Below are 70,688 nucleotides of genomic sequence, written 5' to 3' on the forward strand. Positions count from 1 at the left end.
ACTATTAATCAGAAGGTTGTTGGTTCGATTCCGGGCCGTGAAAATGACGTGTCCTTGGGCAAGGCACTTCACCCTACTTGCCTCGGGGGGAATGTCCCTGTACTTACTGTAAGTCGCTCTGGATAAGAGCGTCTGCTAAGTGACTAAATGTAAATGTAAATGTTTTACATGGTGAGAGCAAGAGGCAGAGTTCAAGAAGGAGAGGTAGAGGGAGAGAAACCGAGAAAGAAAAAAAAGTGGACGAGAAGAGGGAGAAAGGGGATCACGTATTTTCCTCATCAGAGGCATTAGAGGGATGAAGAGGGGTCATGTGGAGTTCATTGGCGTATAAGGTGACCCTTTACGTGAAAGTGTCCAATCACAAGATCAGTCTCATTCTGCCAGGAGAGATACAGTACAGCTCCACATCTCTCCCAAACATAGAATGACATGAAATAAACACATCGTTGAATTGAATAACATCATGTACAATAGATTCAAAATGTAAGTTGAATTTTGTACATTGAAACTTTGAAGCCAGGATAGTGTTCTTTTACTGAACAGGAACACACTGTATCATCTGTCTGCAAGATGAGAATAGACCCAGCTCGGGCCTGTGGCCATTCAGTCATGCAGTTCTAATTAAGATACATAGATACATCCATTTAGATTCAGTGTAGGGGAACAGGGCATCTGAACTGTGGTAGGGTTTACTATGTACTGTGTCTCTTCTCTCACTACATTGACATTTCCAGCTAATTGACACTACAGTTGGTCCAGAGGCATGTGTGTGTGTGTGTGTGTGTGTGTGTGTGTGTGTGTGTGTGTGTGTGTGCGTGCGTGTGTGCGTGTGTGTGTGTGTGTGTGTGCGTGCGTGTGTGTGCGTGTGTGTGACTAGAAACCCACTGTTCAGAGAAACCATGGAACGTCCAACAGGGTTAAGTGAGTTAACCAATCGAATGTCTTTCTTTACTCCCCTCTGGTGGACACTGGTGGGAACAACCACATCACCTTCCAGGAAACACTTGTTCTGTGAAAAGCTGTTTCCTTTGACTACTACCTGGCTTGCTTTTCAAGCGAGACAGACACCCATTATTATCACATCATCCTGACCACTTGTCCTACTCTCAGCCAAATGAACAGCTCAGTGCTACTTTGATTTGAAAAGTCTAGGCTGAGGAGAGGCCTTTCCGACCATGCCAGACTTGACTGTGTTATGGAGACCACAAGGTGTGCTAGGCCAGGGAGTCAGGCTCCCTTCAACACAGTAGACCAGTGACCTAGATAGAACGTCCTAATTAAGCTGATTCAAATGCACTGGCTCTGACTGGCACAGTGATTTACTCCTGCTGTTACAGTAGAATTGTGAATCTGAATCTGAATTGAAATCATGCATGCACACACACACAGAGACACAAACACGTAAGACCTCATCTCTAATCGTGGAATCTTGTTACAGACTATTTAATTATGAATTCAAACCCTACTGACACACATACAACCATGCCACCCCTTAATAGTCGAGTTCCTCTCATTTTGTGGAATGGGCTAGCTAAACTCACTGGTTTTAGATTGTAATCAGAGTGGTGCCCCAGTACTTCCATCTGCACCCTAATGACCTGTAACATCCTCTAGAGTGGGAGATTTATTTGACTGAGTGGAGAGCCCTGCTCCATGCTGAGGTTAGGGTGTGTCTGGCAACAATATCCTGGTGATTGAGGAGACATGTTGAATGCTATTGAATCTGTCGGGGCAGGGCCTTCGTCTCGCTGCGAAGTATTAGTCATTATTCTCTCCTGAAGGGAGCCCCCAAAGCCTTCCAGTCCTCCTCTACACACACACACACACACACACACACACACACACACACACACACACATACTGGTACCCTGCCCCTCACACACACACACAACCGCACACACACACACACAGCTCTCCTCCAGCTCTCACGGTACCCATCTTAAGCACGGCTGGTCACAGTGGAGCCTGTCCTCCCCACCCACCCCACCCTCACCCCCCACACCCCTCAACAATGCCAGCCTTTGTGCCGGAGATGAAGTCAGAGGGTATTTAGTAGACCTGGCACAGAGTGCCCTTGGGCTTAGGGCTGGATGTTTGGGGGTGTGGAGGGGGGCACAGAGAGGAGGAGAGGAGGAGACCGCGATGGCACAACCACTCTTTGCAGAACCACACTGGCAGACCTGCCCTCTGGGCTCCCTTCTATACAGTGGAGGAGAAAGTAGTGTGCGTAGCAGTGTGTTGCCGTGTGAGAGGTTTTGGCATGAGTGACCCATGATTCTAGGTCATCGTTGGGTCTCCGAGCTCTCCTTTTTAGGTTGAGGATTTAGGGGAACGCCATGGCCCTCCTGGATACGTTTCGAGGGCCAACGTCACCCCCAACGGAGGCTTATTTCGGCCTCGGGTGGTAACATTCAACTCATCCCGGAAGGAAGGAACTTCCTTGCAACCCTAGTCGCCACAGCTGCTGTCCTGCCAGGGTTTGCATCCTGTGTCAGGGATTAGGTCACCATCCACCAGTTGTCTCTCTGGCCAGACCAGAGACGGGAGCGTCAGAGAACCTGTACCCCCACTCTCCCAGAGCGACTCCGCCTCACAAGTGTCTAGACAGACGCCTCATTCCCTCAGCCCCGCTCCAGACGTGTGTGAACCCCACGAGCTAAAGCCCGGGTCCCATAGAGGCAGATCCCACATACTTCAGATCCCGGAGTTATAGCGCTAAGGTCAAATGGTGGTCCCCGAACCACCTCTGCTACAGCCACAGGGATACAGTGAGTCTGTGACGATGTGGTGAGATCTCATGCAGTCCACTCAGTACAGTCAGTGAGTAGAAACTCTGTAAAGCCCTACTGGAAAATCTGAGAGACACGTCCATAACTCCAGCTCTTTGAGAAGTCACAGTAATACAACAATTTATGTGTTTGGCAGGAAACATTTCTTTTCATTTCAGAGACACTGAAGACAGCTCGTTGAAGACGGACATTGTCTCAGGGCGGTTTCAAGTCCCTCCGATCGCGACCGCAACTGTGTCAGAGAATGTCATCGTCGGCAGATTTGTCATGGAATCCGACAGAGTGGAATTGTTATCAGAGTCTAGCTGTTGTTGTGCACCCCACCCCCCAAATCCCCCCCCCCAACCCCCCCCCCCCCCACCCCTCCCTCCCCAAGTTAGAGGTCTCATTTTTCCCTCTTTCTCCCGTAGCTGAATCTGTAGGCTCTTTTGTCCTGCTCTTCAACAGGGGCTCTTGGTGCCAGAAGAGTAATAGTTTGCCATTTCAGATAATGGGGGTTCAGTTGCTTCAGCTATTTAGACAGTGTGACAACGACTTGGGGACTGCCCACACAGGAATGTAGCTCGTTCACACCGGTAGCTTTGTGGGAGGAACTACCAAGCTATTCTCAACATGTCATACATTCTATGTAGGGATGTGTTAGCGTGTGTGTGTGAGCATGCATGTGAACTTGTGTGTGTGTGTGTGTGTGTGTGTGTGTGTGCGGCACAGTCAGTAGACTCATGTCCTCAAAGCCCTGCGCTTGTACTGGGGGACCATCAGAATCAATTTGTTCCTCTGAAGATGAAAGAGATGGGGGTGTCCGCTCACATAGCAACGTACCCCACAGCTCAGCAGACCATAAGTACTGTATGAGCTCCTGTCTGGGAGGGACGGGTCGGGTATTATATGGGGTCAGCACAGGTCAAGTTCAAGCACACAAACCCCTTGGTGCTATGAATTCATTGTTTAGGCTGGGCTTCTTTATGTATATTGATTACATATTTGGGCCATGGGTCTCAGAATATTTATATACATTGTCTTCATGGCAAGTCTGTGTAAAACACGCGGCTTGGAGCATCATCAGTTTATACACGTGTTCAACTTAATACAAGTAATGACAGGTGAGAAAAACATCCTTGTTTTTACACATAGAATGAGCATCAAGTGAAAGTTAGTGGGTTGAGTGTTGGGTTAGGGTCAGGGTTGAGGTAAAGGTTAGAATAAGGTTGTGCATGACTGGTGTTGTCATAGAAAAGGGTCACATGTCCTTTCTTGTCAGGCAGCAGCACAGACGGCGGGGTCAGTGGCTCTCTGGGGCTCTCGTGGGGCTTCAGAAGATGGTGTGATGTCAGCTAATTACCCACAATCCCAGACGGAGCACCGGAATGTTGTTTGGATGAGGGCAGACACATGTAAACTCCTACGCCTGACAAGGTCAAAAGGTCACAGAGCATTCCAAAGGATGGCAGCTTCAAACGTGATAATCATGGCAGCAAGAATTCAGGCAGAAGACAAGCATATTTCTTAATGTCACTGTCTGTATTTTATGGTATGATAAAATATCAATGAATCAACCATTTTCAAGGATTCTGTCAGGCCTTCCTCCTTAGGTTTTGATGAATGTCTCCCTCACACATGAAACAAAACTGATACAGTCTTGATTCATCCCACAGCATACTTGCACATCTAAAAACAAGCCACAAAACTTTGCATGGACCCGTAACGCAATCAACCAGCTAACAATGCTGCTTTGTTGAAAACGAAATGTTTTAAATTAACGCTTCGAACTGCGTAAAGTAAACAGTAGCTTGTGTTGGAATCATTCACGAGAGACACCTGATTCGAATTACGAGTCCGAGGGTTTTGTCGAAGACTCGTGTGTGTTGGCGTTGCCTTCTAAAAAGCATTTCAAGGGTCATTGGACGGAAGGGAGACAATGACAGCATCTGCCAACAAACACATTTTAGGATCCTTCAACCTCAAAACAAACAACAGACTTAGTTCCCCCACCCGCCCTTAGAATCGGGCATCTATTGAAGATCTGATGGGTACAAGTATTGACGGAGGAGGTGATCTGTAATCATGAGTGACTGGGCGGGGGGTGTTTGGTGTCATGGGGGGAGGGGGAGAGGGCTGGGGGGTTGGGAAGTGGGAGTGTTTGTTTAGCCTGTCTCCTCTTGTCAACAGAGACGTTAGGAGACGCTGCACATAGGATGAGGAGTGGACCAGGTTGAACTGAACAAAGAACCCAGTTTCTTACTCTTGCGAGGAACAAGTGTTTGTTCTACTCTGCTCTACTCTGCTCTACTCTGCTCTACTCTGCTCTACTCTGCTCTGCTCTGCTCTGCTTGACTCTGACCTACTCCGATCTACTCTACTGTAATCTGACCTGCTCTGCTCCTCTCTGCTGTACTCTACTGAAGGCCGGGGAGACCAGAAACTCACCTCCTACAGTTAAAATAACTTTTAACGATTCAATGCCAGCTCGTTCTCTTGATCTTTTCACCCCCTTTACGACATTTTCACCTTCTGTGGCAGGGAGCTGTCGGACCACTGATATATGGCTGTGTGAAACGAGGGGGACCTCTTCCAATGAATTAAACGCCAATTAGCTGTGATGCCATTCAGCTTGTCTGCACTTTGGGAAAACATAGCGTACGTGGAAATGTGTAAAGGAGAGCGTGACGGGCGCGAGCATCGGAGAGCAGAGTGTGTGTGTGTGTGTGTGAGTGTGTGTGTGTGTGTGTGTGGGGAGGGGGGTTATAGAGGCCGTGGCCGGGACAGCCCACACGAGAGCTTCGAAACCGTGACAAAGGGCAGGAAAACTTCAAACGGAGGTTGGTGTGAACCATGGGAGTCTCAGTAGGGGGTGGGGGGGTGGAGCCAGGCTTCTGATCTCTGAGGATAGTTCACAGGGGCTAAGCATGGGTCGGCCCGACCGTAGCTTCTCACGTGGAGATCATTAGGATGTGCCTGGGTGGGTGCAGCTCTGCCCACCTACAGGATGAAACCAACCAACCAGAGGAGCTATATGATGCACAGCCGGTTCACTAAGTCTGACTGATATATAAAGTGTTTTTGGTGTGTATGTATATATGTGTGTGTGTGCTTCCTCATGTCTGGAGGTTGCATGTGTATCTACAAATGATTGCACTGAGCCTAAGAAGAGCATTTCCAGAAGGACAAATCCAGTCTGCACCATCCCTACTTCTTCTCCCGTGCCGTGAACAGCCCTCCTCCATGTCCAGGTGGTCCCGTGTGCAGGGTCCAGGTCAGAGCCTGTCTGTCTGTGCCAGGGTGGTCTGGGTGAGTTTCCATGGCCTGTCTGTGCCTCCTCTCACCCAGAGGACAAGCCCAGAGCAGGGCTGAGGCTGAGGCTGAGCTGAGCCTGGGCCAGGTAGGAAGAATGCTCCTCTTCTTCCCCTGTGGTGCCTGACTCTGGGTCTGCAAGGTTCTCTCTGTGAAGGTTGAGCTAGATATCTGATTGGCTAGCTGTCTGACTGGCTGGCTGGTTGGCTGACTGGGGGGTTGTGTGGATCAGTGACTCTTGGCCAGACTTCAGCACCCACACATTTTAGCTTGCATTGATTTGCAAAATGCAGATTGAGCTTGTTGAGAGAGAAGCCCTTTCCTGTGGAAGGAAAGTTGTGAATGGGTGCTATGTGTTGTGGACAGTAGGTGAGACTGGATGTTTAGACTGGAGGCCACTGCTTCTGCAGTGTAAGCCTTGATTCATCACAGACTCAACAGCGCTCCTATTTTAAGGATCTGGATTTCCACGCTTAGTCATTTACAATAAGCACACTTTTAGCATGACGTACAGTATGCTATTAAAGACAAATAAAGTAGGGAATTCATGAATGAATTAATAAATGGAGAGTCAGATGGCTGAGCGGTTAGGGAGTCGGGCTATAAATCAGAAGGTTGTTGGTTCGATTCCCGGCCGTGCAAAAAGACGTTGTGTCCTTGGGCAAGGCACTTCACCCTACTTGCCTTGGGGAGAATGTCCCTGTACTTACTGTAAATCGCTCTGGATAAGAGCGTCTGCTAAATGACTAAATGTAAATGTAATAAATGGATGAATTAGTTCACACAATGAACACCTTGCTTTCTTTGTTGTCCTCAACGAGCCAGCTCTTGGGGCACACTTTTTTTCTCAGTAAATGCAGCCGTTTCCTGTAGGAGCTGACTAACACGAGTGATAAGCGGGGGCCGCTAAGAGAGTACGTTTGCAAGGTCTGGTGGCAGGTGCATGGGTACTGTGTACAGTAGACATCGAGGCTCACATCCCCCTCCCCCGTCCCCCCCGTCCCCCCCGCCACCCCTCCGAAAGTAAACTGATAAAAGATAACTGGGTTTTCTCTGGAGAGATGAAGGGAGTTATTCTAACAACTGTGTATACACAACACGAAGGTGATGAACTTCTAACAGAGTTTCACCCCTGCCGAGTGTCATAAGACTGGCCACATCATCTTTACTCCTTCTGGGTTTCATCTCCCATAAACGCTCTTTCTGCCCCAGCGATCACAGAGACCTGACATCAAATAATTAGTGCAATTCCACGGCCTACATTCAGTGTGGGTTCACTAGAGAAGCTTGCACAGCTGAACCCTGTACAATCTTTATCTATGGGTTCAAAACTGTATGGTCAACAAGGAGTGTTTAAAGAACACATTGTGCATGCAGAATGTTTGGACTGCCTGAGTCTCATTCCTCCGCAGAGGACTGGGGGTTTTCTCTCTTGCAGGATGTCCATTTAAAGAAGATATTACCATGTTGGTCTAATTTCCTCTGACACACAGTGTTTGCTGAAACGATTCATTTCGATAGTTTGCCATGAAAAATGACACAAATGTGCAATTTGTGTCGCACAAATGTGCAATATTGCAATTCCAAGTCTCCTCTTTGGTTGTCTTTTTTCATTGAAGTTTTAGAACTGTTCTCTTAAGTAGCTCACCAAAACTGACAGTTGGAAACAGTGACATAAACCACCAGGTTGGTGTTGGACTTCTACTGCCTGGTGTGCAATCAGTGGTTTTGGTGTCAACACGTTGTTGCAGGAAGCAATCTAGAGCTATTTGGAACTATTACAGATGCCATTACTAGAAAGATTATAAATAACAATCTTGATTAGCACAATGAATCAGATGATTCCATCCACTGTTGGGCTTCCAGACCAGCTGGGAGTGGTCCAGTATTCTCCCATGTGGAAAAAACCCAGAGTGGTCTCCAGAACCCAGAACCAAACCCTGTGTGAGAAAAGTGGGAGCATGGCTCATTGGGATGGAGAGGGGTTAGGTAAGGTAAGGTCTTTGACCGACAAACAGAAATGTTGGGTCGACCACTTTGGTCACCTGCTTCTGTGTTTACCTTCCTAATGCAAAGTGTGTCAAGCAGTGACTCCCCGCCCCCACACACTCTCTCACACACACACACTCACACACACACATCCACACCCACCCCCTCCCCTGACATTTCACAAAATAACTCTTTCACCACCTCTGTCCTTTGCTCTCCCACCTCACCTCCAACCCACCTCTAACCTCCCCTGCACCCCTCGCCCCCCCTCGCCCCCCCTCGCCCCCCCTCGCCCCCCCCCCACCACCCCCATCCTCACCCTACCCCCGCCTCACCCCTGCCACAGTGCTCCAGTCTCGCTCCCCTTGTCAGCTCTCGTCAGCCCCCCCTACGTGCGATCCTGAGGGGTGGAATGTTACAGCTGCGATCGGTCAGCGTGGCTCTTCTGGCCCGCTGCCATGGAGGACTCTGCCCCACCTGACATTCTCAGACTGCTAATTAAACCAGACCACTCAGTGAACAGCCCTCACAAGACCTGGATCATTCAAGATCTAGGATCTGGGATACTGAGAATCAGAATCGCCGGGCAGAGTGATTCTGAATTATTCTGAGATTCTGAATAAGCTTGAGCTACTTGTGGTTGGTGATGGATGCAGAGCAAGAGTGTGTGTGTGTTTTAGAAGGCTTTACTGCACTTAACTCAACCAGTCTACAAACACAGAGTGAGCCCATTAAGAGACAGAGACAGACAGGAGCTCAGGGGGTCAAAGGTGAACTCACTCTATCTTGTGTATGGACTGCTCCATTCAGGAGGGGAGTTGGTTTGTACCATTGGCAAACTGTCAGGGGGAGATTATCACACTATTGGCTTAAATGTGGTTGTGGTTCATTAAACAACTTAAAAGAGAGAAGATCTGCATTGTTTGACATTATTTTGTAGAGAATTAGACAAAGATCTCAGGAGATTCCACCATTGCCTACATGTGTTCTTGGTACATGTGGATGACTGAAATGTTCCTATTTTGCAATGTATTGAATTACAATTCAAATTGTATATGCAGGCAATGCTGGTCTGTTGTCTGACAGTCAGACAGACTGGTGCTGGGAAGCAGGGGAATATCAGCTTAACAGCTGACACTGTAAAGATTCTCCATGATTTAGAACAGATGGGTGAAGGAATTCTCTTTATAGCACAATTTATCAATGGGTAAATCCAGGATTGGCAAGCAAGACGAGGAATCTGGAAGTTGTATCTTTATGTCTGACTCAGTTCACTTTACAGTATAACCTTTTTTTTTATTATTTTTCCAATGAAGCAGTGTGTAGCTCTAAAAGATGGAGGGTAACCAAATTCATCAAGATGCTTTGTCATCCTAGTGCAATTTTACGAAAACTATCACCTGTGGGCACTCCTGGTGACGCAAATTGCCGTTTTAAATAAATGTACAGTAAATGGTAGTTGAAAACATTTTGAACCACTAGATGTGGACACTAGATGGGGACAGTCTGGTCATTTTGACTTACTCTAGACTTGGCTGTATCAGCAATCCCTTTACCCCCTGCTTTCCTGTTCAGTCGAATTGCAACAAGCAAGTTTTGGCTAGCTTTAAACCAACAGAGTTCCTGCATATTAAAACATATGAGAAATGAGAATTCAAGAATTGTAATGTATTCAATTTGACCATAGTCTAACCGGGTCAAAGACACCTCTTTCCCCACCCAGTGTCTCAGCACAGGTGTTGAATCTTATTGGTCGGGTCGCTGCTGGAAGGGGTCCTGCCATGTACGTGACCACACGCGCTGTCTTTCGACAGTGTCCTTCCACAGTGACTTGCAGCGGTCTTTCGCAGTTACTAGACTAATATCAGGAATTACATTTTTATTTCTACTGAAACACATGGATCACGTGATGAACGCACGAGCCTCAGTCAACCGAGTTAAATCGGTATGAGCGCGTCAATCAGCCGCAGGGGTCGAGGAGTAGGTGGGGGGGAAACCTTAAAACTGAAATGTCTCGTGAAATAATAGGATATCCACTCACCACCCTGAGATGACAGGATTGCGAGGTTGCAGGACTGCCCGCTTCAGTGATGCCAGGTTTGAAGGAAGACCATTATTGCGAGAGAGAGAGAGATAGAGAGAGAGACTAAACGACGTACCTGGAACTCCCCCACCGCCTCGACATTTCATTCATCCCTGCCAAGTTTGCATTCACTGAAGTTTAGTTGAATTACCGTGGCAAGCCCACAGGACCATTGCGACTGATTTGGACAAGATATTGTGCAAAAGTTTTGTCGGAGACATGGCTTCTCAGTGGCTTTATACAAAGTGGAGATGCGGGACAATATCGTTTAACTTTTTCCAGCTTTTTTTCATTTTGCTAGTTAATGAGGTATGTAATATTGGGGCTCATTATCTATCTGAAATGTATGACCATTCACTACTCATGTGTTAATGACGTCTATGTGTGTTTTATAGAGCCTCCAGCTGAGTTTTAGAGAATCTGCACATAATGACAATGGGAAGACAAGAGGAGCATCCACTTTACTGCACTCCCTAAAATTGCCACAGAATACAGGTATAAACCAATGTATTCATTGTTGTTTAGACCATGTTAATAGGGTCTACCTCATTCTTGTTCGTTTTTTCCTTTATTGTTTCGAAAACCACTGCACGCACAATTTCCATCTATGGCTGCATTCACTTAATAACCAAAGTTGTGTCAGAGCTTTTTGTTTGTTAATTGGCTGTACTGCTTTTCTCCGCTAGAGGATGTAGTACCGTTTGACACCCAGTCGATTAAAGTGCATTCAGGGTTCCGTTCTTGTAGTATCTCATAGTGCACAGAAAGTGAACACGTATGCGTGTCTTTGCCCTACATTGATGCACATGACCTGACAGACCTGAATGTTCCCTGTCTCTTATCTGTATCATACTGTTGTTGTTTTGCTTGCCTTTCATTGAATGAAAATGTTTTTGCTGACCTGAAAACCCTGAAATCACTGATTGATTAATTAAGTGGGATCTTAGTGGTGACATCTACAGGCATTCGAGGCATTGCTTGTAAATGCCAAGACTATACAAATTAAACCTCATTAAATGTAATTTGATGACTACAGTTCCAGACAGCAATTGGCTCAGACGTTTCTCCAAACTAAACCCTACAGGAGTCTCATCTATCAGCTCATGTCTAACCTGTTTACAGGGTACGGTTAAGGCATGGCTTCAGCAGCATTAAGGTCAATTAGGCCTTTGTGTGTGTCTGTGTGTGTTTGTGTGTGTCTTTGTGTGTGTCTGTGTGTGTCTGTGTGTGTGTCTGTGTGTGTCTGTGTGTGTGAGAGACAGAGACAGAGAGAAAGAGTGTGTATTTGTAGAGGTGTGCGTGCGTGAGTTGTGACAGGTGAGTGTTTACTCAGTGTAGCACCAGTCCAGTGACCATAGGGATTGGGGACTGCATTTTAGCATACATTTGTAACCTGCATGGTGTATAGTTTTACAAGACACTTTGAATGTTATGATAATCAGTTTCCTGTTTCGCGATCCCCCCTGTCTGGGATCATTCTAAAGGTACTTATTTGGTGTTTGCCAATGTAGGTCTGAGTGTGACAGAGAGAGGTGCTTGTTTACCTTCTTCAAATTCGCTCAGCATGGCATTTCTGACCGTGGTCTTTGCTAAGCTGAACCACGTAATGGTCTCATTCACAATATCAGGACATAATCAGACTGTTATCTAATGTTTGTAATTTTCCTTCATAGGATAGTGATACAGTAGCTTGTATTCTGCCTAGTTAAAAGCTTTGAGAATGTTTACCTCATCAGCACACTGGGTCTGATAAGAAACGGATAAAGGTTACATTGTTTGGTCCAAATATCAGTTCTCTGTACCAGGTACCTACAAGTGAACTTTACAAATTTCCCATGCTGTCATACCAACTATGGAGAACAATAACGCTTATAATTTACACAGAATCCACACTGTGCTATTACAAGCCCTGTCCTTGTTCAACCAACACCACCCCACCAGGAGAACAAGCATCACCTGTCTCCAGGCTCCTTAAACTCCCTGACAGTGTTTTATGATGGCACTTTAAGGATTTCGAAAAACCTACTACCTCCATCTAGATTAGAACATTACCCTGAAGTGAATCAGTCAATGGACAGGAGTCAGACAGTGTTTCCAGTGTGTGGTTCACCTGAGGGAGGAAGAACACAAGAAGCCTAATGCCCCACCAGACATTTAAATGGTCTGACATCTTGGCCCTGTGACCTCTCACCCCTCTCTCTTTACAACCTGCAGTAAACCAGCCTGAACTGTTGTAAAGCCTAGGTCAGACATGATTCACTCCTTGACAGGACTGTTTTTCCTGTTCACACCCTGGATAGCTCTGCCACATCCGCAGAGTGGGCTTCTAACTCTGTTTAATATCATTCCTTTACCTATAGAACACAGCTGGTGATGCTGAATGAATTACTTTGTATTTATCCCTTTGAATTGTTCTCCTTGGAAAGGATTGCTTTGTTTCATTCATGTTTTCTTCTCTGGGACCTCTGCTACTGCTTTTGTATGTAATTATGCTTGATGAGTCTGTAACGTTTCTTACCTTATTGCTAATTATCAGCACTTAGAATTACTACTGTACAATGTGTCTCATTATATATTTGCATTGATAGTTGTTAAGCACTGGAAGGCATGTGTCTCAATGTTCTGGTGGATCTCCTCAACAGAGTATGAGATTGTGGCTCCATATGAGGTGGACCACCAGGGCCAGTACGTTTCCCACCAGGTGGCCCACCACCATCGCCGGAGACGCTCACTGACTGGGGGTGACAGCCTCTGGGAGGTGGTCCACTTCAAGCTCCGGGGCCTGGGTCAGGACTTCCACCTAGAGCTGCAGGAGGCCTCCCGGAGCCTCCTCGCACCTGGCTTCACCGTCCAGGTCCTGGGGAGGAATGGCACCAAAAGCCTGCGGGCGTATCAGCCGGACGACCTTTGCTTTTACCAGGGGTCACTGAGGTCGGAGGTGAACTCGTCCGTGGCCCTCTCCACATGCGCGGGAATGGTGAGTGAACCGATGGGCCTGGAGCGTGTGTTTCATACGTCAATAAAGAGGTCAGGCTAAGCAGAGAGGAAGGAAGGCGGGCGTGTTGGCCAGTCGCCAGGGCTGTAGTAATCCTGCATAAAATCGTTTTCCTTCTAGCCCTTTCCTTATTGGTGAGGACCAGGTGCAAGCACTGGATGAATCGCAGTGTTTAGCTGAAGGGTTAAAGCCTGCGACTAGGAGACTGACACTCCAAAGGCTTCTTGAGAAAATGCTTTGCAAGCATAACCTAAAGCACACTTAGGTCTGAGTGTGACCGCTCCTACCTCAAACATACCCAGCAGCCAGGAGGATAAACCCCCTGAGAGAAACGCCTTGAACAGAACATGGCAGGATCTGTCCGTTAGTCTGTCTCTGTCTTTCTGTCTGTCTGCCTGCCTTGTGGCATTGTCACCGATTTTGACCAAAAGGAATGTCCCAAAATAGTTTGACACACTCGCTGCTTTCTCTTTGTCCTCCAGCTTGAAATAACTCAATAAAATAGATTTTGTGGTGCATGTTGACGTGGCTTGTCTCGATCTCTCCGGGATGTTGATCTTCCTGGTTAGCAGGTAGACATTTGTGTGTTGGCCCTCATGTTGAGATGGCCTATCTGTCTAGAAAAGAATACGCTATCAAAATGTTTGTCTGGCTGAACGTGATAAGTGAAGGGAGACCTTGGTCTTCCACCTGGGTACTGTTTGACAAGGGGCAGGCAAATATTGACCTGATAGGGTTGGATCGATATCAGGAATTGATCTCTGTTAGGCAGGTCTGGGATGAAACACGTTATGTGGCAGTTTCCCGGAACATCCGGTATGGTAGCAGAGGGTTTTGAACTAAAACGTCTATAAACATTCACTTGGTGATATATGTCTTGTTCTGTATGGAATTTTATTACCTTGATTCACGTGGGTGTGTTCATCTGTTTGTTTTAGGGTCGTTTTTAGATCTCTTTTATTGTTTACTGCATCAAACATAGACCAAGGTTTGTTGGTGGGGTTCGGTGTAGGTTTTTTACTCTATATTGATGATGTGCCTCCTGGGCACTTCATTTCTATACTGTACATTCATCAAACAGATTGTACAACTGGTTGCAATGGCTGTTTCTTAAATGACGTAGGTGAGTTGCAATGTCTGAAAGTAATGTAATGTCATCAAATTGCATGTGGGCCCGGCTTTGGTTTTCTGGAAACATGACAGTTCGGTTGTTCCAGTTTAAGGTTGTTGGGATGGACGCCAGGGAGAAAGTCATTGTTCACTTTGTGACTTGTGAGAGGGTAAAACATGACTACAGGGAGGAGACTCATGTCTTAAAACCTATGTATAAATTCTATTTGAATAGTGGGCTATTGGCAGTGCTGAGTTCGAGTGGTTAACATTGCTTTGATGACAGTAGGGAGTTTGCCGTTAAAAAGTTACGAGTAGAGCGTGGTGCAGGGACTGTTCATCTGCCAGGGAGTTTGAAACGGAACAGACACAAGGACATGGCAAATAAAGGCCGTAAAGCAGGTCCCTCTGTGTGTTAGACGTACAGCTTGTGCAGTAATACGCTTTAGTATGGCGTTAAAGAGGGGTTGCCAGGTTGGATTGCCAGGTTTGATGTGAGTGGAGTATCAAGGTAGGTGGTTGTTGGAGCTCAGCCATGACACAATTCATGATACACCAGGCACTACTGGTAATAACTATTTGACTTATGAATGAAGTCAACCCCATGACTTTAAGATTAAGCATTAATCTGACTGTTCAGGGGGCTTCCAGAGGAAGTAACAACCTTAGATTAGCTTGTTGATGTATCTTATCTGAGGTAGTCCTGAGAAGTAAATAATAAATAAGGAAGTGGAGAACCTCTCTACTTCTTTATTTTGTTGATTCCTAGTAGATGCTTCAGATCTTGAGTTTTTCAATCTCCAACTGGTTGGCAGTAATCTTAGAACAGTTGTTAGACACCATGCTCATTCAGTCTGTCTTTTTCTCTGGTGTGTCAGGATCTAAAGGAAGCTGCTCCATCTTCACCAAGGCATGTGTGTCAGATCTCATCTTACACAGACTTCTAAAGCACTTTTTATTTGAACAGAAGGAACATACATAAGTGTTTCCCCCCCAACCACAAATCACTTGTTGTTTGTGTTTTTCCTTTTGTAAAAGTAGTGTTTGCTCCAGGGTTTATAGTAGAACCTGATCCACCCCCACCTCTGCTCCTCCTTCTTCCTCACCTTCCTGGGATTTCCAGGAATATGTGATGTGACACGCTCTGTAGATGCAAAGAACATTTTAGAGACATTGAGTGTGGTCCCCTTTGGTTTCCTACTATACAGAACCTTCTGCCAATGAACACAGCCCGACATGCATAGTGTTGTTGTTGTGATGTTGTAACCAGGGCTTTACCAGTGATAATGAATACGTCTCACATGAAGACAAACCATTTAATTTCAATATGGTCAAATACAGTGTGTAGTTAGGGCTTCAAAGAGGAGTCTATTGCGAAGCCAACCTGCCAGGAAGGTGCATCTTTGTGAGGTAGTCCCGAGCTCCAGGCTCGCGTACGCTTGTTTGCTGACATCCACTTGTACACCTTGCCTTCCCCTTCCTACAGTACATGTCTGGATCTGTCTTCCTCCAGGGTGTCCAGCTGTTCATCCCCCTCCCAGGTACTGTTTCACCCTGCCTACTAGCTTTTTACGACTGCTATTTGCACCTCGTAGGGCCTGGCGTGTAATCTGATGACATTGGCTATTTAGGAGAACGGGAGTGTGACCTAATCTCTTAATTTAGAGCTATGTACACGTGGTGAAGGGATACGGGCGAATGATTGTTGTGCACAGGCAATAGTTGTGTGCATGCATTTTAAGGACATGTATACTTCTGAATTGGGTAACTTAGGAACATGGCTTTGTTTAATGAAAACGGTTTTGCACTTCAAGAACATTGAAGTGCAGACTTTCAAAGAAAGAATCCTACAGTATCATGATCTTAATGTGGATATAGCTTGGTAATGTAACATGTGGTGCTGGGTGTACTACTGTAGTATGCGTCCAACGCAAAGTTGAAACTAACTAAGTTACAGTATGACCAGAGCCGCATGTTCTGGAGGCAATACATGTGCTTAGTATCTAGGCAGGGTTTCAAGTGAGTCCCTTTACCCAAGTTGTTTACATGTACAGTCCCAGTCCTCAATTCTCAGCAGTGGCAAAGCAGCCGTTTCCATGGATTCTTGTTTCGGAGGGAGAGATATGGCGCTGGAGGGAAATGACAGCAGTGGAGACATAAGGAAACAGGATCGTGGTGTGCAGGGTGACATGTGGTCTCCATCTGACTGTGTCGCAAGCCCCGGCCATGCTAGCGGTGCCTGGTGCTGTTTTCTGTTTCTGATCTGCTCTCAAACAGACTGGAGAATGATTGGGACTTTAATGTCCCCTTTGGGAAAATTAAATTTTCCGCATTGTGCTTACAGTCTGCTTAACAAATAGCCTGGATCTCTGAGTTTGTGCCACGGCAACAATTCTTTTTACAAATATGGCTACTTGTAAAATCAATATACGCATTGGAAATGTTGTAGTCTCCTTGAAGGCCCATATGTTTAGGGGTGGAGGTGCAAATCCAACACTTCCATCAAGTGTCATAGTGCATGTCAAAATGCTTTCCTCTAGGGGGGACGCTTGATTCAAGTGACATGTCCTCCCTCCAGATCCGGAGTCTCACCTCGCCCAGTTTCGGACCAGATGTATTACAATGATTGCTCCAGCGTGTAAGAGACTGCTAAGAGAATAACTGGAAACACATAGGGTGTCACCAAAAGCCAAGCAACCTGGCTGCTGGTCTAAGGATTAGAGCGTTTTGCTGGCAGCTTAGTCAGCTATCATCAGCGGTGTCTGCATAGTGTTGTTGAGTACTCAACCCAGTCTCCAGAGACAGTAATAGACCTCTTTATTACAGAGTTAGAAGGGATGCCCATTCCATACATATGGAGGGCTAGTGATGAAGAAAGTGTTTTGTCCGTCTCTTCATAAACGGAGTGACTTAGTTCAGTTGAGTTCTGGATTTTAATAAGTATCATCAATCTGCAGATTGGGAGAGAACCAGACCTCTGACAATAAATGACAACACAACACCAGGCTTAGGTCTCAATCAGCTCTCACTCAGCTCTGAAGGCCGGAGGACCATCTTTTATAGGGCACAAGAATGTAAACATAGATGGTGACAGTCAGGCAGTAATGACGTTACAACAGTCTCAGAGAAAGAGATTTACAGCTCCCAACCCATGACCACTCTCAGACTAGAGAGATCATAGTTGGCGCTCTCCTTGTAGTCATGACAAGGGACGTTTACCCAGTTCTTTCTCCTGACTCCAAACATCTATTAACCCTGACACATAGACACAATCTACTCTTATTAATAGCAAGCTCACATGAGAACATACTAACTAGTATCCAATGACTAGTTCTATTGAGTGAATAATGTAAGCAAACAGGAAATCCCAATTTCTTCCACACTAGTCATGGACATCTATTTTCTGGACAGTGTACAAGCAATTTCATCACAGAGAAAAGTGTTTTTTTTTCTCATTACTCTTCACCAGCCAGTTGTGTGACTTTATATAACTGTTTATGATTGTATCCAGTGTCATAAGCCGGCTAATTCCTTCACAGGAACACCCTTGATACTCTTAAGATGCCACAAAGGGATCAAGCTATTTTCTCAGCCAGTTAAAACCAGAAGCCTCACTTTGATGTTCTATTGATAGATGTCTGTAGACTTTAAACTTTATAGTTCATTTTCCATGCTATAAAAATGCAGCTAATTGAGTTTTAGCTTTGTTAAATAGGTGACCTGTGGTTCTGCCACACCAGTATGTGCCACCTTGAGATCTACCATTAGACCAAGAGGCCCTCAATATGGTCCCATTGCAAGAACAACATTGAACTTACAAAGCTGTGACTCATTATGCAAACAGGGTTCCAAAACACTTCCGTCACACATGCAATGCCAATGTAAAGTTTGTTGACACACCAAAACATGCTAAATGTTTATTGGCTAGTTGACACAAGTTAAAACAGGAAGTACTAATTACCTTATGCTGAATCACCTGTAAACACCTCCACCCATACCTCCCTTACTAAGGTCATATACAGGACTGGTGTAGCTTGGCTGTGAAGACCTATGACTTTTTATTATCTTCAGTATAGTCCAGTTTCTCCATCTATTTCTCTTTCTCTTCCTATCTCTCTCATTTCTCTCTCCCTCTCTCTTTGTCTCTCTTCTCCACTCCAATACACACACACTTGTACATACAGGCAGCCACACTATCACGTTGCCGCTCGGAGCCGTGGAAATGATAAAGGACCTCACACATCAGTCATTGTGGAGAAAGGGCCTTACTCAGTTAAATATATGGACCTCTACCACTGCCAGGCCTCGTTATGTTTCCACTGTGTGTGGCCCGATGACTGTCAAGGCCGACGTGGCACTAAAAGTGTAGCAGAGAGCAAGTCATGAACTTTTGGGGACTTTTGCTTTGAGTTGGGAGGTTCCAGCCACAGCATCCCTAGCTCCATTCATCCATATTTCATGAAAACACAGCATGCTGAAACTGCAACGGTGATGAGCACCCGTTCTTGCCTCTAGTCAGGTTTGATCCGAACGCAGGATGCGGAGTACTTCCTGAGACCCCTGTCCTCCAGCCTGGCCCTGCGGGAGAACTTCAGCGCCCCCCCCAGCCATCTACCTCACATCCTCTACAGGAGATCAGCAGACCTGCACACGCCCCCACGGGACGCCGAGAGACCGCCAGACGCCCCGCCGGGGGGGCACGCCGGCGCGGACCAAGGGGCTCACCAACGCGACCGTCACCATGACCCCGGTCACCACAGCGACGGTCACCACGGCGACTACAACCATGGGACGAGGCAGCGGCAGCACTTCTGCGGGAGGCGGAAGAAATGTATGTAAGGGCATTCTGTCTCCTTGTATGGGCAGTACCAACATCCCAGTCCTACTTGATCTGTATCTTTGATACGAAAAGCATGTACTGTTGTTGAGTAGTGTGGCTGTGTTGCTTGAACTTTTAAATCAATAAAAAGTAATAGAATAAGTTGCATTTGCAGCAAACGTTACGTGCCAGTCCCGGGCTAATTACATGTATCAATTACTTGTAGGTATTTAAAAGTAAATGAAGGGTGTTTGATTCGAGTCACGGTTGCTTCCTGAGGGCCAGATCGAATGGTTTCATTAGATGAATCCATCACACTGAAGGATTTGGCTGTATGACAGCTATTGCAGTAAGCACTAGTTCTGCCCCCCCCCCCCCCCTACCCACCCTCTCTTTATTAAATCGTCCACTAATTTACTGTTGTGCATTCCTGAGAGACCCCGGACCTTCTCTCTCTCTCTCTCTCTCTCTCGGGGCCTGACCAAGCTTAACATGTTGAAGCGTGAAACACAACGCGTCCACGAGTATCATAGCGTACACATTAATGACCGTGTGCTGGGTGACCGTCTCACAGCACAGTCATGCAACACCTGGCCGGGCTAAGCTCATTAGACGTGACCTCACAGCGTGGGGTTTCGACAGGACCAGGGGGTCGTGCACGCCCAGGTCACAGCTGTCCTCAAGAAAACAGCGTCATGTTTACACTCCGGGAATGACATCAGCGCACCACCTGTGCCACGTTTGAGCAAAAGGCCGTTTGGCCCTCACCTGTTTTCTGGTTAGACAAACAAACTTTCCATCTGAGGTCTTAAAAAGCAAAACACTCGCAGGACAGAAAGATTAATAATAATTTGAGAGGTCAGCGGGGATTAGGTAAGGATACATGTCAAAGGCAACATTGGGTTTTCACCCCACTGATGTGTGTTTTGACCTTGTGACCTGATGTGTAAGTGAATATGGAAGGTTATGCTACAGAGATGACTAACATTCCTGTGGAGGATTAAAGATGGGAGTTCACAGCTCAAATTCCTCTCATGATTTCTTAATCTGACAAAAATGTTTTGGTAACACTTCTTACCTGTCACGTCCATTTAAAATGCTTTCATTGGTTTATAAAGGCAATGACTATTACAGACCTCGTCAAAAGACACCCTAAATGACAATCCAACAACCAGTCACCCAAAGTTTATTAATCCTTTATGAAATGTGTGAAAACTATGATACTGTTAAGTGTTACGGTTGCTGTAATCCTTTATAATCTGTCTCTAATCTCTTCTCTTTTCTCTCCTTTTTCCACAGATATGCCCAAGCCTCCAAAGGAAGACGTCTACATATTACCTGATGAGTTCAAAGACATTCCCAGGAACAAACGAGCTCTCTTTTCCAAGACCCACACCAACCACAAACTCAACGTTGAGACCTTGGTCGTGGTCGACAAGAAGATGATGGACAGCCACGGTCATGAGAACATAACCACTTATGTCCTGACCGTGCTCAACATGGTGAGTGGATAGAACCGTGATTCGGGGTAAAACATTGTTCCTTAGCCGGTAACCACGCTAACACTGTTAGAACTGCACGGCTGTTCCTTGATTATCTGTACTGGCTTCATGCACTTGTCCGTTGCTTTGGACCAAAGCATCTGGTACATTTATGAATGCATGTTATGTAATGGAAGTGGTGGTTGGTATTTAAATGGGGTCATGCACATCGTTAATTTAGGAGTCTAGACATAACATTCAATGTATTGAATTATACTGGATTCTTATCGACTGCATAGGAAAAAGATACGTCCCAGATTTAGTCTGGTCTTGATCTACGCCAGGGTTTATATGACCAAGGAGATATCGACTCCTGGTGTTGTTTAGAAGAGTGTGGCGAGAATGTAACTGATCCAGACATGAGGTCATTGGACAGCATGCTGTCGCTCAGCTGATCTGAGCACATCTCGTCATGCCGTTCTGCTACTTAACGACTGACTGACAAATCCAAAGATAATCCCAGCGCTCTTTTCAAAACAGTGTTCCCTGTAAAACCCGGGTCAGAATAGTTCACCACCTACTAAAGAGGGGCAATCTTGACAGTATGAAGTTACACTGAACAACCACAGGTCTGCCACTTCCCCTGGGTCCCACCCCCCACCCTACCCCAGACACACACACACACACACACACACTCACAACAACACACACCTCTCTCCAATAAGGATATAAGGGAGTCCTGTTGGGTTGCTGACATAAGCGACGTATCATCGCTATCTCCCTCCCCATCCACGTGTCAGCAGAGGGAACAAGATAACATGAGGAGGGAGCGGAGGTTTCCAGAAGGAATACCATTTGGGTAAAAGTGACACCTGAGGTATTCTACGATCCCTGAGGGAAGAATCGGGATTCCCGTTTCAAAGTTGCATCAAGAGCTTTGATTGATGGTTAGGTCATCGCATGAGTAGAGGCTCAATTGAGACCAGCCGTGAAGGCTGCGTTGTTCTCCCATAGCGTCTCTGGGTTATTTAGATGTTATCTCTTTTAAATAACGTGGCTTTGTTTCTTGTTTATTAGACTCTGATCATTGTGCCAGATACGTAATCTTTTTAAGATGTTTAATTAGTTCCGAACCCAATACTTTTTCTCATATTCTTTTACAATAGTATTGTTAAATAAGACTACCCCTTCCAAATGCATGATTGTCTGATTGTGTTTAAATTCAAGATGTCTGTGCAGCAGTATTTACTACAGATGTTGTCAATGGTAACTGTATTTAGGATGATGATGATATATTATATCCTCAGATTAATGTATGTCCCCCCCCCCCCCACACACACACACACTCAGGTCTCTACTCTCTTCAAGGACGGGACCATAGGGGGGAATATCAACATTGTCCTCGTGGGTCTTATTCTGTTGGACGAGAACCAGGTTAGTGTTTTCTTTTCAGGTTGTTCATCTGTAACCATCACGGACACAGAACCAACATCTTAAGTCACGTCTCACGTCACCCAGTCTTATGAAGCCAGGAAAATATGTACATTTGAATTACACCCTGTTGCCAGAAGTGACGATTTGGCACTGGAAGACCTGTAGTTTCAAGGTTAACATTTAGTAGTAAATGCTTTGGGCTTTTTTCAGATACATTTATCTGATGTGCTAGACTATGTCTGCCTCAGGGTGCAAATCGCTAGGTGTTCTGGAACGTTCCACCAGTTTGGAGGTTTAAGCAGTTTGGTTCTTTTCTTTTACAATGACAGTTTAATTATGGGGTGTACCCCTCCTTGGGTTCTCGCCAATTTCTTGCGGAAATTTCTCGCCGAGTTGTGGGCGAGGGAGTTGAGGAGCCGGAGAGAAAGGCCATCTTTGTCATCCACCTGTGCCTAATGTTGACGAACTTCAATTTTCTCCAAGAGGTCATTGGGTTCAGGAATGTCAAAAATGTCCTTACTTCTCCAATTTACTATATGCTCCCAGTAAAGAGGCACTTTAGACCAATTTGAGCTGGCTTTTTGCTCAGTTGTCGTCGGGCCATTGAGGAGCTTCTAAAGAGGGGGAACTCGTTTTAGTGCCTCTCTCCCCCTCTTCATCTGACAGTATGGAGTGGAATGTCACTTGGGCTTTTCATCTGAACTTTTTATGCTTTTTTATGGACACCAACTGCCACTTTGACACACACTACCATACATTCATATACATACACACACACACACACACACTTTGATGTGTTTGTCCCTCTCCCTCAGGATGGGCTGGTGATTAACCACCATGCTGACCACACTCTAAACAGCTTCTGCCAGTGGCAGGCCAGCCTGGGAAGCAGACAGGGCCGCCGTCATGACCACGCCATCCTCCTCACAGGGTTGGATATATGCTCCTGGAAGAACGAACCGTGTGACACACTGGGTAGGTCACTCTCTCAAACGTAGCTCTCTTTCTCTCTCTCTCCTTGTCTCTCTCGAATGTAGCTCTCACTGTCTAAAAGAGCCTTACACACCCTTCCTACACCAGCCTGCTGCCTTCCTATCCACTAATGAGCTGTAACAGTGGCTCACTGAAGGTAATCACCAGGAGAAAGACTTCTGGGGTTTCCTGTGAGAAGAAAAGCTCTTATGTACTGTCCCCCCCCCCACACACACACACACACACACACTCACACTCTCACACACACCAACTCACCAAAGACATACACAAGCTCAACCCAAGTCCAACCTCCGACTTCAAAGTGCTGGCTGACTACTAGCTTGTGTTAGCTACACTCTTTAGTGTCGGAGCCCAGTTCAAAGGCTCCTGGGAAGACAAACGTGCGGGCCAACCTGTGAGCTGCTAACACCTCAGAGCTGGCCCCCGGGCTCCTGGGCCAGGCCTCTGATGTGGAAGGCCCCCCAGATAATGGAGATTTCACCCCGCATCAGCAGCTCCATCCAGCAGCACAAAATATTTATTTATTTCGTAATTTATGTTCCTGTAGCAACAGACGGAAGGAGGAAACGAGGAATGGTGTGTTGTAGATCAGAGGTGAGAGAGCCGGGAGGGGTGTGGAGTAAATCCAATATAGGGTGGTTTTAAGGAATACAGAGACTCACAAAGATATGGAACATGCTGGGAGAAACCGATTTGTATTCCGATATTTACGCCTCTAAATGAATCTATAACATCTCATTCGTGTTTATTCGGAATAAGTCCTTAATCAGTGTTTTATGTTATTACTTGTGTGAAGGTGTGTACTGTTCAAGTATGTATAGAAAGCCCAGGTATCGCTCATCCATTGAGATTGACTCCTTTGTCTGAAACAAGTCAGTGAACAACATGAGATTACATTCTCACCGGGAAAAACCCCCGTAAAAGAAATCCTTTGTGTCTGTGCCTTGCAACTCTTTTTCACTCTCTCTTTTCCCATACATCCTTCATAGTTCCCATGCTCTCATATGCTAACAGGTTTTTAGGGATGACCAAGGGCTTGTTTGATTTCCCTTCATGCATTCCAAAGCTAACATGCAACTGTTAGCTGTCGTATCTGCTTAGAGCCATGGAGAGACAACGTAGAGCAGAATTCACTCAGAACTAACAGTGTTTCACTGCTCTTAAAACAATCCAGATCCAGAAACTCCAGTCTTCCACTCCTTTGTCGTACGATGCAGAACAGTTTTTATCAGGAATGTAGTTTGACTTTTGTATCATAGCAGAGAGATATATGCTGTGTTCATATAAGAGAGGGCATGATAAGAATCACAGTTCAAATGGCGTGCTGATTTAATGTGAACTCTTAATGTGTACAGTTGGCACAAAATATGGGAAAAATGGAGACCTGATCCTACAAATCAGTCTGTGCAGTTTAGGAGGACCACACATTCATTACTCTCCTCCTCCTCCTCCTTCTGTGCAGGCTTCGCTCCCATCAGTGGGATGTGCAGCAAGTACCGCAGTTGCACCATTAACGAGGACACGGGCCTGGGAGTAGCGTTCACTATCGCACACGAGTCTGGACACAAGTAAGGCTGACACGCACGCACGCACACACACACACTGCTCTCTGTCTGAACACCTGTTACAAACTGAGACCTCACAGCCTTACAGGGTCTGTGTCGAGGCTTTACACATCCATTATAGAGACATCTCATGCAGAAAGAGAGGTTGGGTCACCCAACTGGCCTACAGAGGAGTAGAAGAATGGTCAGGAGATCAGTCATCATTATTTTGAGCAATTCAGACATTCTGATGGATACATCTTACAGATGATACTACAGAGTGGATGTGTTGGCTAGTGAACGAGCGCAGGTCGCCATCTGCTCTTCCTATAGGATCAGATAGGACCTGTTGCTTCCCTTGCATCTTTTTCGGTCCACAGTTTCGGCATGGTCCACGACGGGGAAGGCAACATGTGCAAGAAGTCCGAAGGCAACATCATGTCCCCCACGCTGGCTGGCCACAACGGCATCTTCTCCTGGTCAGCCTGTAGTCGCCAATATCTCACCAGGTTCCTTAGGTAAGACTGCAAAGCTAGTCTAGTTAGTTCCTCAGTCCACACAGCTATCAGACGCCATTTAAGTAACATTTATAGTACAGGGGGAAAAAGACATTCCTGACAAGATATCTGAATGGTCAGTTTGGCATGTTGTGTATGATGTTGTTTGAAGTCAATTTAACACTGTTTACAATATTTGCATTAAATAGTTTTGAATTGAAGGACACCCATGCTGAAAACCATGCTGTCCTCATTGCACTGCACATAACTGCCTACAGTTTTATGAAACCAGGCTTTTTACTTTATGTATAATTCTTGCTGAAGTGTCCCCCCCCCCCCCCATGATACACAACACGCAATGCGGACCAATCAGATGGATTTATCTCTGGATTCAGCTCAGACCCAGAGGAAGCCTGGTGGAAAGCTATCCTCCCATTCCATGCTGCATACCTGCTGGGTATCTCAGCCTGCCAAAGCGTGGGCCGTTCCCCTGACGTGAACATCCCCAGGCCTGGAGTGGGAACCTATCCTGGCTGGTCATGTGGGGTTCCCCCCCCCCCCCCCCCGCAGGGACCAGGCTTCAGCCTTCATAGTAGAGTGAAAGGGACGGGAGGTGGGAGGGATAGATATATATTACTGGCATGGTCGCCAACAGACTGATATGTGGGCCTTCACTGTCTGCTTCTCAGTTACCGTCTGAGTGCGTCTGTGTGTGTGTGTGTGTGTGTGTGTGTGTGTGTGTGTGTGGGGATGTGTGTTATTGTGTGAAACTCGAGATTGGTACCCTAAATTTACCGGTGTGTCAAAGGAGCTGTGAGGTGTCCCATCACCTACTGTCAGTGACACTGTATTTCCTCACTGCTTAATTGAAGCCCCATGATCTCATCCTCGTTAGGGCTGTCAGGGTTATATTAAACTCGCCCAGACACTGGGCTCGTCTGGCTCACGTAGAGAGGGTGGGTCTCGGCCAAGAACCTTGGACCCAGGTGCACTCACATCCCTCTCTTTGGGTCTCTCCTACCAGCGGAACATGCTACACTGTTGTGGATCGTCCAGCTCGCGGTCAAGTCAGTCGCACATGATTTAGTCTCTTCAGGAGACATGCAACAGGCATGCAGATGCAGTTCCCCTGCCATGTTGTCAGCGGTTCAGTCCATGCGTAAGAGAAATCTCTGCCGAACCTTTTGGTCCAACCCTTTGCACCAGCCTCACACTGCAGTCTCACAGTTGACCAACCTGCCAGGAGGAAGCGGCGCTTTGGTCGCTTCCTGTTTCGGAGGCTCACTGAAACCCAGTTGAGCGTAGCTCGGGGTGAGGACCTTGAAGGAGGTGACAGTAGGCTGGATGGATGTGGCTTTCAGCACTCGCTGACATTCCTACAAGTGGCGTCCAGATGGGACGCCTCCCCCTAGCTCCCCCTACACACGGAAAACACGTTCCACGCAACACACACGGTACACGGCACACACTCCGTGATGTATAGACGTCTAATTGGAAGCAGAATGAACGTATGAGAAGTCGGCAGTAAATCTTGGGCGTACAGAACTTTGGACCGGAGCGGTAGAATAGAATGGAATCAATCGAAGGAAAGTAGAATAGATACCCTTTTGCCCCCACATCTCTGCTTGGTTCACCCCCAGTAACCTTACCCCCTACCGCACAGACACGCATACAACCTTGAGGGGTGTGTATATCAGATATACCATCGTGCACCATATGATGTTGTCACGGCGCTGGGAGCGTTAGAACGCCGTGCAGTCCAGTCATTGTTCTTCAGACACGTAGGAATCGTAAAGGAGTGGCGAGCACACTGCTCTCTGCTAAAGCCATCAGGACCTCTCATGACTCTCTGGGCTGTACACTACATCCATTCTACATTGTGACCAGAGTATTGAAGTTGTAAAACACATCCCCATGATTACTGCTGGTATCAGGTTACGTTGGGAAAGCCTGTCAGCGACCTGGGTGATAGTATTTATTAACGCGTGTCAAGAGAATCTGTCAGGGACATAAAACTGTTCCCTGCTTGGGTTTGGCACTTGTTATGTTGCCAAGACAACCCTTTTATGGCATTTTCTCTGTGAGAAACAATATCATTATGGGATGTGTTCCTTTATAGTAAGTCAATGAGCAAAACATCCATGCACAATCAACCTACATCGCTTTGGCAACAAACCATCTCTCCACTCTGTTGACTTCATTTAATTTTGTACGTTTTGCTTTGACGTCATGATGGTGATGTTATGCTGTGTAGCTTGTCAATTCCCTAAAAATAATGAAATACTCGATTCCATCTCCTCTGCTCCAGCTCAGCCCAGGCCACCTGTTTGTCTGATGAGCCCAGCTCGGTGCAGGAATACAGCTACCCTGACAAGCTACCTGGGGAACTGTACGATGCTGACACACAGTGCAAGTGGCAGTTTGGAGAGAAGGCCAAACTCTGCACACTGGACTTTAAGAAGGTACTGCAAAAATACTGTCAAAACGCTGTCAGCCTGACTGTTCTGCGGAGAGTGGGGAAGCGGAATATAATATATGCTGTATATTATATTTACAATATTGAATAATATTGTGTGGTGCAAAAATGAAGTGTTACAAACTGCGTTGATGAGCTTTTGGAAGCATTCCATCCCAGTTGTCTACCATCCCAACAAGGCAACAACGCTCAGCGCACACCTCAGGAAGCAGAGCTGATGTCCATGTGTTTTGGATGTCTAGACACTTGTTCTGCTCGTAGGAACCAAACCATCGCTTCGTCCCTCCGGTCTACTTTATTTTCAAATTTGTTTTTCATGAAGTCTTTGGCAGGCGTCACAGAGATAAGGCACGGCTGGATCGTTCAGCAGCAAGTCACACTATACTCTCCACGGGGGCTTCACAGGTGCCGGGTTACCTTGGCAAAAGCAAAACGATCGTGTGGATGTGCACACACGCGCACACACAAAGCAAGAGCCTTCTTTTAGTTCTTTGGAGTTTCTCTGTTGGAAAATCCCTGAGTCTGCAAACAGCTGCACAAACACGTCTTGGGATTGCTTCCATGATAGCTGCTGGCAGCCTCATGCTTCTGCTAGCATTTTGCTCCCAGTGTTGTCAGAATATGACAAAGTCATTCACTTTCTAGCAGCAAACACACATGAAAAGTAGCAGTTTGTGTCTCTCAGGCGAAATAAGTAAGCTGGTGTGAGCAGAGCAAATTCCTGTGGGTTTCAATACAGATCAGCTGCCATTATAAATGTATGTACTGTGGTGTAATGTACTGTACATATGTGGAACATGCTGTTTGCAGATACTCTCTTTGGGATAAGTGTTTCAGTATTGTTTACCGCAGGGCTTCAGCATATCTGTAAAGCATATTACTGTTATTTTGACCACCTAAAAAACATCTTTTGAACATAATGACAGTGTCATAAAGTGTGTCAGAAACATCTATTCATTACGCCAATGACGGTGTGAGGTTCTAGACCGGCCATTAGTCAGCTAACTTCCTCTTCTACTTCCTGTCTGTTCCTCTCTCTTTCTTTCTCTCTATACCCCTGTCTCTTTCTCTCTTGTGTGTCTCTCTTTCCTCGTCTCTCTCTCTTCCACTCTTTCCATCCATCTCTGCCACTATTCAGCACCTGTACAAGTGTGCAAGTGCGTGTGTTTACGTGTGTGTATGTGTGTGTTTTTCAGGACATCTGCAAGGCTCTGTGGTGCCACCGTGTTGGTAGGAAGTGCGAGACTAAGTTCATGCCAGCAGCTGAAGGCTCTGCCTGTGGTCCAGACATGGTGAGACGGAGCATCATAAGACTGACACACACACACACACTGGACACACACAGCTGGCCACACACACTGGATACCCACACTGGCACAGACACACACGTCCACTGTTCTGTCAGCAGCTTCTTTGTTTTGGGAGCCATTTAGCATAGCATGACTCAGCATAACAATTACTATACTTGTGTTTTAGATTTTGTCAGAAGTGCTCTCAGAACACTGTCTTCTGCCCTATTTTCAATCCTCCCCCTCAAGACAACACACACAAACACCTCATTCTCTAGAGTAGCTACACTAGCACGAGTCTAAGCTCAGCTTCGCATCTGCTGCCCCACAGGCTTCAGTCATTTGACCCTGAGATCTTTATCAGATCCCCCCTGTCCGATATCTGCTGGGTGACATTTAGTCCTGCCAGACTTAGCTCTGTTAACACTGAGACTGGCTGCATTCCTGTGCCCTGGGTTGCCAGGTTTGTCAAAGCTCCAGTGCAAATGCCACTTAGGTCACACGGGGTATCGGTGAACTGCCTCAAGTGGAGTAACAGCAAAGTCTATTGAGGGCTTCTTTGTTCTCTGTTTAATGCTGTCTTTTGGCTTTTATGGAGCGGCTGAATGCACTGTAAATGCCTGACGAGGGACTTTTGAGGACCTCACATTCTTTATTGGGGAAGTTTTGTCTCTTAATGATGCTGTTGGACCGAGAACTTCCCATGAAACATTCAAATTCACAAAGTACTGTAACAGAGAGGATTGTCTGGGCATACGGTCAACCCAAGCCCTCACAGAGCAAGAGCGGCTATCCCATCACTACTCAGAGGACAAAACTGCCAGCACAGTGGGTTAGTGCTGAGCTTATTAAAACTTCTTTTTTTTGAGGGGGCTGGAAGACATGTGTTCCTCTGGGCTTTTTCCTGACAGCATCTCAAAGAGATTTGCCTCCATCCTATATTGAAGTTGATGGCTTAATCCCATCCAGTCCCTCTGAGGTCCAGTTGTCAAACACAAACAATGACTGGCCGGTTGAGGAATCCAGGCTGTTCAAGGACGATCAGCTGCTCCAGTCACAGATCTGGGGATGTCTCCGAGGTGGACGGTTCAAACTCACGCACGAATGTTATCTTGGTGTAAAATCAACTCATTTAACATGTTTGTTATTGCTAGTTGTCAGAAACAGGAAATTGTTTCTGTCAGATTTTCTGGGAAGAACCCCCCACACACACACAGACCTGTTTCAATTACATGAAAGTATTTTAAACATTAGATTCGATTCACGGTCGGTACTTATGAAGGTGTCCCATATGGAAGTGGAAGTGGCACCATTGCAGTGGGTGAGACAGACCAAGCGCACCCAAGTCCTTGACAGTGCGTGCAAATATTTGGGGCAAAAAACAGCTGTGGCGTTAAGGTGCGTTTGTTTCGTCCTCCAGTGGTGTCGTCGTGGCCAGTGTGTGAAACAGGGTGACGAGGGGCCCAGGCCGGTCCACGGCCACTGGTCAGGCTGGTCGGGCTGGTCAGCCTGCACGCGGAGCTGTCAGAGTGGGACTACATATAGAGAGAGACAGTGCACCAGCCCGAGGTACACACATGCAGACACACACGGACACACACACAGGTGCACAAATGCTAACAGACAGACGCACAACTTGAACCCGCATACACACACTTGACGTGGTTGGACAGGTGGTCCTGGTGTTAACTCAGTGTGGTGCCCCCTTTCCCCCAGACCCATGTTCGGGGGGCGGTACTGCGAAGGCTCCTCGCGCTCCTACAAGCTGTGTAACACTGAGGACTGCCCCCCCAACACGGTGGACTACAGATCCCAGCAGTGTGCAGAGTTCAACAGCCGACAGTTCAGGGGCTGGTACTATAACTGGAAACCCTACACTGCAGTGGACGGTAGGTTGGCTCTGGTGGTCGGGGTGGGGTGGAGGTGGTTCCGTGACCATGCGTCATTGCACAATCCCCGAAAAGTCAAGGAAAGCAAACATTGGCCTTTCTCATTTCCAGATCAGGACGTCTGCAAACTGTACTGCTACGCCGACGGCTACGACTTCTTCTTCGCTCTCGCCAGCAAGGTGCGGGACGGGACCCGATGTTCCCCAGACAGCTCTGACGTCTGCATCGACGGCCTGTGTGAGGTGATACTGACCTGCGTGTTTTGAACTGAACTCCGTATGCCTGAAACACACGTCACCTCTGCCTGTTCTCTTTAGACGTTCCGTTTGACGCTGTGTTGAAGCACTTTGTGGGTGAACTTGTTTTGGATGCTTGGACCTGCCTGAATTTGGTTGTGCGCCACCTGTTCACCGGATGAGAATGACAAACCATTCTTCTCCTTGTGTCTCGTCTCCCAGAGAGTGGGCTGTGACCGTGTGTTGGGTTCGTCTGCGGGGCCTGACGTGTGTGGAGTCTGTAAGGGGAACAACTCCACGTGTAGGACCTACAAGGGCCAGTACACCAAGCAGCACTTCACCAACCGTACGTCTCAGTGCATCCTCGCTGTCGCTGAGTTGACCTAGCCCTCAAGCCTGAGACGTGTTACCCAAACACCTCAGTCCATTTCATGTGAAGAACGGTCTAATGCTACACGTGACGGTTAGCCGGGAACCTGGGTTTCATCCCCTCGGCATACCCCCGTACAGTGTTTTGGTTGTCGTTTCTGACCGTGCAGAGTACTACGGCGTGGTGAACATCCCGGCGGGGGCGAGGAGCATCCGGGTTGTGGAGCTCAACACCTCCGGCTCCTACCTGGCGGTGAGGAACACCCAGCGGAGGTACTACCTGAACGGGCACTGGACCGTGGACTGGCCTGGTAGACACCAGATCGCCGGATCTCTGTTTGAGTACAAGAGACCTTATAACCGACCAGAGAGCCTGTCCGCCGCTGGGCCCACCAACGAGACCCTGGTGGTCGAGGTACGCTGACATGACATGTTAAAAGGAATGTGACATGCAATTCAGTAAAGGGACAGCCCACTCAAATGTAGCTGCTCCTGCCCAATATTTACAAAAAGGTTTCCTCCAAGGCCATGCCCAAATCCTGACCAAAATATCCCCTTAAAATATCAATTCTTTAGTAAATCGGATTGAATGAAAAGCGTTTTATTGGTGGTTTCATGTATATTGGAGCTGGATGTTCCGCTGGCTGAGGGCCTGTTTCTGTAGATCCTCCTGCAGGGCAGGAACCCTGGTGTACGCTGGGAGTACACGCTCAGCGTGGCAGAGCTGGACAGGAGAGGAGCGCTGAAGCACAACTACACCTGGGCCGTCATACGATCCCACTGCTCGGCCTCCTGCGCTGGAGGTAAGAAGATGCAGATGCAAATGCAGAGCCGCGCACGCCCCACCACGCACCCACAAGAGAACTTAGATGCACACACACACACACACACACACCCCCCTCAGGTGCGGCCTTCTCTGAAACACACAGGAGGTGCTGTAACAAACTGTTCTGTACTCTAGCCGTTACCATCAACCAGTCCTCCACCCCCCCACCCCCTCTCTTCAGAAAGCACAGGTTCTCAGTCCACCTCGCCTGTAAATATGGGTTATTCTGATGAAAACAGCTGCCGTTGGTAGTTACGTAACTCGTTAACAGTTACAGTAGTACTCAACCACATAATTTCATGAATTGACAAAGGGACTTGTATTAGAGATAAGCGTTTCTCCTAGCAACATTAGTTCAGGTCTATTTGTAGGCATGGTCACGTTTCCTCCTGTATGCGTAGATCAATGAGAAAGAGCCTAAAGATCTAGGAGGGTCAACTGATCTGTAATGAGCACCTTTAGCAGGGGATAAGTAGGGGCCCAGGGGCCGATTCCCATCATGACTGGGGACATGGCCTGTGGCTGGATACTCCTCTCACAGGAGCCCTGCAATTAGACCTTTTGTAATGACCTGGCTCTAGCCTGGAGAGGTTGTGTGTGTTTGTTTGTTTGTGTGTGTGTGTCGGGAGGAAGAGAGGGCCGGAGGGTCCGTGTGAACAAAGCAGGGGGTTGAGTTCATTGTTATTCGGAGGTCAGAGACCTCCATACCTGTGAATAGCTCGAGTGAGCTTCCCCACCTGAGGCTTGGTGGACTTGGGGTCGTTTTCGTTATTGAAGAGGGTGACTCCAGCATTGTTTAGTAGAGGTCCAGACCTGGATGGAGATCCCATCAAGTGAGAGCCTGCAGGTCTTTCAATGCACAGTGACAGGAACGTTTTTGAGTAAGGAGGTGCTAACATATAGGTGACCCTTTACTGAGGTTAGTCTCTTTGAGATGTTTGCTGATAAACGGGTGTTTCTTCATGGTTCTTCCAGGCCAGATGACCACCAAGTCGGCGTGCTACAAAGACCTGAGAGTCCAGGTGAACACGTCCTACTGCAACCCCAGAACCAGACCCAGCACAGGAATTACGCCCTGCAACTCCCAGCCCTGTCCTGCCAGGTAGGCCTGCTGTGTGTGGGGGTGTGTGTGTGTGTGTGTGTGTTTGTGTGTGTGTGTGGGTGTGTGTGTGTGTGGGTGTGTGTGTGTGTGGGTGGGTGGGTGGGTGTGTGTGTGTGTGTGTGTGTTTGTTTGTGTGTATGCGTGTGTGTATTACAACTCCAGCAAAAGACATAAGCCCACAATGAGTCCAGTCATAACTGTGACTTGTTGTTCTACCATCCCTAGCGAGAGACTATAATAAGGGACAATATTTACCTTCTCAATTAAAGCTTAATTCAATTTCCACAATTGAGCGTAATGGAGAATTCGAAATGATTCAAGCAGGCTAGCATGTTTCTTTGGGTAATATGATTTGTTTAAAAAAACTTATTATAAGTATACTGTTACTTAATTTCTTATCAGCGTTTTTTGGAGTGCCTCCAAACTGGACATTGGTTTTGTGCAAATAACAACATGATTTGTTGGTTTACTCTGTAAAACCATGACATGCACTGGTTCTGCTGTTAAAAATTTAGTCAGTAGCCTCCTAATAGCAGCCTTCTCTCAATAAAGGATGTTTGGATTGTCTTGACAACACAAGCTAAGAGCCCATAAACTGACCCAAAATAATCATCCCCGTCTCCAGCCACAAAAGAGAAAGAGTGTGTGTGAGCGAGCGAGAGAGCGCAAGAGAGAGAGACCTGGGGGGGGGGGGGGTTTAGGGTTTACATTTACATTTAGTCATTTATCAGACGCTCTTATCCAGAGCGACTTACAGTAAGTACAGGGACATTCCCCCGAGGCAAGTAGGGTGAAGTGCCTTGCCCAAGGACACACATCATTTTGCACAGCCGGGAATCGAACTGGCAACCTTCTGATTACTAGCCATATTCCCTAACCGCTCAGCCACCTGACTCCCATGGTTAGGTTTCTCTGTACCGTGGAACATCATCCCACTGCAGTTCAGTCTTACCGACCAGGACAGCTGATGGCTCACAACATACAGTACACATCCCACAGACATAGTCACACACACACCATGTCATCCATCTTAGCCCACCTGCCTTTCAGCAAGTCTTCACCGTGATAGAATGTTTCAGCATGTAGTACGATGAAACACACTCCCGATGTGGGTCTCAACAGAAGACCTGCTGTGTGTGTGTGTCTGTGCATCCACAGGCCCACAGGCCAGGATGACATCACCGGCTTCAGCACTTAGTCAGGACTTAGTCTCATAAATCAAGGCCCTGGCTGACAGGGGTGTTGGTGCTCTTTGGTCACTGAGGAAATCCCGAGTCACGTTAACAGACATCTGTGTGATTACCGTGATGGGGAGATCTGCGAGCGCTCCACGCTGGGCTGCGTACGGCACAGTGCTGCACAACTCCACAATCATAAAGAGACCCAGGACAGCAGGTTCTTTCAGGCTGCGGCAAGGGAACGTGATTATTCGTGCCGTAACGGAAGCCTCCGTCGATAAGCGGTCCGACTTGTACATCGGTACAAGCGATTAGTGTATGTGACAGTAGAAATGTAAATATCCAGTATCCTAGACACACACGGGCCTGGACCCAGTTCTGAGGCTCTGCCGGGCTGGGGTCTGTCCAAGCGGCGGATCTCTGGAGTTAGACTGGAGGTGAACGTACGGTAGCTATGCCTCTACTAAAACCTCACACCCCCACCTCTGCAGACATTTACATTACATTTAGTCATTTAGCAGACGCTCTTATCCAGATCGACTTACAGTAAGTACAGGGACATTCCCCCTGAGGCAAGTTGGGTGAAGTGCCTTGCCCTTTGGCACAGCCGAGAATCGAACCGGCAACCTTCTGATTACTAGCCCAATTCCCTAACCGCTCAGCCACTTGACTCCCAAGACGTGCTGCCACTAAATGACTGTAGTCACTGCGTGTTGAGTATTTTGAGCACAGCGGGTGTTTATTTATTTTGCCGTGTCTGCATAGCGTGAGGGCTGGAGACGGTATTACATCATGGAAATAGCTGCCCGCTGGCAGCACCCAGTCTGGGGCGCTGAAGAGATTAGCGGAGAGGGTATCAAAGACATGTGGAGAAGCCAGACTGCCCTGCATAGCCACCCGGATGCTTTCCGCATTTTAGCATCACTTCTCAAAGTTGGATCCAAATAAAAGTACAAATGTGGGAATGCGTGTGCGTTGTTGCAGATGGAGTGTGGGGGAATGGAGCGCTTGCAGTCGCAGCTGTGGAGGGGGCGAGCAGACGCGACAGGTGCGGTGCGTGCAGAGGAGCAGCCAGACGCTGGAGGACGTGCTCGCCGACACCCAGTGTGGACAGCCTCCGCCGCTCAGGAGACAGAGCTGCAGTGCCCACAACTGCCCACCAGAGTGGAGCGCCGGACTGTGGTCAGAGGTACAATAAATACCTCTGGATTCCCTTAAGCTCTTGTGACGATGAAAGATTTGACCTTAGGACATCTCTATTCTTTACATCTGTGTATGTTCCTTACAGAGCTCCGAGGAGCATTAAAAACAAAACATGGTGTGAGATCTTGCATCGTTTCACAGTCTCTGCTTGATGACTTCTCTCCCAGGAGTCAAGAAAAGCTAAAGTCTCATAAAATGTACCCAGTCCACCTCCACACTCCGCCACTTCCCCATTGTCTTGTTCCCTGCAGTGTTCCAGGAAGTGTGGGAAGGGCCTGAGGAGGAGGACGGTGGCGTGCATGAGCACTGGCCTGGTCGCCAGGACACACAGCCTGCCCGACAGCTCCTGCGTGGGCCTGGAGAGGCCCAGCAGCCAGGAGACCTGCCTCCTCAAACGCTGCCCGAAACAGCGCAAGGTCCAGTGGTTCGTGTCCACCTGGCAGGAGGTAAAGTAGCCTCGGGTCGATCGTGACGCTGGTTCGCTCACTGTCCCGCTCTGGAGCGAGGATAGGTTCCCCGCTCGACTTTTCTCGAGTGAAGGCTGATCGCTGTGACAATACAGCTGTGTTTGTCTACCCTCCTCCCTTCCACACCCCCTCTTCCTCCCTTCCACCCTCCGCAGTGCTCTGTCACCTGTGGCCGTGGCTCTCAGGCCCGCTTCGTCAAGTGTGCGGAGAAGGACGCCGCGGGGAAATACCGCGAGCTGCCGCCCAGGAAGTGCCAGCACGTGGCCAAGCCCTCGGTGGAGCTCCACAGAGCCTGCTCCCCAGCAGAGTGCCCCCCTCCGCTCCTCCACACCTGGCCCGTGTCCAAGCCCCTGCCTCGGGCCGAATGGTACTCCTCCCCCTGGTCTCAGGTTGGTACTGACTGACTGTCGGATTGACAGTAATGATAGTGAGTGATGACAGACGGTCATGATATTTCGAGTTCCCCGGATCTCTCTCCATTAGCCCATCGGTAATAGAACTCATGCAACCTATGGAGTTAAGTGGTAATGCCGTATCACCAGCTTGGGTGTTGACCATAGAAATAGAATTATGTGATGATTCATCTAATTATGTGGGGTTGACTCTGTTTTTTACTAAATCAAATCAAGTTAAATCGAATTACATTTTTATAGCCATTTTTAAGCTGTGTTACAAGGTCTTTGTTCTGCCCCCACAGTGCACTGTGACATGTGGTGGAGGGGTGCAGGCCAGGACCGTGCAGTGCCTGGCCCAGGGCAGGCCTTCCTCGGGGTGTACCCCACACCTGAGACCCCCTATGTCCCAGGCCTGCAACACCAACTTCTGCCCCCTGTCTGAGAAGAGAGGTACAGCTTGAAAACAGCTTGAATGCCAGTTGCCATTCAATTTACGACTGCTAACTTTTTGTAACAGTGCTCACTGTAGTTGAGTTCAGTATCCATTGATGGACATAACTGACCACAACTCAGCAACCTTTCTCCAGTGTATCTGATGTCGTTTGTCCTTATATTCCACAGATACAGCTTGCAAGGATCACTTTAACTGGTGCTACCTGGTGCCTCAGCATGGAGTATGCAACCACAAGTTCTATGGGAAACAATGCTGCAAGTCTTGCTCTCACTCAAACCTATAGGTTCAAGGGACCACAGAGTTGTATCCTGCATAGATACAGGACATTAAGGACTATGCTCATAGAGTACCGGTGGGTACCAACGGACAACTTTGCATAGAGCATGTGCATGCACTGACAACAGAGATCATAACAAGGAACTGGAAGACACCGGAAGTAACAGTCACATGATACAGCACGAAGGAAGTGTTATTCTCATGATGCAGGACGTCTATCGAAGGGACCAGCCTTCCATTCTGCCTTTCAACAGTCTGGACGGTGGATGGGTATTGGCTGCTCTTTCTTGGAAGGGTCTGATTGGTTCTCAACCTGACACTACACCAACAGAAGTGAGAGTGGGTGGAGTCAGGGGACCGCTCTTGCAGAGGCCTCTCACATCTCACATTGGGAACAGTTGTGTTGGTAACCAGACCACTGAGGGATGGGCCATAATGAGACAGGACATCCTTTCTATAATTAGAGTAACCATTGGACAGTGACCAATAAATAGTGTCTCTCTTCAAAATTCTGTCACCATTCAACTACAACTGGATCAACCTTGCCCAGAGGAAATGCATGAACTGAGGTTTAACTATGTTGCTACATTATGTCTCAAGGACTGACAAAGAGACTGAAATGAGCAGCCTATCATTAAGGCTCTTTTTTATAAACAATTAAAATGTTATATCCCTGTCAGACCCCCATGCTCACAGTATTGGATGTTTTTATTTATTATCTGAAAGGGTGCTGTGTGAACAATAATTATTTTTGTTTACCTGAACTTCATTCATTTCAATTTAGGATGTCTGCACCTTTAGCCCTTTTTGTATTGAAACTATGTATTATTTTTGATTATACAGATAAATCATCAGTCATTATCAATGTGGCTGAATACAGAAACTTCAAATAAAATTCATAAATGGCTTGCTAAGTCTCCTTAACCATGACCTACTAATATCCTATTAACACAGTAAATGTAACCTGTGACAGGTTGTCTGCACACGGTAAGACAGTCTTAAGGGTTATCGAGAGATGTTTCTTGCCATGATAAATTACTATTTCAAATGAAATATGTTAATGTGTAAGCATATTACAGATGACATAATTTTTATGCATTCTGAAAGCGTTGAAGTGTAATAACCCTGAGTGTCCGTTAGATGTCGACCATGACCCCTAATTCGTTCACTGCCCAAAAAAACAACCCAAGCTATGAGGAAGAGACTCTTCTTGCCAAGACATCTCATCTTGTTGGATTTTTACAAAAGATGGTAACTCTAATACTTAAATATTAAAGGCTGAAAAGATGCAGCTACATTTGGTTCAACCGTTCAGGACTCCTCGGTCTCAATGGTTTTCGGACGTGCACTCAAGTGCACCAGCTTGTAATGGCCAGTAGGGGACAGCACTGACTCAGATTTTGTACATCTAATGTTGAAAGCAAGGATACACCGGTTAAGAAGGTGCACCAGCACCACTCTCTGCTAAACTCAACAGAATGTTCGTGGTGCATGGTGTTGATTGCTCTCTAAGGCATTAGAGCTAATAATAAGATGACCACCTTGGAACTGCTTTTTCTATCGTACGTTTTTTGTGTGGTGGGTGTTGGAGAGGTTGACTGTTATGGTTTGCTATGCGCTTCGAATCGTTGACTTATTTTAGTTATATCATGCAGATCGCCTAGATATAGATATGTTTCTATATTTATTGTTCAAAGGACCATACGCTGGATGGACATCAAACTGGTGGTACGAAACAGAGAACTCTGATTACATCTCGCGATGTTAGGTTCAGGCATTTGATTTAGCTGTGGGTGGAGTCAAGTTGCAAATTGAATCGCCCGTTGGCTAACGTTACATCGAATATGACAGCTGATTTTCGACCCCTAATATACAAAAATACCGTTTATTTGTGGAGAACTTGATGAATGAATGCGGAGGTGTCTTGTGCAATTGCACTGCATTATGTGCATCTAGCCGTTGCAGAGTTTATTTCTAACGCGTCAGAACCCCGGATTCAGGAACGTTCCTGCTCCTTCTGGAGCTACCGATTCATCCCGGCTAGTTAGCTATCCAGCTAATCAACCGGATTTAGTGAAGAAAGAACACAGTGTTAGCACCGTAGCTAACCTCATCCACTCGGTAAGCACAATATAAAATGCGTTTACATCTATTTGCATACCATGTGCCTGGTTCAAGTGTATTGCGAATGGCAGCTGTGGTCAAGCTAGATATCTGATGCTGTTAAAATTTGAGCTTGGTCCACCAGGTTTGTGTGTGCTGGACAGTGAAATCCTAGTCGAAAAGCATGATAAATGTATCAATCAAATGCCTATAATGTTTGTACGTTTTTGTGTTACGAACACAACTTGCAGTAGTCTCTCAAACGAACATGACATATGTCATTAGTCGTGTCATCAGATTACTCTCAACGGGCACTCATTAGACTACTCTTTGACAACATGCAAATTGCAATCAGTTCATTTCAAGAGTTCTGTAACGTTGAGTGTAATTGCAACATTAAAATTCACATTTACATGAGACACAACAGGTGTGACATATACGATGTCGCTTATCTATCACATTGAGCATGTCTGGTAGTATGTGCCTGACTCGTCCTCAATTGGTACTCATGCCATGGCACCTTGAAGAGGTTCATTCCCAGCCCAAAGAAGTTTGTGTTTCCTCTGAGAGTTTAGGTTAGGCCGCTGATGTTTTAAGTCTATGGATTTAGTTGGTAAAGACCTTGGTGACATTGAGTAAAACAATCCATGTAAATGTAAATAGTTTAGTTTGATGATCCAACTATTATGTTTTGTTTGTTTGTTTGTTTTTTTGGAACCTTGCCTGTTGTCATGTGGCAGTTCTATTCTGCTGTGCCGCAGTGTTCTATTAGGAAGTCCTACCCCCATGAGGTCCAGTGACATTGTTCTCCTCCTCCCCCACCCTCTTCTCCCCAGCAGAAAGGCTGCATCAGCCCCAGTCCTCTCCTTCCCCCCTGGGGAAGGGTGGACTGCACAGCACAGGTTACCTTCAACAGCGACAGACTCTCTAGGATGTAGACTGTTCTAGACTACATCAGCCTGGAGTGTGTGAGACAAGCTTCAGTCTTCCTACTTTGCCTCTTTAGTGTGAACGCTAGTCATGTTTGTCCGATCTGGCATGACACCGTCGGACCAGGGAGAAAGATGTTAACAAACGAGAACCCTACGTGAGAGCAGGTAGCCTGTCAAGAGGAGAGAGTGTAGGAAGGAGGACAGAGGAGAAGGGCATGTCAATCGTCCTCGAGAGTGTCAGGCCGTCGTCGTCGTCTGCGTCCTGCTTGCGGGTGATCTCCAAGGTAACCCTGAGCAGCAGGGGGAGAGTGGTGGAGGACGAGGGAGCGAGGAAGAGAGAGGAAGAGTGAGAGGGAGGGAGAAAGAGAGAGAGAGAGAAGACTAACTGGCTGTCCAGGAGCCTCATTAAAATGCATTAGAATCTACAGCCTGCCCATGCTTCTGCACTGGCTCCCCAGGCTCATTCACCCCCACCCTCACCCACACCCACACTGAGGGGATAGGGATCCACAGAGTAGCAGCCACACCAAACACTCGGGAGCCCACCGCCCGGTTGGGAGACAGAGAGACCTTTTCTGAGAGACAAAGGCTATTACGGTGGTAAAAGCCTGACACGTGAAACATTTATAAGGCACAGGTTATTCATTCAGGCCAGGGATTAGTTGTCTTCTCAGGCTGTTGTCAGGTAGTTTTCAGCGTTTTTTCCCCAGCAATGTTGAAAGGCTGTTTGCTCACAGTCTTCTGAGGGAGATATTTGCAGCTGTGTCTGTTCTATTATTTATATCCATTCTGTAGGCTATAACAAAGGTTTATAGGCTTATTAGTGGAATGCGTGTGCCGATATGGCCAAGTTTTCTGGGATGGGGGATGGGGGGGGGGGGGGGGGGAATCCCTGGAGAACAGACTGAAGGCTGACTAAAAACAGATTTTAAATGATCCCTTTAATTTTAAATGTGCGAGCATTCTCAGTGGTGAGGGAAGGCAGATATCGTAAAGTCACTATTTACTTTAAATGGAAAGCATGAATTTGTATGTTTATATTCCCCACCACTTTGACAAGGTAAGAACTACATACTGGCCTTATTAATTGTAATTTATTGGTAATACTGCATTAATGAGATCTCCAAATGCAAAAACAAGCCTTGGAGCATCCCAGCTCCAGATTCCCCCGTGGTGTTGGTGAAAGACAGAGGCTAGCATGTTACTGCTGCCGCTAATCCCAGAGTCAGCCTGACATTTGTAAGCCCTTGGTTTGTTGGCACCGAGGGACCACAGTGGGCATGCTCACACACCCCTGTGGCACAACCCAGGGAGCGAAGGGGGGGATTAACATCTGCACCACAGCGATGGCAGTGCCCCTGAGACGTCCTTGTGGATGGTAGGGCAATGCCACTCTGGGTTGTTTAGACTCAGTGACATTTTGTAGCAGAAAATGACATTAAGCATTATGGGGCTTTTTCCGTGACAAGTCTGTGTGTGTAGTGAAGCCGTATTCGCTCAGTGCTGTCAAATCGAAAACGCTCAAATGAGCTGGGTACGTTTTTCAGGAGCCGAGGGCATTTCTCTGGCCTTATTCTCCTGTTTAGTGTCAGCTCTGGTTTTGATCTTGGGAAAATGTTTATTACCCAAATTACTATGATCATTTGACAGCCTCTATAACTGGTAAGGCAAATGATGGGCTGTGGCAGACCAGGGGAAGAGAGATGGTGAGACGGAGGGTTGGGAGGGCGGCGGAGGTTTGAGGAACAGGAAGACGTGGGAGAGGGTGATATTCCAGTGAGAAAAGGAAGAGTGATATCGATGGGGGGGGGGGAGGGGAGGAGGAGGAGAGGAGGAGAGGAAGAGAGGAAGAGAGGAAGAGAGGAAGAGAGGAAGAGAGGAAGAGAGAGAGAGCCTGGAGGGAGGCTGTGTCTCTGGCAGCGAGAGGAACTGTAGGATCCAGCTCGAGTGTGCCTCTGCCTTTTTGTCCATCTCTCTCTCTGCCTGTCTCTCTGCCTGCCTGTATGCGTCTGCCTGTCTGTCAGTCGCTTTCTCTGCCCGCGTATCTGTCCATCTCTCTCTCTGCCTGTCTCTCTGCCTGCCTGTATGCGTCTGCCTGTCTGTCAGTCGCTTTCTCTGCCCGCGTATCTGTCCATCTCTCTCTCTGCCTGCCTATCTGTCTGCCTACAGGTCTACTTGTCTGTCTCTGTCTGCCTTTCTTTCACCTCACCTGTCTGTCTGCTTGTCTCTGTCTCCTCAACTGGTGTGAGTCCTGCTACTGCTGTGGGAAGGTAGCGTCTCTGGGTGAATCACCCAGGGCTGTCGGAGGAAAGCTAGGCTTGAACAGGGAGACATAAAGAAATGTCTGTGTGCTTGTACCCTGTGCATAAGCTGTGTGTAGTGGGTCTAAACCATGCCGGCCTGCTCAGTGTTCAATTCAAGGGAGAAGGGGATGATTTGCTTCGTCGTGTGTTTTTGAATGGTTTGCTGTTTAGGCAGCATGATAGTACTGCCGTTTACAAAACGCCAGAATAAAAAGTATTATGTGCTAAGACACCTAAATTAGCCCTCAACAATTGCCTTTGAGCTTTTTGAAGTCTTTTAATCCCAGTCAATATCTTTCCGTAAAGAGATATTTATTCCACGCGCAGAACTCTGTTTTAGACGGCCTTGACCTTTTGGATGAATATCCAGCTTGTCAGCCACATCTGCTTGTCCTCAAGAGAGTCTCTCTCCACATGACTCACTTGTTCTCTCCATATGCAGATTAGTGGAAAGAAGCCTTTTTTTTTTTCCCGCCCATGTTTTATCTCTCCACAATGTAATGTATTGCCGGTGAGGTGGGGTAGGTGGATGCATTTGGGATGGCCCCTGGAAAAGGGAAATAAAACCTTGATTTACATTTTAGCAGACGCTCTTATTCAGAGCGACTTACAGTAAGTACAGGGACATTCCCCCGAGGCAAGTAGGGTGAAGTGCCTTGCCCAAGGACACAACGTCAGTTGGCATGACCGGGAATCGAACTGGCAACCTTCGGATTACTAGTCCGACTCCCTCACCGCTCAGCCACCTGACTCCCTCTGTGTGCTCTGATACAGTCTTGTAGTAATTAGATTACTAACACAATGTTGCAGTGTTGCTTTTTATAGCCTTGGCTTTTTGACCAGTGTTGATACTGGGTTGAAGAAGTGTACTGAGACTGTTGTGTTTTCCTTTGACCTTTCCTTCAACAATGTTTTCTCCTAAACATCTTTGTGTCTGTGTCTAACCTTCCTCTTCTCCATCTCTCCTTTTTCTTCTCTCCTCCACCTAATCTCTTTGTGTCAGGTGTCTGCTTGCGTGGGCGGCGTCGGAGCATGCACTTGTGCTCGATAACCAGCCAGTCGGCGGAGCTGGAGTGATGCGAGCGGCGGCGGGCTGCAAGATGAACGTCGCAGCCATTCTGAACGGCCTGCTGGTCTCCGTGGTGGCGGCTCTGCTCTGGAAATACACCCAGCTCAGCGATCACGCCGCTTCCCTGGAGGAGGAGCTCCACCTGACGCAGCAGTCTCAAGAGCTGTCGCAGGCCCGCATCGACTACCACGCCGCCCTGCTGGCGCTCCAGGAGCACGGCACCCGCATGGTCTGCACGGGCAAGATGCACACCGACCGCGTCTGCCGCTTCGACTACCTGTGCTACTGCACCGAAGCGGAGGAGTTTGTCTTCTTCCACGGCAACTCCTCCGTCATGCTGCCCAACATAGGGCAGCGACGTTTCCAACCGGCGCTGCTGGACCTTTCCTCGGTGGAAGACCACAACACCCAGTACTTCAACTTCTTGGAGCTGCCGGCCGCCGCCCTAAAGTACATGCCCAAGCCCGTGTTTGTGCCCGACGTGGCGCTCATCCTGAACCGCTTCAACCCGGACAACCTCATGCACGTTTTCCACGACGACCTGCTCCCTGTCTTCTACACCATGAGGCAGTACTCGGACCTGGACGACGAGGCGCGCCTCATCTTCATGGAGGGCTGGGGCGAAGGGCCGCACTTTGACCTCTACCGCCTGCTCAGCAGCAAGCAGCCCCTCCTCAAGGAGCAGTTGAGGAACTTCGGCAAGCTCATGTGCTTCACCAAGTCTTACGTAGGCCTGTCCAAGATGACCACCTGGTACCAGTACGGCTTCGTCCAACCGCAGGGCCCCAAGGCCAACATCCTGATCTCCGGGAACGAGATCCGTCAGTTTGCCTCCCACCTGATGGAGAAGCTCAACATCACGACCAAGGAGCAGAAGGAAGGGACGGGACCCGAGGAGAGGGACCAGTACATTGTGGTGTTCAGTCGTTCCCAAACCAGGCTGATCCTCAACGAGGCCGAGCTGATCCTGGCGTTGGCGCAGGAGTTCCAGATGAGGGTGGTGACGGTCTCCATGGAGGACCAGACCTACTCCAGCATCGTGCAGTTGATCAGCGGAGCCTCCATGCTCGTCAGCATGCACGGAGCTCAGCTCGTCACCTCGCTCTTCCTCCCCAGAGGGGCGGCTGTGGTTGAGCTCTTCCCCTACGCGGTCAGCCCCGAGCAGTACACCCCTTACAAGACCTTGGCCACCTTGCCAGGCATGGACCTCCAGTATGTCGCCTGGAGGAACACCATGGAGGAGAACTCCGTGGCCCACCCAGATAGACCCTGGGATCAGGGGGGCATCGCTCACCTGGACAAGGATGAGCAGGAGCGCATCCTGGCCAGCAGAGAGGTGCCCAGACACCTTTGCTGCCGAAACCCCGAGTGGCTGTTCCGCATCTACCAGGACACCAGGTTGGACATCCCCTCTCTGCTGGACGTCCTCAGGGAGAGCCTGAAGACCAGGCCCAACCTCAAGAAGACCCGGCCTGCCAGCACTGTTCATCCAGGCAGGGTGAGGGAGCCTCAGTGCCAGACCTCAGTCCAGGCTACCAACGAAGCCAAGCTCACAGTATCCTGGCAGATCCCTTGGAACCTCAAGTACTTGAAGGTAGTGTGCCGGTCATATTCAGTTTTATGATTCCGTCATTGTCTTACAATATAATCATGCGTCATTTCCTTCATGTAACATCAATGCACGTTTGCCCAATTCAAATTTCAGGTCAGGGAGGTGAAGTATGAGGTATGGATCCAGGAGCAAGGAGAGAACACGTACATGCCTTACATCCTGCCTCACCAGAACTACACCTTCTCGGAGAACATCAAGCCCTTCACCACCTACCTGGTGTGGGTGCGCTGCATCTTCAACAAGAACCTTCTGGGACCCTTTGCAGATGTCCTCATGTGTAGAACATAACCTTAAAGCTCTACCGTTGTGCTGCTAGTACCGCTTGGACTGTCTGAGGTTCACACCGTTGTCATAACCCAGACACGGTGAGATGGGGAGAATGAAAGAGGTCAAAGAGGCCTGAGGGCATCCAGACCAGGACAGCTGCTGGGCAGAAGTGTCACCTGTGTCTTGGGTCAGTGCTGGATGACACAGTCATGAGCTCACCGTGGCTGATTACACTGTGGCACAGGCCAAGATAATCTTAACAGCAACATAACTGGACACAGGTAAACATGGAATGCACAAATGTCGTATGTATTACATGTCTACAGAAGAAAACGATTTGCACATTTACACATTTTTATATGAATAGTAGAAAACGGAACTTTCTGGTACCTGTTTGAATGTGCTGTGTGGTATTCTGGGGGTAGTGATTGGCATTTTAAGCCCATGAGATCTGTGTTTTTTAGGTCATTGTCTTGAGTGTATTGAACCTTTAGCCCTTTCATTGGTAAGTTTGACATCATACTAATTTTCTAAATATCCCAGAAGCAACAACACCATCAAAAAGTGGCGTAGTCACTCGTCTACTTTTTAGTTGTGTTGGATTTGGTGTTTTTTGTAGTTTATTAATTGTCGAGACTACATTTAATTCTTAACATCTTCATGTAAATGTTTAAGCAATTACAAATAAGACTCATGGCCAGTTATCTGAAGATTCCAATTGAAGAATAGAATGAATTTAAAAAGTCTCTAAATTAGCTTAACAGTATATTGTGTGCTCTTAAGATAGGTTTTTATTGTTGACAACTTCTAGATTTGACTTCTTGTCTTAGTGAAACACTGAATGGCTGATGTTTCAACGTGATGTGATTGTATGTCAAGTGTGAGGCTAAATGGGGGACAGTGATATACACAAATGGCAATACTGCTGTTAAATCAATGAAGGGCACTTGCTTCAATGTTTATCCCCCTCAAAATCTGTGGTCAGCGTTTAGAACAGATGAGACCATTATTGTAGACTGTTCACTGATAAGCGAAAATTGTCATATTGTACGTGAATCTATTAACAGGCTAAAATTGTCGTCAACATTTTCAATTTGATCATGTGTGGTACGGGCCCTTAAATCGATGTGTAGAAGTAGACCACTCTACAACTAATCTCCACATCTAACGCCCCTTCTGCCTAGCGCTGGTAATTGCCTGCTAATTAAGACAAGCTGAGGGTCTGTGCCTCCTCTGGGCTTCCTTAGCCTTGAACACAAGCTTGTTGCTTGTAGGCCTATGGTTTGGATGGCTCTTATTCAAGCGTTTGTGCTTATCGCTGCAGTAGTTAAGCATATAACGTGTATCTAGGTGAGTTGGTAAAGTAGAGAATAGCGATTGGTTTCACAACTCAAAACAAATTTCGTTTTTAAGGTTGGTATCGCATCAAGTGTGTATCACAGTTTACAGATATGATATGCATTAACTGATTGTCAATGGTTTTTATCTGTTTTATGCCTCAGCTTTCTATTGATATGGTGGCTATTGGCCGGTGGGAGGATAAACAAACTTTTTGCTACTGAGATTAATCTTTCTATTTTCTCTGTCCTGTGTTCCTTTTCCATCCAGAAATGTTTTCTGAACCTTGTACTGTTTTTTTTGGTGATATGTTCTCAAATGCAGTTTTATCAGTGTTTGTATTTAAGATTATTTGCAACCATTGTTCAATGTGATACTGTTTAAAGATTTTGTTAATGCTTGTTCATTTTAAAGATATTATGTTTGCTAATTGTGTCCAATTGGACAATTCCATCAATATCAATTTGAAAAAAATATAGAAACAATTTTGAAGTAATTGTGATTGAATGAAGAAAACAAAATAAAAACCTTTACCGTACTTTGGGTCTTCTTCCTGTCATTGTTCTACACTGGAAGCGCTTTCTCATCCCATATCAGATACGGCTGGCTTTGACCATATCTCGTATAGCTATTGATTTAGTGTTCCATAACCAATGTAGACCTTAACGAGCAACAATGGGATTCAAGCCCAGTCATCCTGGGTTATTTATTGTTCCACCTAAACAAGAATATGGATTTAAGTGTAATGTGTCCGTTGCCTGCCCTTAGATCTAGTAAGCAGGGAAGGACTGGCTTGTTTTTACGTTCTAATAATGTTTCCACAGAAGGTGAAACTCAAGCTTGCTAGTATCACACCGCAGCTTGTCTCATGCAGCTCCAGTCTGTCACGTGTGTGTTAAATCGACGTAGGGTAGCAGAAAACAGATTTGAAGACTAAATGGGTGTGAAAGTGTGCCGGAAGGGATGTGACTTGTGCATTATGCAAAGACTGCAAATAGTATTACAATGAAAGAGCTCCATTATTGCAACTCTATGACTCGGTGTTGCTTTTGTGTGTCAACATACCTGCACAGTCTGAACAGGGCAGCAGTCTTCCCATGCATTCCAGCTCTTCTATCTATATTGGGGATTGGGATCAGATGGCTGAGCGGTTAGGGAGTCGGGCTAGTAATCAGAAGGTCGCTGGTTCGATTCCTAGCCGTGTCAAATGACGTTGTGTCCTTGGGCAAGGCACTTCACCCTACTTGCCTCGGGGGAATGTCTCTGTACTTACGTAAGACGCTCTAGATAAGAGCGTCTGCTAAATGCCTAAATGTAAATGTATATTGTAGCTTAGGAAGACTAGCTCTGCTGTCTCTTTCATTCACAGCCACATGCACATGTGCCATGCTCCAGACTCACTCAGTGCCAGGTACACACACACAGGCAGAGCTTGAAGAAGCTTACCATAAGTGGACCTCATATTTCCCTCTAAACAACACATGCCACAGCAAGTTGGGTTTCTCCCCCCCCCCCTCCCCCCCGAGAGGAGAGGGAACTGGAGGAGAAGGAAGGAGGAGACTTGTGGTGAAGGAAAGGCTCTGGTCTGCTCCTCTTATGTTTCCCTGCTAAACCTAGCTAAGAAATATCATATTGATCATGTATCACATTGTTGAATACATTTTTTTTTTAAGTTCTAACTGGAAACAGGTCAGCTCTAGTCTCACAGTACAACCAAACCCTGACTCGAATTACAGAACAGGAACCAGAGTGATTGTTGGACTGATGTTGTCTTAAATCATAAGGGGTTGGATGAGTGGGCGTCTTTATCTCAGTATTCACATGGTGTTGTCTCAAACCAGGTCTTCACCTCAGAAACAGAGCGCTTACTCACTAATAGGGTTTTTGGAGAGGTGCAAGGTTAATCTGACGTTTGAAGTCAGGTTTATATCTCATTGACTTTTACACCGAGAGGAAAGCTAGATAGTCCACACTTTGAACTTGAAATAAAGCCGCTTTTCCCTCTCTGTGTATAACTCCAATCCCCTTATTAATTCTTTTGGAAGGTTAAGGAGACTTGATAGAAATGTTTACAGTGTGCTGTGTGTGGCAATGTATGAGTTGTGTCAGCAAGGATATTAGATGATCACAGTGACTATTTCATCCACAAATATGTCACTGCTTTTCTGAATGTGCAAAGATTCTTACATTTCAAACCAAGGTATTAAATATACAGACTGCATGCCATTTTCACTCTGAAAACGACACACCCACACCAACACACATGCACCCTCTGTATCCAGGTTCTGGAGCATTCACACTCAGATATTCATTGATGTCACCCCTGCACACCTGGGGGGGGGGGGGGGGGTGCTGTCAGTGCTCCTATGTCAACGCACATCTCATTGTTAGGACAAAACCTGAGAGGAGCAGTGAAGGTTCGCTCGTTAGAATCGCAGCCCGGAAGGTTCCTGGAGGCTCAGGTGTTCTCTCTCTACACAGCATGTTTTTGAGACAGAGAAAAAAACGAAACAGTCAGACTACCTTCACCTTTTCTCCTGCTCTTTATCTCTTTCATGTTCACTTGTCCACCATAAAAAATTGGATCTAACTGCCTTTTTACTTCCTGTCTGTTCCTTTACCATCTGTTTTTCTCTCGTTTTCCTTTGCACTCCTTCTCCTCCCTCTAGAATATAATTTAGCCCATAACGCCATTCCTGCCCTCAGAACCAAGGGAACCAGCCCAAAGACATCATCATTAATAAGACATGAGCTGGTGTACATTTACCACACTCCCCCTGGAGAACTGAGAGGGAGAGGAGAATAAGAATGAGGGGAGGGAAGGGGGAAGGAGTGAGAAATAGAGGAAGCATAGAGAATGAGAAGAGAGGGAGGTTTGTTATGATTCCCTTCTTTTAAATATATATTTTACTGCTTTGTTTGACAGATAGGCAGGAAAAGTAAAGAGAGACAGGGGAAGATGTGCAGACATTTTCTGAGCCAGAATCAAACCAGGGCTTCTGCTTTCAGGCCGGAGCCTATATGGTACACGCCCTACCCAGAGAGCCAACCGGAGCACCCTATTATTCCCTTTTTAAGGAAGTCAGTGTTTTTGTTGAGGGAAGGACACCACAAACCCAGAGTGAAAACCCAGGGTCTGGAAAGAGTGTTTCTTTACTTAGTGGGGGAGGTACAGGAATTACACAGGGAGCGCCAAATGACAGAGTAGTAAAGACTGAGATGGTGTTTCTAAAGGCTGGGCTCCAGATTACATTTGAGATATGATTTGAGTTCAGTTCACTTTTGACTTTTTTTAATAACCTTTTTCGGTCCCAGATGAGCAATGTGTGAAACTCAACAAAAGTTAACAAACATTAACAGTTAGTTGCCAGCATGTGGCTAATGTGGCCTGGGGAGAGGGTTAATGAGTCTGGCAACCCTCAGAATAAACAAGCACCAAGGCATCAGGGGACAGAGCAGAGACAATAAGTACCTTACCGAGATCCACTACAGTGAGACATCCCAAATAGGTAGTTCTGGTTCAAAGCTGCAGTTTTTGGACAGTATAATGTAGTGGCAGGAAGTAAATGGTGCCAGTGTTGGTCTGCTTGGCCCAAATGCTGTTCTTTGCCTCCAAACTGGCAACCCTACTAGGATTAGTTAATACTTTCCACACAGAAGGATAATGAGCAAGCAGAGTGAGAGTGTGGGTTGTAAAAACATTAAGTTTTTAGGCTGTCTTCTCTTCTTCTCTCAAGTTAAACTTTGTTTATACTACTCAGATGGTAAACCAGTCTGCCAAGAATGGCTTGATAAAAGTTGCCAAATAATCAGAGAAATACAGAAATACAATACTGCAGTCTGAAGAATGGTTATAAGTTCCTTAGTTTCAGCAAACAGTTGTTTTGGAGACCATGGAAGAGTTCAAATGAAATAGAGTACACTGCCACCAACACCACATACACTGTTGATAAGCAATGTTCCTTTCTGTCTGCATCTTGTTACAAGTCTTAACAACACCATGTACATTTCAATGCACAGTAATTCAATCTACTTTGTTGTTAAGCCATACAAGAAGATATATCTTCGATCAAAAACAGAAGGGAGTATATAGGCCATCCATTAACAATGTTATTATCTGACGACAAGTGACACGACAGCCCATGGCAGTGGATGAGTCATACCCTAGCAACACCATGACCTAATCAAGAGAAGGTAAGTGGATGGAGGGATGGATGGAAGGATGAGGGCTAAATGGAGCTTTAGCTACACCTGAATTACAAATAACAATGCAATAGGCCTATCGTTTCACCAAAGACACCTTTATTTTCTCTTTTAGGCATCCAAACTCATTCTCGTTGTAAAGCAATGCATTTCCTAAAGCCTTTTGAGATCACATGGATTTTGCTGTTCTCTCGTATGAGGAGTCCTGGAGCCAATCCTGAGAGGCCATTTGTCATCTTCCAGATGATACAGCTTATACTTATCTCCTAAAAACAGACTTTTAAAGCGAGCACATTCAATGTGATGGACATTTTAAGATACTGTGTGTGTGCACAGCTTTGAAGCGATGGTGCTGTGCATGCAAGCATAGACTGCTGTTACCCAGTGAATAAAACAATACACTCAGACCATGACTGTATTAAATGACTTGATTCTCAAACGTCTCTTTGGGCCTTCCAGGGCCTTGAAGTGCTCTCTGCATCTTCCCAGTACAGACTAAATTAGCTTGTTATGAGTGCAGTCCACTGAAGCACCATAGCTAGTAAGCTAATAATCTCATAGTGTTAGCCCTGGGGGCTAGCTGATCACAAATCTCGATTGAGTCGGAGCTTCTTGTCGTAGATGTGCTGCAGCAGGATCCTGCTTCGCTGCTCCACAGCGCGTATGAGAGGTCGCACGCCAGACTCTCCTCCTTGGCTATCCCAGAATTCCCTGTCCGTGTAGAGAGAGTGCAGCAACATTGCCTCCAGACAGCCTGACTGGAGCACAGATACTGCCCTCTCTGGGAACCTGTCATGGAAATAGAACACTGGCTGTGAATGGGTTAAATGTCATTATATCACCAATTGGGTATTACAATTGGGTATTTTTGTGCTGTAAGTCCAGGATTGTTCCGAGTACTCTACAGAGAATTACAGATTCCATCTTACTTCAGTAAAAACATAGGTATTACATGCTCTCATAGTTGTATGTACTGATAAAAATAATTACTAATACAATTAAAGTGATGTTTTATCAGCATAACATACAGTATGTGCATGCACACATTGTATCCGTCTAATATTGATAGGTGTGTCTCTCACTATGATTAAAGCCTTTTGTACACATGTTGCTAGACTCACTCATTAATACCCTCAACTAATCGGAAGTTGAGGTTGTCTGATGGGTGATGAGGTCTTCCTGCGTTGTCTATAAACACCAGCTTAGTACGGTCTGTTTTCCTCACCTACACGGACATGAGAACAGCATAAGTATACGATCAGTACTGATAGTATATGAAACACTCTGAATAATTGAGGATCCATGAGAAAAGATGACATTCTTTGACATGAGAAGCTTCAAGTCTGTGACTGTACCAGGATGTGAACCAGCACCAGGTTCTTCGGGTTGCTGCATTTGACGTGGAGCAGGTTCTCAACGCAGGGTTCTCCTGGTGCTGGAGTGAAGCCACAGCAGTACCTGTCCAGACGATCGTTCACCTGGAACCCGGGAAGAACATAGGGATTCCAGAAGAGGGTTATACTAAATGTTCCCTCTCTCACACATCTCTCAAAGAAGAGAAACCAGAAGCAGACACCACATCTTTTGCCCTCCCCAGGCCGTCTGCGTCGGTTCTCCACGCAGTCCCGTCCTGTCCCCTACTTCCCTGGAGCACTGGGGTTGGGTTCCACATCAGCCCCATCAGAGGTGTTAAATGAGCGGGTAAGAACAAGTGTTCAAGCCTCCCACTCAGCAGTTCCACACGATCAATAGAAGGCTATTAGCAGTTGGCCATGTTACAGGTATTGACTTCTGGGGAAGAAAGAGCCCATGTATTATTCAGAAGCTGGCTCGGCTCACAGTCAGCTACACATTCCATCTCACGGACTGCGTGAAGCCAGTCCTTATCTTAAGCGGATTTTCCTACAGCTGATTTGGTTCGCTGCAGGTTTTCTCTTCTGTCTGCTGCTGGAATCAGGAACAATGAGAAGGGAGGAGGGTAAAAAGGTCTGATGGGAGATGTTTTACAGCGGAGTCAATGAAAATCGGAGGCCATTTTTTCATTCTATTCAGTTCTTTTCTATTATACATGAAGCCATTCTAACCACCAGTTTGGTCATTACGGTCCACAGATGCAAGGCACTAATGGCAACAGTAGCAGCTATCAACTACCCTCCTCGTGTCTTTGAACATTCTCTTCCTGAGACGTCCCTGACTGCCTGTCCTTCACTATCACCAGAGAAAACCTTGTTTGCACTTCACACAGTTAGGGGTCATACACTGGTTCTTATAACACCTAATCTGTGTATGTGTGCGTGAAGGAAGACCGGAAGTTGACAGAATGAGGCCACGTTTCCTCACCTGTAGGAGGAAGTCGAAGAGAGCCAGTCTCCCCCACTCTGAGTGGTTGACGCCCACACAAGGGGCGGAGTTTAGGGCCACTCCCCGGCCACACCCGGCCAATAGCAGGTGCTGGTACTGGGTCCAGGTGAGTGGGATGGAGTTTTGGTCGTTGTCCTTATCAGCCAGGTGCTGGATCTCTGGATCCCACCAGACCACGGGTCTAGGTGTACCGCTGGTGTACCTGTCAAGGTTCAGGTCAGTTCTGTCTGCTGAATGAAAGCTAAATTCAATTAATTAATCAATCAATCAATCTGTCAGTTAATTAAGCAAAATTCTGTTTAGCCAAAACAAAAACAAGTATATTGAAATGATTCTTCAATTCGCTACACAGTTTTGTGCTTTTTAATTTTTCACCTCATTGCATTAATAGGAAGTCCGCCTGACAACTTTAGAGGTCAGCGACAGTCCTACACCTACCGGTAGGGCAGGATGTCGCTATGGAAACTCCTGAGCACAGTGGGCAGGGTCCGGTTGAGCCCCAGGACCCTGTCTAGGTGGAAGCCAAACACCTCGAACCAGTCCTCTGCCCTCTTGATCAGAGCACAGTGCCCCTGCTCGCACCGCCCACTGTGGGACTCCTCCCCTCCAGGCTGGTTTCCAGGACCCAGCGCCACCTGGAGAACCTGCCCATGGGCAGGCACACGGGCCTTGCTGACCACGTCGCCCCCTGACAGCATCTCCATCTTCCGGAGGTCGTCCGTACTGAGCCAGGGCAGAGGATGGGTGCGGGTTCTTATCCTGCGCTGGTCCTGGTCGGGAAACAAGCCCGGTTCTGTCAAGCCGGTCTTGCACAAGACACCGTCTCTCTGTTCCAATGCAGTTTGAGGTTTTAGCCCACCATTGCTGCGTTTGTTTTTTTTGGAGGATGGTGCTTTGCGTTTCCGGAGGGCCCTGGCAGTTTTCTGAATGTCCTTATGCTCTTTGACGGCCTTCCCGGCTTTCCCTGCATGCTTTGCATACTTGTGTCTGTCTGGAGTCTGTTTATGTTCCGACATCTCCAAGTCTGCAGCTGCAGCCTGGCCCGTGGCTCCATCGTGTCTGGGAGCAGGGCGAGGATTGGAGGAGAGCCTTGAAGCAGAACTGTGATTGGCTAGCATGCCAACACGCCCTGGCACATCATTCACCAGTGGGAGTGGACGCTTCCTGGTTTGGTGCTTGGATGCTGGCGTGTCCTTCCTCTTTGAGGCTATGCCTTTAATCCTGCGGGTCGTGGTCCTTCCACGTAAGTGAGTGTGAGAGGTATCATGGATCACATCCCCAGGAGATCCCTTCATCCCTGCCTTATCCACAACCATCAGCAGGTGCTTGGAAGACTCTTTCCCATCAGCCTGTCTCCAGGCCCCGCTGTGGATGTTGGGGGTAAGGAGCTGGAGGGGGGCCATTGTGGGGTGATCCCTGTACACCCCCCCAGGCGTAGGTCCACCTGCGGCGCTAAGACCTCGGGATGGCAGCCTTCGTATCGTCTCCGGGAGCGGGAAGGGGAGCGTGCTGATCATCAGAGCCGACAGCGCGAGGAAGAGGAGGAGGAAGAGCAGGGAGAGCAGAGTCCAGCTCTTGCAGCGGATCGCTGAGCACACTCTCAAGGCCTGGGAACAGAGGGAACAGGCAGACAGGGAGGAGGGCTGTAGTTAACCAGCCAGCCGGAAAAAAAAGCCATGATTATAATGGAAGGGTGCTGTAAACTGCAAAGATAGCATGTCTACTGTAAACTAAATGCTAGGAGCTTGCATTCCATGCAGTGTTTACATGAGAGGGGAGAAAGAATGGGGGGGGGAATCAGGAAGGGAGAAAAGAATGAAAGAAAGAAAGACATAAAATAGAAAGAAAAACAAAGAAAAGTATGAGGATAAGATTGATCACCCACATGTATCCTGTCTGCTTTGCACAAAGAGAAAGTAAAGCTGCCTGAGGGTTCTTCTGGGTTCTTCATAGTTACCCAGCTAAGACCTGCTATGGCACACACACGTTTCCACACTGTCTCTTGCACGCAGAGCCATCAGGAATATACTGTCAGCTTCAGCAATGGATGACTTTCACAGCCGGCTGTATGAAAAATGACTGCCTCAGCATGTAGTTCAAGACAAACTATACCCATTACTTACAGGACACAAACTATCTCTTTTTATAATGGCATGAGGGAAGTACAGTCTTTTTATGAATTAGAGTAGGCATTTGTGATAGTAATATATATTTTCTATTTGTGTTTGTTTTAATTCTATTACCAAGCTCCTTGCTCACAGTGAGGAAATGTTAGTTACAAAGCAAATTACACTGATGTGTGCTTGACCCAATTTCACTGACACACTAGTACTATCCATCCACACGATGCCCGCCACCCCCCCCCCCAGAATTTTTCAGACTGCCGAGATCTCTTCTCCATCCACGGCCGAGCTTTGCTTTATGGCTTTCCCAGATCACACCACCTGTGAAAGGATTCCATTATGCTCATCTGATGGAATGTTGGTCTGGGAGTTCTGAGGGCCCGAGGGTCCAGCAGGGTAGGTGTCCGTGGAGATTCCTGACAGAATAGGGGCCTCACTACAGACATAGCCGTACACAGACCAGCACCATATGTGCTACAGGCATGCAGCTCTCCTTAAAGGAATAGTCCACCAAAAAAATGACATCTCAGATGTTTCATTACATAAATATGGGTACTGCCATACTTGGTGATTTGAACTCTGTGTACACACTTTCTTTACAGTCAAACGCAAACCTGATAGAGTATGACAAACTTTGAGTTCATTTATATTACAATAGCCTTTGTCACAGGCCTGTGAGTGTAATGAATGATATATGAGTTTAACATGTCTTATAGCAGCATCACTTATTGCCCAGTCATGTCGGCATGGATGTGTCAATATCAGGAGACCCTGTTGCCCCTTCGTGGGTTCTGCACTCAGCGAGAGCAAACAGGCACGGCCAGGACATGACACGGGTCAACGGCGAACCACACCACCACAGTAAACAAACACGGTGAAACTCCAGGGGCCAGAAGGGTGAGGCGGTGTTGGGGGAGTGAGGGAGGGAGCAGACTATAAAGATCAACTGCAGGGAACAGCTATCTGTCTAAAGAAGAATGTACCAGGTGAGGACACATTAGTGTGAGATTAATAATCTCTTACAGGTGAAAAACTGAAAATGAATTCATTAATATAATCCATCCCTCTTCTGTAACAACACTCTATTAAACTGGGAGTGAGAAGGAGACAGTGAAAGGGAGAGGGAGAAAGGGAAAAAGCGAGAGAGCAAGAGAGCGAGAGAGAGAGAGAGAGAGAGCGAGAGAGAGAGAGAGAGAGAGAGAGGAGAGACCCGGGGGAATAAAAGAGAAGCAATGGAGGAGCAAAGAGAAAGCGATGAGATAGTGCTCTGAGGACAAGTACAAAGCCTTTATTCTGCTCTCCAGACCAGGCTTGCCGGGGCCTCAAGCTCCTACAGGTGTGCTGTATATAACGCGCGCGTGTGTGTGTGTGTACTGGTGTGCACTAGTGTGTGCTACTGCATACTCAAGGTCTCCCGGTTGACTGTTCATGTCTGCTGATTTGGGAAGACCTGGGCAAGATGGGCTGCATGTAGTCTGACTAACCAGACACAGCCCTCTGCTGATCCACACAGCCTGGTGTCCAGAGCAACAGGAATGCAGCCATGAGCTCCACCGTTCTTAGATGTAGTCCAAAAATGCTTCTCATCAGCACACCCTTCACCAGACCTCCACACAACCCATGTGCAGAAAACGATGTTTACATTACATTTACATTTAGGAGAGGCTCTTATCCAGAGCGACTTACAGTAAGTACAGGGACATTCCCCCGAGACAAGTAGGGTAAAGTGCCTTGCCCAAGGACACAACGTCATTTGACACGGCCAGGAATTGAACCAGCGACCTTCTGATTACTAGCCCGACTCCCTAACCGCTCAGCCATCTGATGTTGTCCGCAATGTGTACCTCTACAGCTGTTGCAAACAGAATTTGACCAAAATATATCGATTTTTGTTATGTCAAGCCATCAAATTTGCAGGGATATTGAATTGGGAACCATGACTGAGTCAATGTAGTATTGTGAATGTTTTCTATTCCTGTTCGCAGCTCCCAGCTCTGTAGGTCTATGTTCTGAGTACTTATATATGTCATGTTATGCCAGGTTGCTTTGCGTTGTCTTGTCCAAAGAATTTCAATGCCCAGTCTGACCCTGTGTTGTTCTGGGCATCTGACAATAAAAGACTTGAACTTAAACTTGAAGTCAACACAGAAATTATTCTCAACACATGGCAGCAATGTGTAACCCAACTCGAAATGTCTACTGCTTTGAATTCTACCAATCATAACTTGAAAAGAGCTGGGTTTGAAGGAGGGCATTGTTTGGAACAAGAACGGTTCACCTCCACAGGAATTCTTATCGTGACATGCTGAACCAGCTGAGACACCCTGACCTTCAGGGCTTCAATAAAAATCTTGGTTCTCTCCTCCACTTTGCTCCACTCATTTTGGGACTTTTCTCTCTGCAGGCAGTTCTTAACCATGTGCTTCACTGAGATAAGTAGCATGCTTAACTGCCGTAGGCCATTTTTTGTGGCCGGACTAGCCTGTTTCAACCTACACACAAGTTTTGGGAGAGACACACACCATCCATATCCTCGAATCCCTCTACCACTCCGAGGAACCCAAAACCAGCATGTCCTATAGAACTGTAGCCTGGGAGTTTTTGCCCCCCCCCCCCCCCCCCCCCCCCCAAACCCCTGGTGCCGTTGTTTTGTTCTCACCTAAGCTGTTTCGTAGATTTACAGTGAAAGGAAATCCAGATTACACGGGTCATTCATAACGCAGCAACGCAACAAACCTTAGCATCCCGCTTGGCACAGGAACCCGACGCTGGTTTAAAGTGCTAAGGGTCTGAGAGAGAGATACTATAGAGGCTGGTAGCTGCCTCTAAAACACATACTCTGGCTGGTCTCTCTTTTCACAGCTTGAGAATAGCAGCAATAGAAATCCAGCTGAAAATACACACATGGCCAGCAGGCAGTGCCTTGTGTGGAGCTATGTTCTGCAAGATGGGGACCCTGATGGTTCCTGTCTGAGTCACTTCCAGAAAGAAATTCCAACTGGAGGCCCACTGATCCAGCTGAACAAGACTGGAGATTAGATTTGGATATACATTTTTCTCAGAGGTACTCTGTGTGGGCTTGTTTTCACATGCCCAGTGTGATAAAACCAATTTGGGAATATTCGGTGCAAATTCTACATGTTTGGTCAAGCATGCAAAATCACATCTACATGTTTTGACTCCAGGTTTAGCAGTTGGTAGCTTGAGGTTAACACAAGGCTTCTGTGCATGAACATTATAAATCCTTTTAGCTACACAGGAAGAAACCTAGTGTTCCATCGATAAAGCAAAACAGAAACAGCAAACAAAAATATAACGATACAAAACACCATATCCATTAAGTTTGGGTTTCAAGATTCAACCATCACAAAGTTTCACACTTTAGTGACAGAAAAAGGTTTTGATTATTTTGACGTCTGTACAGCCGCTGAAACCACCACTGCGTATGGAATCAATTATCCTAAGGAACTTACGACTGCTGGAATTGTAAGACTGATCATCCGCCTCAAACCACTTTGTTTTGTTTCATACTAAACATACTTTTACCCATTGGTAATATGAATATATTCATGGTTTAGAGGCCATTGATGCAGGATGTCGCACAACCTAAACCATAATCGATAACCAGTCTATTATCTGAAGGTGTCGTGTGAAATTATTGAATTGCTACCAGCCAGGGTCAGATACCCTTGCCCAAAACTTGCCCAGCTTGCTTATGGTCCTGGCACAATGTCAGTAGGCTACCTGGGCGATATGTTAAAGTAATATGCTGCCCCAAGCCAATTGTTGATAGTTCACATTCAGTCCTCTCTCAGTCCTATCCTCTCTTGATATTAAGTCAAAATATGAACAGCAAAAAAGCAAAAGCAAAAAAGTCATTTTACAAACATATAATTCACACCTACCATCGTTTATCCTATGAGGGTGCATTCCAAAACAAGGGTTTGCAAGCTTTCAATTTGCGACACGTCGCGAGTTGATCAAGACTGGTCCCCCCATCCCGTCAGTGATGCAGCTGCAGCGGCGTAAATCAGCAATTATCTTGGTCCATACATTCCACATTGCAAATTGTGTTGCATCCATGCATTATGTATTAATTTATTTTAGGTTGCAATATGTTGCAACCGTAAAAGCTTTACCTACTCAGCTCACCAAGGGGAATGTAATTATGGAATAGGGATTCACATAATTCTAAATGCACTACCTAAAGTTTCTATCCCATAGACTACACTTACTCCGACAGGGCTGGACTACCCTATAGCCGTTTCTCCCAAGGGACCGTGAATTTGGGGAAGTTCATTTCAAAGTAAAAGTTTTTTTTATGCGGAGTGGGATGGTGGAATGCTGGCTGAACTGAAATTCGATAGCTTTCGAATAGCATAGTATAATTTCACCGGCCAACTGTTGAAGACGGACTGCTTAAATGCAGGAAAGTTTTGATGAACCCATGAATCATTTATCAACCAACATTTTTCACCAATGAAGGCAAGTTGGTTTTGCTATTTTAGTTTCAACATGAGCTTTGAGGCTGAAGTGACATGATTAAACAAAGCCATGTTGTCTCTCTCCAGAGCAAATGACAAAAAGCCCGCCATGGACTATATCAAAACTATTTGTATAATATTCACTCTACATTTTAGAATAGACCATAAGACATAACAGTTTGTGTTAAACATGAGCCCGCCGCCCACACTAATGATTGATTGCACGGTTGACTGGCTTCTCTGGACAAGACTGCCCTCTGCTGGTAATGGATCAGCTCAGGCCTAGGAGTTCCTTCGAGACAGTCATATAATTGCGTATCTAGGCTATTCATTCCCATTCAAACATACATCGATAATACATAATACATTGATAATACAAACTAAACTACACACTCCAGTGTAAATTATCATATTCAGTTTATTTAGAGTGCATAATACATCATACAGTCCATTCAACCTATACGATTATGCTACATGGTTGCAATTCATACTAAACATGCAGTTTCTTGGGCTGCACGGCATCACCAATAACACCATTGAATCAAACTAAGAGTTAAACACGCACAGTAGTATGTTCTTCCAGTAGTATGCACCATGCCGTCTTCATACAAGATTACAGTATGTTACTCAATATACAAGTAGCTCAACAGTCCATCATTCCAAGGTCCTTCAGTGTGTCTTCACTGCATTCCTCTCACCTGGACTATCGCTTTTTGTTGCGCTGCAAAAAGATATATTTATTAGAGATTTGTATCCTTGGGTAGTGACTAGCTGTTCAAAGGGACGCCCTTCTACTTCACAAATACCACTGAAGTTTTCTTCTCTGGTTTATCTGTTCAATACAGAGACTGGAAGGTGCAAAAAAAAGCCCTCATGCATTGCAGAATGTGTCCTTATCTCAGATACAGTCTTGAAGTTTGCTAGCATCCCTATCCTGTTGGTCACATCCTAACCTTGCCGGATAATAAATGAAGTGATCGCAAAACTGATCTTAAATCGGTGTCCGGTGACTTCATGTTACACAGTTAGGTGTCAAGTGTTCTCCCTGACCGCACATCCTCCTCCTCCTCCTCCTCAAGGCTGAGTAATTCAACGACTGCATCGCCCTCTAGTGGTGGTCAGTACCAGGCGCGTACCAGCTTGATGAGGAGAAACATGACACTGACGATGGTGAGGGCCGAGAAGAGGAAGAGGAGACCACCAAACAGAGGGGTGTTCAGGGGTAGGCGGACCAGCTTGGCCTCTGCTGGGATCATGTTGGACAGTGTCAGCATGTACCCCAGACTCCATGCTATGCTGGTGTTCTTCACCTGCAGAGGAGAGAGGAACAGCTGCGTTAGAAAAGAAGCACAACGAAGGACTAGGAGAAGACTGGGTGCTTCTTAGTAACCAGCTCCAAGTTTGTTCAGGGCAATTTGCGGGTGCAGATTATTACACAGATAAAATATTGGTTATGGTTTGTCCCCATATCCCCATCGGAAAATGGACAAAGGAAAGATGGAAGGATGATGGAAAACTATGGACATATTTAATTTCAGATGACTAAGATGACAACATTTTGAGAATGCCAAAACAACTTGACAGAGAACAGTGCATGCTAACAATAGTACTGTGTCTTAAAAATTGAATTCTGATGAATGGTGTGCCTCACTTGTTTGAAGAGCACTATGCCCTAGAGACAAATGACGCAAACATCCATCTTCCTCTCCATGAGGGAAACATCAAGTCTAACACCAAACACACGAAGGGCAGCTAGATAGTGGCTTACTTGTTAACACTTGTGGAAATATTGAAAACCCTAATTTTTGACAGACAATTCATCCTATTTGTCACAGTTTTCAGCAGTCTGACCGCAGGCTCTGCACTGTCTGAGTGGATAACAGGAAGTCCTGTTGTGACCTTACAGCTGTATTTCTTGGAGCCATAGATGTGGAATGCAAAGCATATCCTTTTCAAGTATTTTTCCCAAGAGAAGCATGACACCATGTTTAGACCCGTCAGTTCTAAATGATGGATAGAGATGGGACACGCTCTTATCGCTCTGGATAAGAGCGTCTGCTAAATGACTAAATGTAAATGTAAGAAGGATTGACTTGTGTATCGATGGTTTCAAGAAAAGTTCTAAAATGAAATCAGATGATTGAATCACTTTAAGAGTATACAGGAATCTAGTTCATACTGCTCAACAAACTGGCCTTCTGCAACGTGAGTGCACAAGTGTCTCACATCCCTGCTAGTTTCTAACCACATCTCGCATGAAGACAGACTCACTTCTTTCTGAAACTGAATGGTTTTCCAGGATTCTTCATTGAACTTGTATCCGTCCACCAGTAAAGTGTACACGTAGATAGTAGAGAAACAGTAGGATTTCAAGAACTTGTCTCTAATCCACGTCCGTTCTTTCTTTAACTGAAGAAAAACACAAACAAGAACAGTAACACAGTTAATCAAATAACCATATTGTGTATTTTGGGCTCTACATGATCGGTGAATACCGACTACTAAAACTATGGAATCTTTGAAAACATGTTTTCTCGTGAGAGGCAGAGAGATGGATGTAATTCTTAGGAATCCCCAACCCATAAGTTATATCCAGCGCAATTCAAGTGTTTGACTGAAGTTCAAATACTGTTTGACAATGTGTTGCTCTCAGGCCACATCTTGTAAGACAACACCTACATCATCAGCTGTCAAACACTGCATTCACACCCAAACACATCATTAGATATGGACCAGTGACCATGTTTAGAGTCACCAAGCAGGCAGGCAGACTCACTGTGGGCCAGTCCATGGCACAGAAATCCTGCATGGTGGAGTTGAATGTGTCAAGGGTGGAAGTGCCACTCAGGTACAGAGCTGCAGCACTGTAGTAGAAACCAGCATACGCCTTGGAGGACAGCACAGTACACACACACACACACAGAGACACACCCACACACACAGACACACAAACACATCATATGCACATACCATATACACACACCAGTATATTCACGATAGATGTCAGATGGACTCTGACATGTTTGAATGCACTATGCCCATGCCAGGGTTTCCACCCTGGCAGTCGTACCATGAAACCTCCAGACAGTGGTGGCTGCTCCACCCCGTTGAAAGAGCAGTTCCCCGTGCAGGACAGATTGAACAAGGAGCGCACAACGTCGCCACAGGCGTCTCGGTCGGCCGCTCCCACCATGGTGATGCTCAGAGCGGGGTCATAGCCCTCCGGAGCCTCGGTGCACTCGCTGTTGAAGATGGACGATGCGGGTATGGTGTGGTTGAAGCCTCGTGGAAGGCAGGGGTGGACCACCGTGGTTGGGTCTTTCGAGGACTGTGGGAAGATGAAAGCCTGGTTATGAGTCACGTCTGGGAGTGCAGCGCTGCATGCTGACGGGGTGTACGTTTGTTTTCAGTTGTTAACTAGTTCGGTCAAGACACCCACGTGATTGATTTCACCATTGATTCATACACATGACAAATGGTTTTGCAATGGCGGAATGGATGTACATGGGGAAGCGCTCCCCGCCTTCACTGCAGCATGCATGACATGAGGCAGGGAGCAACAAGTTAAATCCCCCATGGGGAGAACAGACAGACAACATGGGGGAGAAGGGGATGGTGGTGGGTGGCAGCAGCGCAGAACACTAAGGTAATCGAGGATGCGTGTGCATGCATGTGTGTGACTTTATAGCGCCGCCTATCGAGCTAAGCCTATGGGCTAAGAACACGGCGATGGGTGGTATGACGCGCGCTGCCCAATTGCCATGCCTGAACGTGTTTCGCTCATTTGTACAACCAGCTCAACTAGCAGTATGAAAGACAGTATGCAGAGGTATACTCAATATTATGTTCACAAATTCTGCAAGGGTAGCCTATATAGCTCAGTGGTGGGAACAGATTACAGTACGAGGTCACAGGTTTTTATCCCTTCCGTACTGTGTGTTGCTTTGGATAAAAGCGTCTGCTAAACGAAGGTATTCTTTTTCTTAATACACTTAAAAAATGTTTTTTTCAATAAACTGGAGGTTTGGTAACTAAAAGACATTACTGTACATCAGTATTGAATTATGTGCATTTTATGTGCACATTTCAACATCATTGAGTTTGGGCTACAATCCTATTGCACAAGAGGTTAAGTGCTTTTCTTTTCATAAATGGTAGCAAAGCTTAAGGACTGGAAACATTTTCTACAAAGCTAGCAAAACAGTGCACTTTTACAAGCTAGCAGACGTGGTGCGATCAATACGTTAATAACACAAGGCTTCCTGTTTCCTTTCTGAAAGCCCGAGAGGCGGGAGGGACAAGGGTGTCCACTGATGGCACAGGCTATGATAATTGGTAATAACATAATGGATGTTGAAGGACTAGATTGGGGGGGGGGGGGGGGGGGGGGGGTATGTCTCCATACCCACACACAAATACATTTGGACATAAACTGGCTTGAGGCCTTACCTTAACTAAAGCAGCCTGGACTCTCTTCTCTGCCTCGTTCTTCCCGTAGCACAGGAAGCTGTGTGTGTAGATGTTGTAGTCATACCCATACAGCGTCACAGGGAGGTAGTCCTGTCCTGTAAGGTCCTCAGGAACGGCGAAGGCAATCTGTGTGGAGGCCCCGCCCAGATCCATAGAACCTCGTGTCTCTGCTCCATGAGGGCGTGCCCAGGCGTTCCAGAGGTTTTTCTAAACAAACAATTGAAAGATGGAACAATTCGAAGATGAACAGTATTTCTTTGACATTTATGTCTGACCATGTGTTTCCAAGTTTGACTCACGTCCAAGAAATTCCCCATGAGGTAGTTTACGGTAATCCACCCATACAGACCCTCTTCCTGTCCAGAGATGATCGAAGCGTTGTGAAAACTGAATGGTAGGGACTTGAGATAGTCCCTAAGGTTCTGCAAGATTGTATTGGACGCTTCTTCATTCTGTGCACTTGAAGAAAAAGACAAAAAGTTTATTTTAAAGACAGTCTATGTTAAAGACCCGGGGGCAGAACATAGAACAGATATAGACATCTGGGCATGTGATTCGATCATCTGATTGATTAGGAATCGATCGAAAGATCTTTCATTGTGTTATGTCAGCAGGCTCTCGAATTTCCTTCAGGGTCCATTCCATGAATGTGTCAAAGGATCCTTAAGGATCCTCCATTTGAATGCACCTTGGTTAAATAATGAATAAAAATGCTTATTAGATCAAATGTGTATTTGCATAGGATGTGGTAGAAAATTGCTTTCATATGTGTATTTAGACAGGAAGGATTAGTAATAGCTCTGGGTTTCCTGTGCATAAGAACAGGTGCCCTGCATGATCTAGATAAGGAAAGCAGATAAATATGATGTGTGTGTCAAAGTTAAGTGAGCACTTCCCAGATGGGGCAGTACTCGAAGCGGGTAAAGTCTCTGATATTCTAGAGTTACAGTCTGAGTCTTGAGAGATTCCTGAGACACCGTGGTTGGTTGGGTGTAGTTGGATTCTCGAAAGGGAGTCTCTAGCCAACCCAGAAATAAACGTGTGATCTCCGCGCACGCAACCTATGGAAACCGTGAGACCCCGAGCGTGACTTGGGTCATAGGCGACACAGTTGAGGGGCTGGCCCGAACGCCGGTCAGCGCCGCACACACATACTCATTGTGAGCCCACGCGATCGTTCGACAAATGGAATTGTATTCCAGAAAACTACCACCCAGCACTCAGTCTGATCCCCAAGGCTCCACCTCAGTGAAGCAGAGCTGCAGACAAAGCTAACTTCTTCAGGCATACTTACTGCAGTAGCCTCATCCCTGCGGTGGCCCCCAAGAAGACAGGGGTGGCACTGTGCTGTTCTGGAGGGATGGCCTTGGTGACGTTGGCCATGCAGGCTCTGATAGCCTTCCAGGATGCCACATCCCGAGCTGGATCTACGTTCATGTCCGAAATCCCAGGGCCTGGAGGGAGAAGAAGAGAAGAAGAGAGGAAGGAAACAGCAACCAGAAACAAAGAACCTGGAAGTCAATCTAGGGTCCTTCTATCAACACAAGCTGCACGTCCAGTCTTGATGGCGATGATGCCATTATGCATTGCGCATGTTGTTACTGCCACATTCCGATAGGAACTGGGTTTAAAGTGCTCGCTCACCTGCAACTTGGCAATGCATGTTTTCAGTGACCACTCCTGTGTTGTTCTCCTTCTCCGCGGGCCACTGGTAAAGGTAAACAGTAGAGCGAGACGAGCCGGAATCCACCACGATGCCATACTGCATGACAAAAGACAGTGCCTCAGCTTTAGTACAAACACATAGCTTCAGATCAGTTCAACACATCCGTTTTTGATCAATCAAATACATACTGTATAGATCAGTCCAATTATAAGTAGCCTACTTGCAACTGGGGTGATTTTGATCAGTTTGACCAGCACACACAACGGGACTGTTCAGAACTATCAGGACTGGCAGACTGTGACTGCCATGGAAACACCTGCCCTGTTTAGTTGTTGTGTCACATCAGCCTGTCTGGGGATTATTTCACAGCGTTCAGAAAAACATTTTTTGCCCACAGCGACTTAAACAGATGACCTCAGGTTAAAATCAAGAAGCTCAAATACTTAGCAGACTATAACCAAGGGAATATGATGTAACAGACCAAAGATCCCAACAACCATTAAGTTATCATCAGACTTAGTGCCTAATGGTTGCCCTGCTCCTTAAGAACGAGAGGGCACAGAATACAGACATTAAATATGCAGCAACACTGGGACCACAGCTAACATGCACAGTGAACATCGTAAAACAGCTATTGATGTATCTTTTTGACCCTGGTGTCCGGTTCCTATCTGCCTGACACGTCATCTGGACAAGGGTATGTCGGACTTGTGTACTTGTTTAAACTTGAAGGGACCAAGGGTGTGAATATTTGGTTGCTACCTTGAGTCCTGGTGTTTCATGAGTCCAGTTACACCCCTGGATCACAGAGATGGCGATGATGACAGCCACGCTGGCGAGGAGGAAGAACAGAGCAATGCAGCAGCCCAGCTTCATAGCCATTTCCTGCACAGAGAAAAGGCAATGGAGAGCCGGTTTGCTTTTAAGATTTGTGTTACGATATCCACATCCATTGGCAGAGTTTGTGGTAACAAATGTCACAATTGTCGACATGATTCATGGATGATTCTATGCCAAGTTAATTGCAGTTTAAGTTGATGAAATACGTTTTTGGAAAATACCTGATTATTTGCTTGAACAACAACTCTCACATCGTCTACCTCACAGAAGTTGTCAACGTTCTTAACTGTCTCCTGCCAGGTCTCAGTGACAGCCCTTAGGAGAGCCATAGCATTCATAAACTATAAATGGTACAATTCCAACATCACCGTTTGTGTCTGAAAGCTGACAATACATTTAGTTCAAGTTACAAGTTGCCTAAAGTTTTACTGGAAGTCTTTCTCTGTGTGTGCAGCCCGAATACTAAAAGCCTGTGAGTGTGTTTGGCAGTTAGAACCTCTCCACTTCAGCAGAAACAGGTAAACACTCAAACCTACAGAAAATGCAAATTCCTCTGGAATGCTGAGGAGTTACAGTACATTTAAAGTCTCTAAACACAGTTATAATATTTTTGAATCAGCAGATAAGCAACTTCCAGACCACTGAGGGCTACTCGTTTTAGAGAAGAGAATAGGCTTTATTCACCATGTAAGTTCACGCAAACAAGGATTTATCTGTGGCAGGAAGGTGCACATGATAAACATATACGAATCTTAAATATAAAAGTAGAAAAAATACAACAGTCTAAATAATTCTAAACACTATACAATGGGAAATATTAAGGGAGTCAGACGGTTAGGGAATCGGGCTATTAATCAGAAGTTTGCCGGTTCAATTCCCGGCCGTGCCGAATGACGTTGTGTCCTTGGGCAAGGCACTTCCCTCTACTTGCCACGGAGGGAATGTCGCTGTACTTACTGTAAGTCGCTCTGGATAAGAGCGTCTGTTAAATGACTAACTGTAAATATAAAATAAGATCTCAAATTAAATACGATGCAAATGACTGGTAGATGACTTGCTATTTTCCTGTACTGATACAGCTGTGCAGTTTTGAGTTACATTTACATTTAGTCATTTAGCAGACACTCTTATCCAGAGCGACTTACAGTAAGTACAGGGACATTCCCCCCGAAGCAAGTAGGGTGAAGTGCCTTGCCCAAGGACACAACGTCATTTGGCACGGCTGGGAATCGAACTGGTAACCTTCAGATTACTAGCCCGACTCCCTCACCGCTCAGCCATCTGACTCCTGAGTTACTAAAACTGCTTATTACTTTGATCTTATAGTGCACCAGGTGTTTTAACAGTCAACACTTGTTTTACCTGCAGGATTTTTACAGATGTAATTGCATACTATGTTTTTGATGACGTACAAAGCTGCTCAATGGAACTTTATTTTAATCGAGTATAATCCGTAATTTCATAAATACATATTATGAGATCAGCATTTCCTACTGTGAGAGATTCAGCAATACTACACAAAGGGCATAGCATTTCATGTTTGCCCAAAGTTTCTTCAATGTTGACCCTGTCTAGCAGAAGTATGTGGTATTGTACCATGCATAAATTGTTAAGTCAAGTGCTGCTTATGCAAAACACTCTCTTACACATCCTTCTCTACCTGAAGACATAGCCTCCCATATTGTACAGCACATGTCTGTTCTTGTACTGGTGCTGTTAACAGGAAAGACACACATGGTGTTCTCAGTGAGTCGACTTAGTCACCAGCAGGAAATACTTTTATGGAATGGTAGATTCACACGTTTCCCCTGCCATCCTTTTTAAAACCCAAAGTAAATTATACCAATTTCCAAATGTTTCTAAATGATAACACAGAGTTCTTCAGAACTAAAGCAAAGCGTGCACGACTTACCTCTGTGTCGTTGATGTAGTGGGTGTGTCTGTGTGTGTTTTGAGCGTCCTGGTAGTGCTGACAGACCTACGAAGACAAATGAAGGATCCGAAGAACACAGCTGCTCATTGATCAATTTACCAGAACAGGCCACACCTCTGTGGGAGGGACTACAGAGAGGCAATCACACACAGACACACATTTACACACAGACAACCACATACACACACACCTACAGCTCCTCCCATCAGCTAAAGCTGGAGTGTGTGACTCTAAGACGCCACACACACACACACACAGCTTACACACACAAACACGAACACCACACACACTCAGATAAACACAATGTGATAGATACTATATGTATGTACATACAAACAGACAGCCACACACATGTAAAGTGGTAGAGTATGGTTTTAAGGGTGTGGTGTTTCGAACACGGGACAACCCGTTATAACAGCATAGCATTACATACAGAACTATGAGATCAAAAGTGCTGATAACAATAAACACGGTCACAGAAATCAGACTTAGATATAACATGTTGGATCAACTGTCAATCTCTGTAATGGAACAAGGTGTTGTTTTGGAGGACCGACAAGTTGTATGACTCACAAAGCTTAACCTCCCAGGCAGATGAGAGATCTGCGTGTTGCCAAGTATGCAGCCTTATCGCCTGTCTGTATTGGTGAGTGTCTTTGTCAGATGTTTTGGTTCAATCCCTTATTTGGACTCTGCACTGAATGGAAGAACTAGTCACATGATTTGGGACCAGACGGACGGTCTCAGAATGTGATGGTATTTGTAACAGGGCACTAAAAGGCCCCCGACCATTCCATGGCACCTGCCACTGTCATAACAATGTTACAGCCAGCTTACTAATTTTGCTGTTATAATGTACAGAAGACATTTGAAACAATGTACTTGAAAAATGAATCTGGCCATTAAAGTATTTTTCTGTGGGTTGGTGTTCAAGGACAGTGTATGCTACATGATATTGTTGGCAATTAGTAACCATCTGCAGGCTGGGCTCTGAGTCCAGATCAATGGATAAAACCACACCAGACAGCGCTCAGCTGCACCCTTTCACTGAGTGAATGGCATTGTACTGTATGAGTTCCAGTACACAAATACATGCAGCCACTGTAATTACTGCGCCTGAAGAAATCCACTGGGCTGCACTGCTGGTGGTCCAATACACAGTACAATACAGCCTTACAGGGGCCAGGAAATGTGGATTGGGATGCATTCAATGGGCATGGAGAAGAAGAGAGGTATTTGAAGCTGTCGGTAGAGTGATCCGACACCCCTTTTTCTGAGGAACTTGAGAAGGCATCTCCTGGACTGTTGGAATAGCAGGTAGCAACAAGAGAGCAGTGATGATGCAGCTTAGGGGATGCTGCTGGGTGGATCCCCTCCTCCACAGTAGCAGTGTCCGGTGAAGTTACAGGATCCGGGAACAATAAAAATAGGGAAAAACTGAAAAATACACAATCTTTGTTTCAGCAAACTGGTATAATATATTAGTGATTCTTGAGACACACTTTTAACTGCATATGTGATTACAATTGAAAATATTTTCAATTGAAAATGTTATCAGGGATTATTATTTAAAGTATCCCCTTCAATCTAACTTAATAATTATTATATCAAATCTATGACACCTATTAGGCCTATAGCGATAACATTTCTCACTACATGTAAACCAATGTGTCCACAGAGAAGGGTCCAGTCATTCATATGCAATAAAATGGAAAGAAACCTTAAATGTATAATTAAAAAAGGTTTGTTCCATCAAAAGCAACACTTAATAATATCTAATATCAGAGCAAGGTTGTTTT

At 46.4% G+C, this 70,688-nt stretch overlaps 4 protein-coding genes across 9 annotated transcripts; 2 read left to right on the forward strand and 2 right to left on the reverse strand.

The window, feature by feature from the left end:
• Positions 1–10,371: 10,371 nt before the first annotated feature.
• LOC136944441 (A disintegrin and metalloproteinase with thrombospondin motifs 16) lies at positions 10,372–37,881 on the forward strand. Its single transcript, XM_067238205.1, has 23 exons — positions 10,372–10,461; positions 10,548–10,647; positions 12,795–13,129; positions 18,773–19,088; positions 20,376–20,578; positions 21,908–21,991; positions 22,807–22,966; positions 24,447–24,552; positions 24,909–25,046; positions 27,334–27,487; positions 28,698–28,793; positions 30,211–30,359; positions 30,507–30,679; positions 30,791–30,921; positions 31,138–31,261; positions 31,455–31,699; positions 31,949–32,087; positions 33,086–33,212; positions 35,375–35,579; positions 35,845–36,039; positions 36,216–36,449; positions 36,758–36,905; positions 37,077–37,881. Exons 1-23 carry the CDS (start codon positions 10,372–10,374, stop codon positions 37,190–37,192), a joined length of 3,768 nt encoding a protein of 1,255 aa, XP_067094306.1. The 3' UTR covers positions 37,193–37,881.
• Positions 37,882–43,541: 5,660 nt separating this feature from the next.
• On the forward strand, positions 43,542–46,008 carry pomgnt2 (protein O-linked mannose N-acetylglucosaminyltransferase 2 (beta 1,4-)). Its single transcript, XM_067238553.1, has 2 exons — positions 43,542–45,186; positions 45,298–46,008. The coding sequence occupies exons 1-2, from the start codon at positions 43,600–43,602 to the stop codon at positions 45,490–45,492; spliced, it is 1,782 nt and encodes a 593-aa protein (XP_067094654.1). The 5' UTR covers positions 43,542–43,599; the 3' UTR covers positions 45,493–46,008.
• A 5,086-nt stretch (positions 46,009–51,094) lies between these two features.
• On the reverse strand, positions 51,095–59,744 carry gask1a (golgi associated kinase 1A). 6 transcript variants are annotated; one of them, XM_067238074.1, is made up of 7 exons: positions 59,640–59,744; positions 59,402–59,511; positions 53,812–54,980; positions 53,353–53,614; positions 52,368–52,490; positions 52,134–52,237; positions 51,095–51,801 (listed from the first exon to the last, which is right to left on the reverse strand). In XM_067238074.1, the coding sequence occupies exons 2-7, from the start codon at positions 59,402–59,404 to the stop codon at positions 51,597–51,599; spliced, it is 1,866 nt and encodes a 621-aa protein (XP_067094175.1). In that variant the 5' UTR covers positions 59,405–59,511; positions 59,640–59,744; the 3' UTR covers positions 51,095–51,596. The 6 variants fall into 6 exon arrangements, 3 of the variants coding, with proteins under 3 accessions (XP_067094175.1, XP_067094177.1, XP_067094174.1); XM_067238076.1 differs by having other exon boundaries at positions 53,353–53,575; positions 59,402–59,736; XM_067238073.1 differs by having other exon boundaries at positions 59,402–59,736.
• A 636-nt stretch (positions 59,745–60,380) lies between these two features.
• On the reverse strand, positions 60,381–68,982 carry entpd3 (ectonucleoside triphosphate diphosphohydrolase 3). The gene is made up of 11 exons (XM_067238066.1): positions 68,869–68,982; positions 66,879–67,001; positions 66,095–66,212; positions 65,745–65,904; positions 64,750–64,909; positions 64,430–64,657; positions 63,051–63,308; positions 62,757–62,867; positions 62,252–62,389; positions 61,117–61,290; positions 60,381–60,701 (listed from the first exon to the last, which is right to left on the reverse strand). Exons 2-11 carry the CDS (start codon positions 66,996–66,998, stop codon positions 60,684–60,686), a joined length of 1,485 nt encoding a protein of 494 aa, XP_067094167.1. The 5' UTR covers positions 66,999–67,001; positions 68,869–68,982; the 3' UTR covers positions 60,381–60,683.
• Between the last annotated feature and the right edge of the window lie 1,706 nt (positions 68,983–70,688).

This window comes from Osmerus mordax, chromosome 6, assembly GCF_038355195.1.
Source record: "Osmerus mordax isolate fOsmMor3 chromosome 6, fOsmMor3.pri, whole genome shotgun sequence".
Lineage (NCBI taxonomy): Eukaryota > Metazoa > Chordata > Actinopteri > Osmeriformes > Osmeridae > Osmerus > Osmerus mordax.

What these genes read in the sequence shown, in the direction of transcription:
- LOC136944441 (XM_067238205.1), top strand. Translation starts at nt 10,372, where the DNA reads ATGGCTTCTCAGTGGCTTTATACAAAGTGGAGATGCGGGACAATATCG. An exon ending in AGACAGTGCACCAGCCCGAG is followed by an intron (nt 30,360 to 30,506) that starts GTACACACATGC and finishes CCTTTCCCCCAG; the next exon opens with ACCCATGTTCGGGGGGCGGT. An exon ending in CTCGGCCTCCTGCGCTGGAG is followed by an intron (nt 32,088 to 33,085) that starts GTAAGAAGATGC and finishes TGGTTCTTCCAG; the next exon opens with GCCAGATGACCACCAAGTCG.
- pomgnt2 (XM_067238553.1), top strand. Translation starts at nt 43,600, where the DNA reads ATGCGAGCGGCGGCGGGCTGCAAGATGAACGTCGCAGCCATTCTGAAC. An exon ending in GGAACCTCAAGTACTTGAAG is followed by an intron (nt 45,187 to 45,297) that starts GTAGTGTGCCGG and finishes TTCAAATTTCAG; the next exon opens with GTCAGGGAGGTGAAGTATGA.
- gask1a (XM_067238074.1), bottom strand. An exon ending in TCTTCGACTTCCTCCTACAG is followed by an intron (nt 52,491 to 53,352) that starts GTGAGGAAACGT and finishes CCCGGGTTCCAG; the next exon opens with GTGAACGATCGTCTGGACAG. An exon ending in TGGTGCTGGTTCACATCCTG is followed by an intron (nt 52,238 to 52,367) that starts GTACAGTCACAG and finishes ATGTCCGTGTAG; the next exon opens with GTGAGGAAAACAGACCGTAC.
- entpd3 (XM_067238066.1), bottom strand. Translation starts at nt 66,998, where the DNA reads ATGGCTATGAAGCTGGGCTGCTGCATTGCTCTGTTCTTCCTCCTCGCC. An exon ending in ATGAAACACCAGGACTCAAG is followed by an intron (nt 66,213 to 66,878) that starts GTAGCAACCAAA and finishes TTTGTCATGCAG; the next exon opens with TATGGCATCGTGGTGGATTC. An exon ending in GCAGGGATGAGGCTACTGCA is followed by an intron (nt 64,910 to 65,744) that starts GTAAGTATGCCT and finishes TTTTTCTTCAAG; the next exon opens with TGCACAGAATGAAGAAGCGT.